The sequence below is a fragment of the Dermacentor variabilis genome, chromosome 3 (genome assembly GCF_050947875.1).
Source record: "Dermacentor variabilis isolate Ectoservices chromosome 3, ASM5094787v1, whole genome shotgun sequence".
NCBI classification, from domain to species: Eukaryota; Metazoa; Arthropoda; class Arachnida; order Ixodida; family Ixodidae; genus Dermacentor; species Dermacentor variabilis.
Genome location: NC_134570.1, coordinates 84,453,475 through 84,525,563, shown reverse-complemented (window position 1 = coordinate 84,525,563; position 72,089 = coordinate 84,453,475). Strand labels below are relative to the sequence as shown.

The window sequence follows — 72,089 nt, the reverse complement described above, 5'->3', positions numbered from 1 at the left end:
CTATCGACCAATATCCGTGGTTTCAACAATATCAAAAATATTTGAAGGAGTAATTTACGATAGGCTTGCATCCTATTTTGATAAACATCATATAATATCAAATAGTCAGTATGAGTTTCAGAAAAATAAGTCAACGAAACAAGCTCTACTGCATATCAAAGATAAGATAATCAACCATATGGAAAAGAAAAAAATATACTCTCGCACTTTTTCTTAATCTTCAAAAACCATTCGACTCCCTACAATTCCAACTATTAATTCATAAATTGTGGGGGTATGGATCGCGTGGAGTTGCACTTAAACTCTTTAAATGTTACCTTGAAGATCGTTATAAATTCGTACAAATTATTAGCCGAACGTCTACAAAGGTAAAGTTAAACCAAGGAGTTCCCCAAGGGTCCATACTGGGGCCACTATTGTTCCTTGCCTATAAAAATGACATTGTATAAATACCTGATTCCTCTGAACTTATTACGTATGATGACGATACCAACATTTTATTTTCATCAAACATTTGCATAGTACTTGAGGTCAGCGTAAATAAGTATTTAAGGCATCTTTCAATGCCTTCAGGGCAAGATAAGCTGCGTTTGAAGAAAAAAATATATATGATATTGTCACGTGCGTGTATTTCCGTTTGCAGCGACACGAGCGGCGTCGCGAGACGCGTTTCGATCATGGACCCGCCTCAAACATTCCGCGACGAAAGGTTTAAATACGGGACCACCGCTTGCACTGACTCAGTCCGATGAACTCCGTGGGCGCGCTTGCTGCTTTCGCCGTTACAGAGTTGTTCGTTTGCTTAAGGGCACAAGTTTTCCTAATAAATTCTCTTTAAGTGTACCGCCGACGCAACGCCCCTTTCTGTCTGCCTGCGTGCCGGGCAGCTCGCCGTCACGTACGTGACATTTTGGTGGAGGGGCTTATCCTTCGGATATCTCCAAACAGCCATGAAACCAACCCAAGTGCTTCTGGAGCTGGCGACAAGGAAAACAGCGCAGAAGACAAGCAGGAAGAAACCAGGAGCAGCTGCCGATTACAACGCCTGATAGCTGAATTGGAATCACTAGCTGCCACTGGTCGCCATGTGAGCCACCACTCGACGCCACCAGTGCAGGCCGCCACCACACCTGCGCCGTTCACCGTTCAGCAGCCGCGAGTACCTCCGCTTGTTAACGGCTCCGCTTGCGGAGATGTACGAGATTGGCTGGTGCGTTATGAACGAGTTGCAACGTTCAACAAGTGGTTTGACGAAGATGAAGTTCGGAACGTCTTCTCCTCCCTCGAAGACCCTGCTAGAACCTGGTACGAACCTGGTCGTGGCAAGTTTCGTGGCACACGCTGCATAATTCTTTTATTGTAATGAATAAAACGTTTACATTATAATATTATTAACTGCTCTTGAATAGGAGGAAATAATATGCACGTTTAGTAATTTAAGAACGTGTTAGGATTTGTTTTGGAGTGCGCAACGGCGGTTTCTGAAGTTCAGTGCGACATGGGCGCACGTAAACAGCTGTTCGCAGATGTTTCAGCCCTGTGTGTTGTCTTATCTGCCTTCTATGACCGTTTCGTTCTGCCTGCTCTACAACAATCTACAAGATGACCTATCGACAAGTTCGTATATAGCTACCCACACCGCATATGCAGTATTCGGAATTCGGCTGCCACGAAGTCGTCGTGTCGTGTCAGCCCAACAAGATCCTCTCGCTACCCGCGCTCGGCGTCAGCTTCTGAAAAAAAAACTGATCCGTGCATATTGCTCGTGATTGCGCATATGCTGTGCCTGCTCCTAGCCATGTTCTTGAGCCAAACGCAACAACAAGCACCAACCAGAAAGTCCGCGTGCTCCCCTGAATGAAGCCGCAAATGATCTGTGTGATTACTGGACGTGGAATGAAAATTGTCTAGTGAAATTCAAACATAGCACTAGCAGCTTCGTCCAACGCCCTTCGTGTGCTGTGAATATATATATGGGAGTCCTCTCTAAATATTTCTAAAGGCGCGAAAGCCGACGCATCAAATGATTTGAGCAGCTACCGTCACTTCTGTAGAAACCTGTACGTTGTAACAGCATTCTCAAAACCACACTTCTCGTACGCTTTGTTGTCCTGTGTTTCGCACTGGCAGTATACTCTGAACTTCTAACAAGAAGACCAATACGCGCTATCCATAATGCAGGATCGTAGGCCGACGGCAGGCGCACTTGCCGTAGGGCTTTTCAGCTTTCTGGTCAGCCTGGCACGCCGCTCATGGTTAGCCTGTTTTGTGGAAATAAATATTATTATGTTATAAATGTTATTAAATATTGTAGTTCCTTCACTTTAGTTTATAGCAATTGTCCAGTTTTCTTAATCTAGTGATGCATTTAACCTGCAATAGATCAACATTGTTATGACATGCTTATGGGAGATATTTCAAGCTAGACTGCTGCCAGCCAGGGAAAGCACAAAAGAAAGTCTAAATGTTTATTTCAATTTGGTATTGCTAAGCAGATTATATTGGCAGGACATTGTGCTTGCTTGCATTTTCTGTAATTCAATGTTCAGAGCTGGAAAAACTGATTCCTTTTCTTGCTGTCGAAAGGATGCTTCAATGTCGATAGCAAGATATAATTATTCATTTCGAAAGTGTTAAGCAAAGAATATATCTCTAAGCTTATCAATGGAAAAAGACGGGGAATGCGGGAGATGGAAATTCAAGACGATGAGCAAACCGTGAACAAGGCGAATGCAAGAGCCAACGTTTCGACAAGTGGACTTGTCTTCTTCAAGGCGACGTACGCTTTCCTCGCCACAGTATAAATAGGTGGGGTTCTTCTAAAGGGGAGAGGGTGTGAGGCGGGAGCGTGCGGAAACGTGGGAAGGTGTGAATAAAGGGAAAATCAGACATCCACTTCTTCGTAGCAATTGCTACAAGGGTGTTAGCGTGTCGAATTGAATGTAAATGAACTCTGTGCAGAAAGTCAAAGCCAGGGCTACGCCCCCCCTCCCCCCCCCCCCCCCGCCCCAACCCCGGTCTGTCAACGCACGCGTGTTCGCCGCCGTGTCAAGGGCGTCTGACACACCGGCTGAAAAAAAAAGGTTAGGAAATGGGGGGAGAGAGAGAAAAAAAAAGGGGTGGATACGCCAAGAAATCAAACTAAGTGTTGTTGCCTATAGCTTGAAGTTTAGCATAGCGAATGGATTCTAAAGCTTCCTTTGAAACGCTTATGACTATTGGTTGCAATGTCTTGAACTTATGGATAAGGTACGATTCTGTTTATTTTATTTCTCGTTCGGAACGCAAATTTCACTGTAAGATGTAGAGTTTAAGTTCATTAAAGTTATGACCTTGTTGGTTGAAATGCTCGGCGACGGCGTTGCGAAGCTTTTTAGCTGTGTCCGCGCGATGTCCGTTTATTCTGACGTTCATTGATTGTCCTGTTTCACCGATATATTGTTTCTTACAGAAGGAACATTCAAGCATATAAATCGCATCCAAACTTGTACAAGTGAAGCAAGATTTCACTTCATGCGCATAACTATTTGCGGTGCTTCTAATTTTAATGTTACTTTGAAGGTGCCTGGAGGTTTTGCACTTAGGGCGACAACATGCTTTTATTACGGAGGAATTCTGTTTGCGGACTTTTGCGTGCACTAAGATGTCTTTAATGTTCCTGTGTCGGCGATAGGTATCCCTAGGTACATGCGGGAACGCTTTTCGCAGACGCTCGTTACTTGATAATATCGGGTGGTATTGTCTTAGGATGTTGTTTATGTTTGCAAATGCATTAGAATATTTTGTTATAAAGGCCGGTGGTCTGTGAGATTCTAGTGTGGGCTGTCTCTTTGCCGATTCCGACTGTCTCTCCTATATTGACGTGGCATCATAAGCTCTATCGAGAGCAACTTGGGGATAGTTCCTTTCTGCTAGCGTTGTTTTAAGGTCATTTGGTGGCGGATATAATCGTGGTCTTCGCTGCCGATTCTTCTTATACGTTTCGCTTGTCCGACAAAAATTCCTTGCTTGCAATGTCGCGGGTGATGGCTGTTGTAGTCCAAATATTGCTGGTTAGCTGTAGGCTACCGCTAAAGTGTCGTTCTCAGTTTTCCGTTTTCTATGTAGACCGTCGTGTCCTGTAAGTTGATCTGACTAGGAGAGTGGTGAGCAGTAAATTTAATACTCGGGTGAAAGCGATTGAACTGGCTAATTAAGTCGGTTAAGGCGCTTGTGCCGTGTTCCCATATTATAAATATGCCGTCAATGTAACGAAGATAGGTGTGGAGTTTTAAAGGTTAGGAGTTCAGCAGGTCTGCTTGAAGCTGTCCCATGAAAATGTTCGCATACGTCGGAGCGAATGACGTTCCCATGCTACTGCCGAAAATTTGCAGGTAGTGTATAGAATCGAATTCGAAATAGTTGAGCGTGAGCACTAACCTAAGGAGCGATAAGTAAACTTCAGGAGCGTGTGCTTGGGGATTGATTGCGACGGATCTAGAAACGACTTCAATTCCTTCAGTCATGGGAATGTTGGTGTAAAGGGCAGAAACAACCAAAGTGACTAGAATAGCTCGCTCGGAAAGGATTTGGTTGGCGTTGATGCCGTCGATAATTCGAAGGAAGTACGGTGTGTCTTGAACGAAACATGGGAGGGTGGTAGGTATGTTTGACAGGTGGTGATTTAAGAATTTAGATAGTGACTCAGTAGGTGTGCTGTTGTGAAACACAATAGGCCGACCTGATATTTCTGCTATAAATATTTTTTCGACCGGAGCTTTATGTATTTTAGGAAGAAGATAAAAGCGGCCTGCTGTTTTGTTCTTCGGCATCACGAAGCCATATTCCGATTGCGTGATTAGTTGCCCTGTACAGGAGCTTCGCTATTGTGTTTATCACAATATTGCTCTAATCTGAAGTTGGGTTAAGGTCGAGTTTTCTGCAATGGGTGTGGTTGCTCAGCTGTTTAGAGGACTGATTCTTGTACTTTCGATAGGCCAGATTACGACACTGCCGCCTTTTTCTGCTGGTTTTATTACAATATCATTCCTTTTCGCAAGTTCTTTAGGGATTTGGTGTTGAGCTGGGGTCAAATTTCTGCGTTTCTGACAATGCCGCGTTGACTCTAGAATTTCCTTTGATGTCAGTTTTATGCATAAATCGAGGTCTGGGCACTGTTCGGTTTCCGGTGTCCACGTGCTAGATGGTCTAAGAGAGTCGCTATCTTCTTTTCCTACATCCGGTCTATCGAAAAAGAACTTCTTGATGCGCATGCGTCGTGAAAACTTTGTTATATCTTTGTGGAGTTCGTATTCGTTTACTGCGTTGTTCGTCGGACAAAACGTTAGACCACGTTTCAAAAGATCATCTTCTTCGGGATATAGAGTCTGGGGTACGGCTACTACATTGCTGCGGTGCTCTGGATGCTTGCCTGTAGGACTGTCGGTGGAGATACGTGCTGTAGGGGTTACATTGGTTTCTTTGGCTGGATCTGCAGCTCTAATATTTTTGCGCTCCTATTTATCTAGTAATTTTGCCTCCTTAGTTTGGACGAATTGTTTAAGTTCTCTTCTTTCCGGTTCAGATAACTTTATGCTGTCGAGTTGATCAGAAATTATATAAGTAGTTCCTTGCAGTGTTCTTCGAGAACGTCAATAAGGCAGAGCGATGCATTTTCTAGGACAGCATTCCACTTTAATAATAGCCTGTAGGGTGAAGAACTGAGGGCGCATCTAACCTTAATTCTGAGACCTTTTGGGATTTTCCTCTATTTATTGCAGCTAGTGTAAGTTTTTAGGTGAAATCTGTAATTTGTTGTTTCGCGACGAATTTGCGGGATTGGAGGAAAGGGCGAGATTTGTTGTTGCGTGTGCTATCCCTAGTGCGTGGTCGTAATTTGTGTTTGGTTCGGGCAGACCTCCGGGGCTAAAGATCTTCAGGTGGTGTCTTTTTACGCTTAATTTTCTTGTCGAGGCCTGCACCGATGTCTGTATGTTTATCTGTCTGCGTCTCGGTTTGCTCATTAGTGTACGTAGCTGTTTGCGTGAAGGCTTCGCGGGTGGTTGTGGGCTTGCGTATGCGCGGATTTTCTAAAGGTGGTGTTGGATCCGCGTCCACCCTCTGTGTAGATGCTTCTTGGGTTCTAGCTTCGGTGGAACGTGCATGAGAGCTGGTGTTGAAAATTTCAAGCAAGTGTTTCTCTGTTGAAGCTAACTGGTACGCAGGATTATTGGTGTTGTAGGTTGCGTCAATTTAAAAGAGTTCCTGAGCCTGTACTTGATGTTGTTAGCCGTTACCTTGACGCCAAAAAAACTGGGGTGTAGTCCGTCCCGAGCGAGCATAATGTCGGGGTCCTGGTGCATTTCAGAGGGATGAATGACATCGATGTGTTCGCGTTGGTTTCCAATGTCAAGAAGAAAGTCATTGACCATACGTGTCCCTAGTGCGTGAGCCAGAAGTGTCCCTGATTGTTGAATAAGTGGCCTGTGTTTGTTTGCGATCCTGGGAAGTACTGTTGTCGGGGTGATTTCTGCGTTTCGTCTGCTGGTGTGCAAATCGTTTATGAGCGTTTTCGTGGCCTCAACTGTGTTGTCACCGGTGTCGTGGTTAAGGTCATTAGTCCCGCAATGAATGACGAAACGTGTGATGCGCTGCGGTGCTGCAGCAGTGACGTCTCGGATGGTGTGCGTTGTGGTGCCGCTCTTAAAGCTAATGTGTGGTTAGTGTTGGGCTGGTGGGAAGTGTTCGTGCATGTACTTGTAGTTACTATCTCCAATTAGTGCTACGTGTGACAAGGAAAGCAGAGGCCACTCATTGTGTTCCTTCATCTTCCGTATGTAGAAATCCAGAGAAAATACGGGGAATGCGGGAGATGGAAATTAAAGACGATGAGCAAAACGTGAACAAGGCGAATGCAGGAACCAACGTTTCGACAAGTGTACTTGTCTTCTTCAAAGCGATGTACGCTTTCCTCGCCACAGTATGAATGGGTGGGGTTCTTTTAAAGGGGAGAGGGTGTGAGGCGGGAGCGTGCGGAAACGAGGGAAGGTGTGAATAAAGGGAAAATCAGGCATCCACCCGTTCGTAGCAATTGCTACAAGGGTGTTAGCGTGTCGAATTGAGAGTAAAGGAACTCTGTGCTTAAGGTCAAAGCCAGGGCCACCCCCCGCCCCAACCCCGGTCTGTCAACGCACGCGTGTTCGCCGGCGTGTCAAGGGCGTCTGACACGCCGGCTGAAAGAAAAGGGAATGGAAAGGGGGAAAAAAGAGAAAAAAAAGGGGGGATACGCCAACAAATCAAACTAGGTGTTGTTGCCTGTAGCTTGAAGTTTAGCATAGCGAATAGATTCTAAAGCTTGCTTTGAAACGTTTATGCCTATTGGTTGCAATTTCTTGAACTTATGGATAAGGTACGATTCTCTTTATTTTATTTCTCGTTCGGAACGGAAATTTGACTCTAAGATGTAGAGGTTAAGTTCATTAAAGTTATTACCTGGTTGGTTGAAATGGTCCGCGACGGCTTTGGGAAGCTTTTTAGCTGTGTCCGCGCGATGTCCGTTTAATCTGACTTTCATTTATTGTCCTGTTTCACCTATATATTGTTTCCTACAGAAGGAACATTCAAGCATATAAATCACATTCGAACTTGAACAAGTGAAGCAAGATTTGACTTCATGTGTTAAACTGTTTGCGGTGCTTTTAATTTTAATGTCACTTCATAGGTGCCTGCAGGTTTTGCACCGAGGGCGACAGCATGCTTTTATTACGGGGGAATGCTGTTGTATAACTTTTGCGTGCACTAGCATGACTTTTAAGTTCCTGTTTCGGCGATAGGTAACCCTAAGTACATCCGGGAGCGCTTTTCGCAGAAGCTCGTTACTTGATAAGATTGGGTGGTATTTTCTTAGGATGTTGTTTATGTTTGGGAGTGCATTAGAATATTTTGTTATAAAGGCCGGCGGTCTATGAGATTCTAGTGTGGGCTGTCTCTTCTCCAATTCCGACTGTCTCTCCAAACTTGACGCGGCATCATAAGCTCTACCGAGAGCAACTTGGGGATAGTTCCTTTCTGCTAGCGTTCTTTTAAGGTCATTTAAGTGGTGGATATAATCGTGGTCTCCGTTGTAGATTCTTCTTATACGTTTCGCTTGTCCGACAATAATTCCTTGCTTGCAATGTCGCGGGTGATGACTGTTGTAGTCTAAATATTGCGGGCTATCTGTAGGCTTCCGCTAAAGTGTCGTTCTCAGTTTTCCGTTTTCTATGTAGACCGTCGTGTCCTGTAAGTTGATCTGACTAGGAGAGTGGTAGCAGTAAATTTAATACTCGGGTGAAAGCGATTGAAATGACTAACGAAGTCGGTTAAGGCGCTTGTGCCCTCTTCGCATAATATAAATGTGCCGTTAATGTAACGAAGATAGGTGTGGGGTTTTAGAGGGTAGGATTTCAGCAGGTGTGCTTGAAGCTGTCCCATGAAAATGTTCGCATACGTCGGAGTGAATGGCGTACCCATGCTAGTGCCGAAAATTTGCAGGTAGTGTAGAGAATCGAATTCGACATAGTTGAGCGTGAGAACTAACCTTAGGAGCGATAAGTAAACTTCAGGAGCGTGCGCTTGAGGATTGACTGCGAGGGATCTAGAAACGGCTTCAATTCCTTCAGTAAAAGAGCAAGAAATCGACAAACTTAGGAAAGACTTGAATGACATCGATCAGTACGGCAGATGCCTGAATTCGGAAGTGCATGGTCTGCCGCGTCATGTCAATGAAAACTTGCTAGAAAAGTTGAACTGCTTAACGGTTGATCTCGAGCTTCCAAAACTTTCTAAACAGGACATTGAAGCCGTCCACCGCATTCCGTTGAAAGTCAGGGCTGACTCAATTGACGATGAAAAGGAAACAATCGGTACAGAAAAATCAGAAAAAGTCCCACCTATCCTGGTTCGCTTCACATCTCGCGTGACCAGAGATGCTTGGCTCGGGAAAAAAACGCACCTGAGAAAGTCAAAATCAAAAATTTACCTGAATGAAAATCTCACAGCACAGAACAAAAAGCTTTTCTGGCATATGAAGACGCGGGCGGCTGAAAAGGAGTACAAGTTCGCCTGGCACAAAAATGGAAAATTCTTCGTGCGTCGTGGTCCTCGTGATTGAGTCATTAGGGTTATCACAATGGATGACCTTGACAGAATAAGATAATCTAGAAGTATGGCTTTTTATGCGCATTCTTCAAGATGGCAATCCCTTTTCAGGAAAGCAAGTACTACGACAAGCTTTCCTTCAGACAGAGCAGAGAGTTACGTGATAGAAATCAGATGTCTTTGTTTCATTTGAACGCACAAAGTTTAAAAAGCAAACACGAATCTGTCTGCATGCTTCTACATGAAATATAGCATGAATTTGATATTTTAGCGTTCTCTGAGACTTGGTTCCGCGACGAATACGACGCTGTACACTTCTCAGGCTATAAGTGTTCTTCACTGTCCCGAAAACATAAGAAAGGGGGTGGTGTCGCTATTTATGTAAAACACGATCTATGCTTTGATGTAATTTCTGAGTTTTCTGTAATACACGAGCACTATGAGTCCCTCATGATGAAGTGTGCGAATACTATATTTGTGGTTATATACAGGCCTCCATCCGGTGTTGTATCCATGTTATTAGATTTCATTGAATGTATGTTGGATTTTTGTACACAGCTTGGCACTCCCCTCATTGTAACGGGTGATTTTAATATTAACCTGCTTTCAATGGAGCGATCCAAACAAGCGTTTCTGGATGTTTTTTTTTCGTTTGGCTACGAAAATGTTATTAATGTTCCAACTAGGGTGACGAACAATTCCGAAAGCCTACTTGACTTGTGTTTTACAACGCGATTAATTGGATTAGTGTCGGGTGTCCTCATCTCTGATGTAAGCGATCACATGCCTATTTTCCTGTTTTTTACACGTGAGACGAAAGCGTACCGACAGCGTAAAAATGACACACACTCACAGTACAGATTGATAACCAAGAATACGATTGCTGATTTTGAAGCGTCAGTCAGCAAAGCGGAATGGTCCGAATTATACGCATTGACGGATCCGGTCAAGGCATTCACTCACTTTCTCGGCGTAATCAAAGACCTTTATCACAAAGCTTTCCCTCTAAGAGAAGCTACAAGAAGTAAGAAATGCAGGAAACCGTGGGTTGACACCGCCCTTCTAAAACGCATAAAGGAACGTGATAGACTATTCGCTAATTTTATAAAGACAAGACAACCAGAATACTTAATGAACTACAAGAAGATCAGGAATAAATTGGGCCGTGATATAAAGCTGGCAAGAGAGAGGTACTATGAGAATAAGTTCACTCATATTCTTAATGATCCAAAAAAAGTTTGGAAAACATTGAATGATCTGCTTCCGAACAGCGACCGTAATCCTGTTCTTGAAATAATGGATAAAGGAGTATCTTTCACAGGGTGTGCGCTGGCCGATAAGTTTAATCAGCATTTCTTACAATGTGGAGCGTCTGATGCGTTTGATGCTGATAGCCCAAGTTACAGGTCTTATATTCCATGTAGTATGAGCAGATCGCTATTTCTTGCACCGACAGACGAGGCTGAAATAAGTAGCTTATTTCTAAAGTTAAAGAATTCCACAGCATGTGGTGTAGATGACATAAAGGCAGAACCAATAAAAGCTGTGGCGCTGCATGTTTGTAAAGTGATGTCACACATATGCAATTTAATTTTGTGCACTGGCGCATTCCCCGATGAATTAAAGATTGCACGGGTATCGGTAGTTTTTAAAGGGGGAGACAGAAATGACGTGAACAACTACAGACCGATTTCAGTTCTCCCAATTTTCTCCAAAATAGTAGAGCAGGTCATTAACGAAAGAATTTTAAATTTCTGTACTCAAAATAATATTACAACAGAAAAGCAATACGGTTTCCGAAAACACTAATGTACTGAAATGGCGCTGCTAAAGATCAAAGAAAAAATAATAAGTAACTTTGAGGACAAGCTGTACACAATAGGAATATTTCTTGACTTTAAAAAGGCATTCGATTCCATTAAACACGATATCTTGTTACAAAAGTTAAGTGAGTACGGCATTAGGGGAACTGCTCTTAAACTAATTAAAAATTATTTAACCAACCGACTACAGTACACATACATTTGTCATTCCAAATCGGCAATGGGTGAAATCAAATACGGTGTTCCGCAGGGGTCCATCCTAGGGCCACTTCTTTTTTTATTATACATTAATGACATCACAAACGTGCCTCTGACACCTGACATAATCATGTATGCTGATGACAATAATATCTTCTTTTCTGGTGGAAACTTGCTTACTCTCGAGGAAGAAGCAAATATTTGGCTCAGTAATCTTGCAGACTGGCTTAGAGGAAATAAATTGGAATTAAACACTAAAAAGACAAAATACATCATTTTTCGGCCTCGTAACAAAGGTATTGATGATAGTTTAGTGTTACAATTCCGTGATGAAGTCATTATACGCTCTACGTGCCAGAGGTTCCTTGGTGTTACGTTTGAAGAAAACAAACTGGTCCAGTCATGTCGGCAACATTAAAACCAGCATTGCAAGATCCATCGGTGTTATTAATAAATTAAAACGTCTATTACCTTCTAGATTAAAAAAACAATTATGCTATAGCCTAGTGCATTCGCGCCTCCAATATTGTTTATCTGTGTGGTGTACCACAACGAAAACTAACATCCATAGTTTACTAACCTTACAGAAACGCATGATTCGGGTAATTGAGAATGCGCCCTATAGAAGCCACTCCGCTCCGCTTTTCAAGATGAATTGTATTTTAACATTAGAAAACCTTATTAACAAAAAAACAGCCATTGCAATATTTAAAGAGGTAAGACTCAATGAAAGCGCCTTTTTTAAAACATACCTCCCGAATGAACATAAATATAACACAAGGCAATTAATTTACAACAAGGGCAAGATCCGTACCAATTACGGCATGCAAAAGCAGGCATTCATAGTTGCAGATTTTTTGAATCATCACCCTGGCTTACTCACTATAATAAATGAATCACCGTCCCTAAACATTTTCAAAAAAAAAGTGAACATGTATTTGCTGTTGCTTCAGGTATGACTTCTCATTCTTTTGTATACAAATCAAATTCAGTATTTCTGTTACATATTTCATGTACTTTTCATTTTTTTGTATATGTATCCACTTTGTGTACCATGCTTGCCCTGTGTGCTTGAGTGTTTTGTGCACTGGGAATGGGTCGGGGAAGGGGACTGACACTTAGTCAGGCATTCGTGCCTTTTTGTCAGCCTCTTTGACAGAGATTCTTTGTATTTTATTTCTGTCAAAATAAACATTCATTCATTCATTCATTCATTCATTCGGTCATGGGAATGTTAGTGTAAAGGGCAGAAACATCCAAATTGACTAGAATAGCTCGGTCGGAAAGGATTTGGTTGGCGTTTATGCCGTCGATAATTCGAAGGAAGTTTATCATGCTAATCAATGCACTTTTGTTCCACAAACACAATTAAGTTTTCTTTCTCCCTGTCATTGTAGCCATGTAATGAAATTGTTTACTTTCATAAGTATCGGGATGCAAACATTCTGGATTTTATCCTGAGCATTTGTTTGCATCCTATAGTTTGCATGTTTTTATTGAATTCTTGTGTTGCGATCGCAGGGATCTACGCATATTTTTATGTTGCAACAAACGAATTTATGGAGCTTCATTTTCAATTTTACACTGTGTACATGCAGTAACGACCACATTAATTAAGCAAAAAAGAATTGCAGCTTCAGTGTAGGTGTTGGAATCAATGCGAAGTGAAGTTTCTGTCAAGTGGTCAATTAAATTCTGTTAAAATAACTGCGATATATACAATTTGTCTTATTTTCAACAAAGCAACATGTCATTTTTTACAAGGTTTGCTTATGCATCGCATAGGTCGCAACCTTAATGTCATGAAATGTTTATGCACTAAACTGTTCACAAACCATACCGAAATGCAAGCGGCAGTTAATGTAGATGCACACTGCGAGACATCAACACAGTGACGCTGGTTGAGCAAGGATTGGTGCGAGGTGTATGCAGATCAGTGAATGACATGTGCTTATGTACTTATTTATTTATATACCTCGCAGGCTGACATGCTGGAGTATTAGGTGAGGGGCAATAAAAAGTAGTTACAGAAAGAGCGGCAGAACATTTAGGAAAGAAAACCAACAAAAAAGCAGCACCAATACAATGCACCAACTAGCCCAACGTGTTTTACAGGCAGAACATTATACAATACTTAACAAATAATAACACATAAATTACTGCCCATGCTCCCTCTACAGACGGTAAACCAGCGAAGCTGAAATGTGCGGCCGCAGTGTTTATCACTGTGTTAATTCCAACGGTTTATTAAAGTCTTTCTATATCATTGGTTTACAATTGTGCCCTTTGCGTTCGATTGGTGTTATATTATGCATAAGCATGTCCCCTGTGCAATAGTATTTGGAAGTTTAACAGTTCAATAAAGATGATGAACTAAATCTCAGTGCAAGAGCTTGTTTTTACCTATGACTCGCATCGAAATGCGACTTCCTTGGCTGGCAATTCAACCCCTCTCCTTATGTTGGCAGCAAAACGTTATAGCCACACTGGCAGACGAATAAATTGAACAATTTGTCTGCAGATGTTTTCCTTTCTTGCCTGTATGTTGGTAATACTTGCAATAAGTGTGTCATTGCAAAAAGGCAGGTTGTTGTTCTTTATTGACTAAACCACATATTGTGTATAGTTGAACTGCAGGAATTTGTTCTAAAATCTCCGGGTTATATGTTCTTGCAAGTAGCATGGTATTTCATTACTTATAAAGATAGTAATCACAGCGGATATCATTATATGGGTTTACACACTAATATATGTGATCATACATTTATTAGAACCGTATTAGAAACATGTAAGGCATGAATGTTCCTGCACACTTGATCAGCTCTGAACGTGCAAGAACTGCTTGTACTTAAAAGATTAAAAGTTTCACAGGAAGGGATGCAACTGGCTGACTTCCCTGCACAGTTTTGATTTACTTTTCTTTACGTGTCGTTTTCAACTTTTTTATCCCTACAAGAACAGGCTGTTTGCCTGCTTTTCGCATTGTAGCACGTGTTTTACATGACGGCGCAGGAGGGTACGTTGTCACTGTGCCAGTATAGCGAGCAAATAATTGACTTAATTTACTAGCTGTAGAGTTAATTACCTTTCAAAGCAAATGTTAATACAGGCGCATTAAGTATACAAAGTGCCCAAATATTCCATGTTTTTTGGTTTCTGTGCAAGAAAAAAAAATTCTCCAGAGAACCGGTGCAACTTAACATACATGGAATATTCGAAAACAATTTAACGACTCTGGATATCAAGCCACGGATTTAATGCTATCGTAGAAAATTCATTACGATAGTCTACACTTTTGCTCTGTCGTGTTTAGTAAGTGAGGTAAGATAACCTTTCAAGATTCATCGGAAAATTCACGGTTGAAAACCGACAAGAAAATGCTACTGAACAATACCGCATTCAGCACAACGTTGAAATTACTTAAGCTGCTGCGTACGCGCGATTTTTTGATGCTATTGAACAAAAAAAATTGTGAAGGCCTCAAAAGGCCATGTTGTCTCCCGGAAACTTGCAAAGGTGTACGAAGCAAACGTGAAAATGCACTTCATTTGCTGCGTAGCGTGTCACCGAATGCATAGAAATGGGAGAATAGAACCTGCAGTACAAGTTTTTTTATTCTCCCTTCGCGTACGTACGGAATGCGGTAATCCACGTCTCTGCGCATTGCACTTGTGCGAGACGCCATTATCCAAAACATACCGGCAAATTAGCTCCGTGACAGCTCTCCGCGCAATTTCGACGGAAAATCCCAGCGATCGCAGCGTTCGTGCGACTGTGCGACCAACAGGTTGGTCGGAGCCGAAAATCGGGGGGTCGGCACGGCGACTGCGATTTTCATCGCAAACGAAGGAAACCGCACTTCCGGTGCGACGAAAACTGCATCATATGAAACAAGCTTTACCGACAGAGGTGCGGCATTCACAGCAGAACTCAAGCAACCGATTCTGCACTTTAGCTAAGTGCAGCTAAGTCTGGTTTCAATATAATGAACATGAAACTAGAAGCTGGAATACGTGCAAGGAAAAGATGCGTGCTCGGTTTGGCAAGTCTCTTGGTCGACAAATAGCGGCGAAGAAGGAGGTAGCATCACTTTTTATAACATCGACAGAACCGTACCTGTCTTAAAGGAAGCGCTGGCCCTTTTCTGCGAAGCGGATGATGGTATGGTCGAGTCTAAGAAAGTGGGACAAGCCCTATAGCGGATAGCAAATGCCGCGTTTAATCTGATTATCTTGAAAGACGGTGGCACTATGCATGCTATCATTGATGAGCGCAAGCGTTTTGAAAACGCCAAAAGTCGACGTATTGCCCATCAGTTCACTCGGCTTCCCCACATAGCAGCAACATCGTCGTGCGAAGACATGCCTGAGTCGCAGCTGCCGCTAACCGCGGAACACGATCCGTTGATTTTACGGCGTGAACTTGAGGCGATCGCTCATGCTTTCCCGTGCTCCCGTTCCTGTGAGTCCAGATATTTCATGGAACCACTTGTCCAAGCCGTCATTCGTCAAGAGCTATACAATGCTGGCCTGGACTCTGTGTGTGCCGTCGCTTCCTCCCACCCACGTGACCGTTTCCTAGGCTCCTATGGCCAAGGCCCGAGGCTACGTCACCGCAATCCAGCCCAGCGGAGAACTGCAGACAACCGGCCTATTTGCTTTAATTGCCGTCGGACTGATTACGTCGCCCGCTATTGCAGTAGCCGGTGGTCTTATCCCCATGTGCCATGTGCTTCTAACCGTAGTCCTGAGACCAATCCTTGTCTCTGCCAGCCTTACCACGAGTCCCCTCAGGCTAACAGAGATGACGCTCCAACCCTGTGGTACCGTCGTTCACCGTCCGCGTGGTCACCAGTAGCGTTCGCCGTTGTCTCGTCACCTATCATCCCTCTCCTCACAATTCCCTCTCCCTCTATCCCCAATTGGACGCCTGCCTCCTGAAAGCTAGACGGGGCAGATACCGGAGGTGAAGCTGCATTGACGACTCGCATAGAAAATCTTCTGCCCCCCCCCACCCATTGCCGGCAAGACACCACTTTATTCACGTTAAGGTAGAGGTTATACGTATACAATTGTGACTCCTCGCGTCGACACGGGGTGCATATATGAGTAATACATTGGGAACTTGCGCATTGACTTAAGGTCATCACACCACCCACGATAACGCTCATCGGATTCACGCACGGGGAAACGCTTACCGTTCTTGGTATGTGCTCCACCAGAATAAGCATTGCCGGCTGCTCTACGACTGTATTACTTGCTGCGCTCGAGCAACACTCCCATCAACTAATCCTAGGCATGCCCACTCCGCCCTTATTGAAAGTAGAACACTGTTGCTTGATCTTGACCTACCTTCCTATGACGCTGCGACCACCCGTCAACCACGTTTGTGTTCCGTGGATTACATTTGTCTGGCACCTCAAAATGTTACGCATGGGAACCTAATGTCCCTCCCTTCTATTCTCCATGTCGATTATGTCCCGGCTACTATTGTTGTCGTTCCAGTGGACACAAATGTGGCCATTCCCCATGCCATTATCACCGTTTCTAATAACCGCGCATCCCTTGCCATCTTGAAGTTCAGTTGGTGCAGCCAACTTATTCCAAATGGCATGACTGGCCACGTGTCTTCTTGCCCGCAATTATTCGCTCCCCACTGCATTACCCACCTAAAGTTGTACAGGTGATCTTGATAATATTACCACGGTGATTGCGCCAGACCTCCTTCCAGCCCAGGCTGCCGATACCACGCACATGCTTATGTGTTATCATGAAATCTTTCCCTTTGATGACCCCCGTTTGGGTCAGACATCTGCCGCCACTCGCTGTATCTATATTGGAGACACCAGTACCAACAGACGATGCTCTTATCGTGTGTCTCATGCTCAGTTGACTAGTAATACAGCGCGAGGTCGACAGAATGGTCGTGAAATACGTCATTGAGCCTTCCTATAGTTCCTAGGCATCACCGGTTGTGCTAGCAAAGAAGAGGGACAGTAGCTGGCGGTTCATTGTAGATTACCTTCGCTTGAATAAAGTTACACGAAAGGACGCATAGCCTCTGCCGAGAAACGATGACGCAGTCGACTGTTGCCATAGGTCTATCTACTTTTCCTCTATCCACCTACGCTCAGTATACTCGCATATATCTGTAGATGACCTGGATCGCAGAAACACCGCATTCGTTGTATAATGCCCCAGCATTATACAAGCCACCTTTGAAGAATGATGAACTCTGCCCTTCGCTGCTACAAATGGTCTACAAGCCTCTGTTATCTAGATGACGTCATTGTTTTCTCTCCAGCATTTCAGAGCCACCTTACACGCCTTTCGGCAGTTATTGATGTTTTACGGTTAGCAGGCCTACAGCTAAACTCACCAGAATGCAGTTCTGGACATCGTGATATCACTGCTCGGTCCCCTTGTCAGTGCTCTTGGCGTTCAGCCTGAGCCCAACAACATTCGTGTCGGGAAAAGTTTCCCAGAATTTCTCAGACATTGTCCAGAAAATACCACCCAATATTATCAAGTAACGAGCTTCTGCGAAAAGCGCTCCCGGATGTACCTAGGGTTACCTATCGCCGAAACAGGAACTTAAAAGTCATGCTAGTGCACGCAAAAGTCGTCGGCCAACGCTGCCCTTTCAGACTCCCCTGCCATCATATTCCTACGTTCCTATAAAGTACGACCCCGATGCTGTTTCTAGGGTTCAAACAGCTCGCCAGATAGCACAGCATCGTCTCTCTGTCTCGCAGATATCCCAAAAGTCGGCTATGACAGCCATCACAGACTCGTTCACTTCTCTCCAGGCACTTCGGTAATTCTTTGGATGGCGTCCCACCAAGTAGGCCTGCGGCCAAAGCTTCTGCCTCACTACCCTGGCCATACGGTTCTTCGCCAACTCAGTGAAGTCATATACGAAATCGCCCCGGTGGACAGTAGCTTGTCATCGCCTCTACCACCTAGGCATATCGTACACGTCTCTAGTTTGAAGCGCTAATTATCCGAAAACAAGCCCTCCCTTCGCTAAGCGCCGCGATGACGCTTCCACAGGCGGCGGTGATATGTTAGAAGTCATTCCCATACGTTGGAGAAGCCGCAAGGCAGGGGATGAAGACGAGGATAGAAGAAGTGCTCCTGCGCTTGTTCCGCCATATCGGCTTCCATGTGTATATATTATTTATTTCATTTTCCCTTTTGTTTCGCCTAGTCTTGTTCACGTCACAGTCTCACAAGAAACCAACAAACAAAGACACCAAGGACAACATAGGGTAACTTACTTGTACTTGCTAAGGGAATTCGAGAAGTCTTTAGATGATAGCAATGAAAGTGAAAAGCAACTAGCCGAAGGTGGGGAACAATCCGACGTCTTCGCATTACGCGGGCGTCTTCGCATTACGCGTGCATCACACGCGAAATTGTAAGAAGTTCAATTGTTCCCCAGCTGGGGCAAGTTGTTTACTTGCCCACTTTTATTTTCAATAATTTATCATTTCTTTATTGCAGTTAAGAAGTACAAATAATTACTCTTATGTTGTCGCTCGTGTCCGTATTTGGTGACTTCTTATGATATGCATAATAAAAATCGGGCCCCTCGGTTAGCCCCCTTTCGTCTCGTTCATTACACAACGAGGGCGTCAAATCTGGCAACACTAAAGCCTCCCGATAGCATTTGTGGGTTTTTTGACCAGTTGTCTTCACCGAAAAAGATCATATACTTGTGAAATCTGTGGCAGAAAGGATTTCCCACATCCGCCGCCAAGGTTTGTGGGTGGTGTTGTTAGCTAGCACTCCCAAGGCTACTTCTAATCGTAAAACGTAAATACCTAAGTAAGTGGATGGGAAAACGGCACTGTGGTCACATAATTGCACAGGTAATGCGAAGACGTAGGATCCATTCCGACCTGTGGGAAGCTCGTTTATCATCCACTTTCATTGCGATGTATTAATAAGTTCTGAAATTCACATAGGAAATACAAGGAATTGCTTATCCCTGTAGTGTCCTTGGTGTCTTTGTTTGTTGGTCTCTTATGACATAAATATATATATATATATATATATATATATATATATCTGTGTGTGTGTGTGTGTGTGTGTGTGTGTGTGTGTGTGTGTGTGTGTGTGCGCGTGTTTGTGTGTGATTTATGTTGTGTTGCATCAGATTCAGCAACCTTGTCCTCGGTAGTGCTTACTTACTAGAATTCTACGCACCCGCCGTGGTTGCTTAGCGGCTACGTTGGGTTGCTAAGAACTAGGTCGTGGAATCGAATTCCGGCCACGGCGGTCGCCTTTCGATTGGGGATGAAATGCCGATACAGCCGGAGATGTCGATACAGCCATGTCGGAGATGTTACCACGAGGCTCAGAGCAGTTCCTGCGAGAAAGCTGGATTGCCGCTTTCGCTGACGCGTCTATGGGCGCGTTAATTCCCTTTATGAGTTTTGTTTCTGTTGCAGCCGAATCCATTCGGTGGCCGGGACGGCTGAATATGGCCCTCTTATGTCTTCGTTGCTAAACAAGTGTTCTTGGTAGAATGGCTTGGAAAAGCGTTTATGAAACACGCCAGTTTTGCGAAGCGTACATGTTGTCTAAGAATATAAGAAAAAAGTTCGAGGCATGTGTATAGCACACGTGCTAATCTTATTCTTCTCTTCTTTCACAGAACCCATGGTTTGAACTACATCACGGCAAGTACTAAAATCACGCTGAAGAGTCATGCAGAACAGGGCTCTAAAGAGTGCTACCCGTTCAACTTAGTGTTTTTGGCAACACTAGACTTAAAATATTTTGAAGCGACGTATCTCATAGACACTGTGCGCATTGTATGGGGACAAACTTATAATTATTAGACCATAGCTTGACTAAATTGCTGAACGAGGTCTTATTACTTCAATCAGTGACATCTCAAGCACTAAAGAAAACATAGATTCTTCGATAAAAACGAGGAACTCATTTTATTGCTCTGTATCCTCTTGAAGCAAGGTACACCTCAGTTGACTCTACGCCCGCCTTGCCGTTTGTCTCCGCAAGTACCCGTTTTCGGCCAACGGGTGGTACGGTCAACGCCGTTACATTCACATATTAGGCCACCCGGACATGCAGTAACGGATCCATTCTGATGCAGTTCACATCTCTATAACGACAAAAGCAAGTGTAAAAGAAAGAAATTTTCAGGAAAATCAGAACAGAATAATATCAAGAGAATTTTTCTTTTAGCGGTGTTGCGATAGTGGGGATTGGAGTTCCTTGCATTAAAACTTTCGTTCTCATATGGAATCACGATCTGTAAATGTAAGTTAACATAAGCGCATTACTGATCTTGAGAATGTTACCTGGAGCAATAATATTGTTTTAATTACTATAGGGCGACGTAGAGATAAGAACAGTGACACATTGTTTGTATGCAGGAGTACTTTTCGAGAAAAAAATAAACGCTCCCGAAATAGAGCGTTCCTACGGGATAGGTAGAACCTGTGAACGCCACGCACGTCATCTTATCAATTAGGTCAGATATTTTTCTCAAAGATTTCGATGCAAGCAACTCCTTAGAACTGAAGGACTCAGAATTTTGCAACAAAAGAGTTGCCTCCCAGAGCATGAGTGATAAGAAAAAAATGTGGGAGGCTGCCGCCTATTACCAGAACAACGGTGCAAAAGGTAAGCTGTGATACGTCCCTATTCTCATTGACAATGGGTGGTATATTTGTAGTGATGACAACAATGGTGTTGTAAAAGACACTAGCCATTCCACTAGTCCTACTGTCCTACTGTCCACTGGTCCTAGGCTTACTGACAAACCAGCTCTATTGATGAGTTTATTCTTTTGAATCTGGAGGCCAGAAACACTACAAATAAATTTCCAGCGTTTCTGTTTTAAATTTCAGCATATTCCCCTCGCATTGTTGTCATTACCGAAACCTTCCTGTATGATAGCATAGTCGTTTAGCATACTGCGCCACGGTTGAAACCTACCGCGCGGTTGCCATAGCCGGCGGTGTTGCATTATTTTTCCAGTTCTATCTTAAATTGTCGATTATTTCACCGCGATTTGACACGAAATTTGGTTGGTGCAAGCTTTACGCATAAAAGCAAGATACTGTTATCTGCGTCATTTATGGTCTTCCCAACTCATTTTCAGATCAACCACTTGCCCTCAGCACTCTCATGGGCACGTACAATCGCTCTGCATCCAACTTTATATACATTGCCGATTTCAATATCCTTGGTGTCCACTAACCTGCCTGTATTTTTTCCAGTCGTGAAGCTCACTTAGCTGCAGAGGTGATAAATCTTTCTTTTTTACCTCTTGGGCTGGCTCAAGTGGTGCGTGATGCTCCGAGGGAAAGTTCTGTCCAATGCCTTTGTTCTTAAGCAATGGCTCTGCCAATAGCCGATTCGAGTGTGAAGTGGTTTAAGGTATGTCGGACCACACGATTCTTTTGGTTACTCGTAAGTGCTATTTTTTAAAGCCATACATTTTCCGCACATCTAGTGGCGTTCAGAAAGTGAATGACATTTCAATTATAGAAACTGTTCTTGACAATTCTGACACGTTTAATCTGCTGAGTGTTAGTGATGATGTTGATAACCATGTGCGATACTTTGAAAAGATGGTGAGATGTGTACAAAGCGTTGCCGTTACATTGCACACAAAAAGCAAAACTCTCTGACTCCGCGGATGATAAGAGAGATTCTGCATATTTCACGTCGACTACGAAGGTACCAGCACACCAGGGAACCAACCGAACATAACAACTTTGTCCCCTTTGCTAACACAAAGAAGGAGCTACACCTAAACACCCATTAAACAAAAAACTACTTGTTTCAAGCTAAAGTTCCTCATTTCTTGAGGGATAAGCCTAGAAAACCTCGGTTTTCAATATTGCTGAATGCAGTTTTAACAAAATCCATCGAGGATAAATATGAAGTTGTTAATGACCCAGCAGCCATTTCTATAGCCCTAGATAAATATTTTAACTCGGTTTTTTTCACAAGACAATGACGAAGTTGATGCTTTTCACATTGACTTGGGCCGGTTTATTCAAGATTGTGAAGCCACCGCTGAAGGTATGTTGAATCTTGTGTTGATGTTAAATACTAGCAATACTTGTTGTCCTGATGGAGTTGAAATTTATTCTTTTACCGTTATGCTTGTAGTCTCCTCAGTATCTCATAATAAGGAAATCTACTTACTATAACTGAGACCTTCCCTACGTAGACAATGAGAGGAAATCAAACCGAGTGTCGTGAATTTTATTAGTCAGCTGATAATACGCCAACAAACTATGACACGAATGACAGTGATGAAGATATTCATTTTATTTGATAATTGAATTAAAGAATTGATTAGGTAAGGGAACTGAAATTGGAAAAAGAACAACTGGCCGCAGGTGCGATACGATCCCACGCCTTCGCATTACGCGTGCGATGCTCTCACCAATTAAGCTAACAATCCGGCAGCTTTGATGTCGTCAGGTAGCATGTCTGGGTTTATTGACCAGTTGTATTCATTCATAAAGTTTACGTAAAAGTGACGCCTGCGGCAGAAAGGGTGTTCCACTCCCGTAGCCAAGGTCTTGAGTAGTGGCACTGGCTTCCAATCCCGGCGTCAGTTCTAGTATTTACACATAAATACCCCGAAACGTAGATTAGGTAACAGGGCTGTTGTAGCTCATTTGGCAAGAGCAGCAGAAGCGTAATGCGTTGACGTGCGCAGGTATCCAATCTGCGGCCAGCTGTTTTTCACGCATTTCATTTCCATTTATAATGTGCTTAACTGAATTGGACAACGCAAGTAATATGACCTATGCTCTCCTTGGCGGGATGGTTTGTTGGGTTCCTATGAGGCGACTTATGCTATATATATATATATATATATATATATATATATATATATAAGTCCTCTAAGTCCTCTGACCAGTGCTGCATCACCACCCCAATCGTTTGAACAGCAATGAACGCGTCTCCGAATGCGTTGTTTCGTATTTTCGCAATAGGGCAACAGAGCTGACCGCCTTTACCGCCCCATATCGCTCTCTCTCTCTCTCTCTCTCTCTCTCTATATATATATATATATATATATATATATATATATATATATATATATATATATATATATATACAGAACTGGTGTTTTGTTCTACGTTGACAGACTTTTACAAACCGCGTGAACGCGTGCGAAATTTAGCCCAGTTCTGCTTACTGAGCAGAGACACTTTATGGAGTACACATACCACTTGCGCTGCAAATCAATAAACATTAAGTACTCATCAATTCAGTTCACTGATTCACATTTTTACGGATAACTTTAGCGCACATGATGCAATACGCTTATCGTGGACAATGATTTCCTAAGGCACTCCGACTTGGAACGAAATAAAAAAATAGCACCAAACTTGAGATAATACAGTCAAAGAGGGCTTAAAAATGTGCTGTTCTTCCGCTTACCTTCTTTAACGAAGCACTTTTTAGGCATAGAAGCCAAAAAATTACTGCTACACCAATGCCCTAGGTCACAAAAGTTGGGTGCGCACATCTCGAAACTCACGTCACCCTCAAAATGTTTTCTAAGTGGATATGACTTTAAATGTTTCAACTCCACTTCGTATATTGGAAACTGTGGTATAAAGTACTCAGCACAAACTTAATTAGGTAAACGGTGTTATTTAGTGAAACATTCACTTTATTGGGAAATGATGTTTGTCTCTGAGAGTATTCTTGCTCAATAAGTGAAACAGTTCTACCTGTCACGGAATAATAATTTTAAAATTCCATTATCAATAAAATACATATCTCTCTCTCTCTCTGTCTACATATATATATATATATATATATATATATATATATATATATATATATATATATATATATATATATATATATATATATATATATATGTATATATATATATATATATATACAGCGCGACGATGTTGGGAGAAGACGAGAGCAGCCTTCCCTCGCACTACAGTGTTGTTCAACGGCGGATTCGCTGGGGCTGGCATGCTTTTCCTGCGGGACAAATGTTTGCACATAAATAAATATCTGCGACTCTCAGCTGTGTATTGTCCAAGGGTGACTTAAGTCTCAATTGGCACACTTAGTCAAATGTTTACGTCACTTCTGCACTCAGCTTGCTCTGTTATGTGAAGAATTGTCCTGTGGTGACCTTCTCTGTCTTGACCAGCTGTAGATGTAGTGAATGCTGCGAGTTTCACGTTGTATTACACTGACTGCTATAAGCAACCAGCTTTAGCTTAATATCTACTATATTCTCCACTCGGACAAATGAACAATTCAGTTTGCACGCAATTGCTCTGGGTGGCGCGAGCCAATGGGGCCCCGAACTAAGGGCTCCACCCTGCGAGGAAGTCGCCCAATCTCATCATGAATAAGTCTGTCCTCTCTCTCTCTCCGCAAGAACGCCAATCGGCATGCGCACAAATTTTTTTAATGCGAGGATAAATGCCTCAGGGCATACAAGGGTATGAGATGGGGGTGGATAAGGATGATTAAATGAATGAAAAAAGATTTGCTGACCTAATGAAGTCCAAGAGGGATCGATAATGCGGTCCCTGCGTCCAAGCAGTGTAATGGCTCAGATTATGCGGCGAGAGTCCCGCTGCTGCGAGGTGCCGGAGCCTCGTCGGTTTCAGTGCAGGGCAAACCCACAGCAGGTGGTGGATGTCGGCTTCAACATTTCGCGACTTGCAGAGTGGACACTCAGGATGAGGATATAGCTGGCGAAAGTGCGGCCACTTCCTAGTCACAGCAGGAGTGAGGGCCTCCGAATCCAGTCCTCCGAAGCGCAACCTCCTCTGCACGGGTAAGACCGCGGGAGAGGTTTACCGCACATGGAGGTATGAGAGCACGTGTGCGGCGCCGGAGGTGCTCCTTTCTCGTTAAAAGGAGAGTGGCATCATCTAGGTGAAAGAGTTGAGGCAGTGACGATGAGAGGTCGCTAGACGGGTCGCAGAATCCGCACGGCTTTGGAAGCTTAGAAGGTCGCGTGGGATCCGTTCGACAGATATTGAGTGCGGGATGCGTGCCGCCAGAAGATGGATCTGTTGGCATATGTCAGGGCTGCGACTGACGCGTAGCAGAAGCCGCGTCGCCTGGAGGGCATCAGTGCGGATGACGATGTGGGCCGTGGGGACCATGGGAAAGGCGGCCACAGAGCACAACGCTTCCCGGACAGCTAGGAGCTCAGCACAAAAGGAGGAAGGAGGTTCTTGGACTTGAAACCGGGTCGTCTTACTAAGGGCAGGAGCACATGGGCAATAAATTGCAGTGGATGTTTCACAGCCCTTAATGCTTGCATCAACGTAAAGGATGATGGAGCCAAGCAGCAGGTGGGCATCTTGAGCTACGATTCGGTCACGAAGCGACGCCGCCGCGTGAGTTGATGTCGGGCGATGTCGGGAAGGCAGCTGGGGAGGATCAGGTAACAACAGATTTGTTGAAGGATGGTGGTCAGATTGTTCTAGAGAAACTGGCCACCCTGTATACGCAATGCCTCACGACCTCGAGCGTACCGGAATCTTGGAAGAACGCTAACATAATCCTAATCCATAAGAAAGGGGACGCCAAAGACTTGAAAGATTATAGACCGATCAGCTTACTATCCGTTGCCTACAAACTATTTATTAAGGTAATCGCAAATAGAATCAGGAACACCTTAGACTTCTGTCAAGCAATGGACCAGGCAGGATTCCGTAAAGGCTACTCAACAATAGATCATATTCACACTATCAATCAGGTGATAGAGAAATGTGCGGAATATAACCAACCCTTATATATTGCTTTCATTGATTACGAGAAAGCGTTTGATTCTGTCGAAACCTCAGCAGTGATAGAGGCATTACGGAATCAGGGTGTACACGAGCCATATGTAAAAATACTGAAAGATATCTATAGCGGCTCCACAGCCACCGTAGTCCTCCATAAAGCAAGCAACAAAATCCCAATAAAGAAAGGCGTCAGGCAGGGAGATACAATATCTCCAATGCTATTCACAGCGTATTTACAGGAGGTATTCAGAGACCTGGATTGGGAAGAATCGTGGATAAAAGTTAATGGAGAATACCTCAGTAACTTGCGATTCGCTGATGATACTGCCTTGCTTAGTAACTCAGGGTACCAATTGCAATGCATGCTCACTGACTTGGAGAGGCAAAGCAGAAGAGTGGTTCTAAAAATTAATCTGGAGAAAACTAAAGTAATGCTTAACAGTCTCGGAAGAGAACAGCAATTTACAATAGGCAGCGAGGCACTGGAAGTCGTAAGGGAATACATCTACTTAGGGGAGGTAGTTACGGCGGATCCGGATCATGAGACGGAAATAATCAGAAGAATAAGTATGGGCTGGGGTGCGTTTGGCAGGCATTCTCAGATCATGAACAGCAGGTTGCCATTATCCCTCAAGAGAAAAGTATATAATAGCTGTGTCTTACCAGTACTCACCTACGGGGCAGAAACCTGGAGGCTTACGAAAAGGGTTCTACTCAAATTGAGGACGACGCAACGAGCTATGGAAGGAAGAATGATAGGTGTAACGTTAAGGGATAAGAAAAGAGCAGATTGGGTGAAGGAACAAACGCGAGGTAATGACATCTTAGTTGAAATCAAGAAAAAGAAATGGGCATGGGCAGGACATGTAATGAGGAGGGAAGATAACCGATGGTCATTGAGGGCTACGGACTGGATCCCAAGGGAAGGGAAGCGTAGCAGGGGGCGGCAGAAAGTTTGGTGGGCGAATGAGATTAAGAAGTCTGCAGGCATGGCATGGCCACAATTAGTACATGACTGGGATTGTTGGAGAACTATGGGACAGGCCTTTGCCCTGCAGTGGGCGTAACCAGGCTGATGATGATGTATATCAGTTGGCTTGTTATCACTCAGCTGTACAAAACTCCAGGGAGGAAGAACTGGCGATGGTGGTGGTAGAAGTGAGTTCGAGAAAGCGTAAGCCCTGAGAGCACACGCTGCGTGTGAAAGGCTGGTCTTCAGCCTGCGATCATCACGTCGCTGCTGCACCAGCTCATCTAGTGTGTTCAGCTATGCATTTTCTTAGAGAGCCACGATCGGGTTGATGCGGGGAAGGCAAGTGATGACCCTCATTGCCTCGCGATTAACAGCCTCAAGACTATCCCATTGTGCCCTCGTCAAATTCTGGAATTGGGCTTGATAAATAAGGCGTGGTTGCACTACCGCCTTCACCAATTGTCGCGCAACATATGAGCTGGCGCAGCCCATTTTAGGAGCAATGTGCCTAATCAGACCCAACATCGGAACTGCCTGCTTTTTAGCGCTGGAGAGCCAAGAAGTTCCGGTTCCCGACTCGTGTACCATCAGACCCAGAATTTTTATAGTTGAACATTGTTGAGGAGGGGCTCCGGATAGATGAAGAGGAAAGGGTGTTGCAGAGAGTTTACGCCGGCCCCAGCGATTGGCGATTGACATGTAAGCAGATTTGCTGACGGAAAGCCTAAGGCCGACCGAAGAAGCGTAAGTCGCCGTGATGTCTAAAGCTGATTGAAGGGCAGCGGCTTGTGTCTGCAGGTCGTTATGAGTGCTCCATACCGTGATGTCATCAGCGTACGACAAGAACTTTATTTCGGGTACATCGTGTAAGTGCCATGCAAGCGGGATGAAAGCAATATTGAATAATGCGGGTGATAATACAGATCCCTGCGGTACGCCACGAAGAGGGACAAATGAGCCGACCGCGCCCCCACTGAGGTGAATTGCAAAATGTCGGTCTTCAAGGAAAGGTTTGACGAAATTCCGTACTCTAGGGGGAAAATGCACCATGTCAATTGAACCCGAGATGGCAGCATGACTGATGTTATCATACCCCTTTTCGACGTCCATAGCGAGAACAGTACGGACACTGTGGCTACGAGTTGACAATAAAACCGAGGATGCCAAGACAGCCAGCCCATCTTCAGTACCTATGGATGGACGGAAGCCGATTTGAGCAGGGTGGTAGAAACCGTGGTGCTCTAGCCACCACGACATTCGTGTCGCTAGCATTTTCTCAGCAAGCTTGCACAACGTTGACGTTAGGGAAATGGGTCGGAAGTTGCCAAGGTCAGTCGGCGGCTTGCTTGGTTTCGGAATCGGGATCACCATAGCTGACTTGCAGCCTGGAGGGACGACGCCATCTAGCCATACCTTGTTAATGGTGTCGAGGAGTTCAGGCAGCACAGCGGAACTCAGGTTCTTGTAGGCCTCATAAGTAATAGAGTCTGGACCTCGTGCTGTCTTGCGACTGGTACCATCTATCGCTGCAAGAAACTGAGGCATGCTGAAAGAGCTTGCAATCCCCTCGTAGTCTGCTGTAGATGGTAGCCTGTCAATGTGTGTCGGAATGCCTGCCAAGGAAGCACCATTGGCTGTTTGAGGCAACACTTTGTACTGCGGGAAAAACTTCCGGGTTGCTTCTCTGGCGAAATCATCCGGCGACAAGCCAGCAGCGAAGCAGGCTGTGGCTGCCGCGTCTGGACGGCGGCCACCGGGTTCCATGGCACGGAAAGTTCGCCAGAGAGAAGCATTCGATGTCTTGGGGGAAAACCATTCACACCACGTATGCCAGTGCCTCCGCGAGAGGTCGCGTTCATATCTGCGGGCCTTAGCAGTAAGGAAATTCAGTCTTGTACGTGCTTGTGCAGAAGTGGGGTCTCGGGATGCTGCCAGCTCAGCTTGTCTGCGAGCAACCCACAAGTTCAGCAAGCCGATATCCGGAGCCGGTCGATCGAGGTCTACCCAGCTGATGGTTGTAGCTTCATTGAGCGCGCTTTGTATGCGGTCAACAAGTAGTGGTGACGAATCCCCAGAGGTATCCTTGAGAACGTCACGAAATTCGTCCCACTTGACCACAGAACACTTGCGGCGCAATCGGCGGGCCTGCGATGGATGAAGGCCGATGATGATAGGGTGGTGGTCACTACCCCAGCAGTCGGGCTCCAGGTGCCAAGTGGGAGTGCCGGGACCCGACCACCACGTAAGATCCGGTGAGTATGTTGTACGTCGAGCTTGAGGCACATCTCGCGTTACTGAATCGGGATGGTTCAGCAGTACAAACAACGCATCCGCGAAGGCGTCCCGCACACGCCTACCTCGAGGGCTAGATGTAGGGTACCCCCAATCTGGGTGAGGGGCGTTGAAATCACCACCAACTAAAATAGAACACGCTGGGTATTTTCGACGGAAATTCACTAACCAGCCCAGATTAATTCTTGAAGAAGAGCCACCGGCTGGCCTTATGTAGTGTGACGCTACCACAACAGTTGCCTTGGGTAACTTCACAGCTACTGCCACTACCTCCTGATATGAGTTACAGCAGTTTTCAAGAGAAAGGCAGACCGCAGGATAGCGCGTATCAACATACACTGCCGCCTTTCCTGGAGGGGCAGCTGTGTGCACGCGACGGTCACTCATCGAAGTAGACACGTATCCACTGAAGCCCGGAATGGCAGGCAAGGCGCTGGTCTCCTGTAGTAACAGGGCCCACACCTGCAGCGTGTTCATACGTAGACGGGATTTAAGCTGCCCCACTTTCGTGGAGAGCCCTCTACAGTTACACTGAAGCACGCCACAAACACCTGTGCCCGCCATTTTGATTACGAGTCCCGGCGTTGCAAAATCACAGATGTCAGGTTGGATAACTGGCTGACCATGAAGCGCAAAAGGGATGTTGTAGACTTATCCGGCAACGGAGCTAAAGATCTGGTAGACTCTGCGACCGATACAGCAGGATGTGACAGAGACGAGGATGCAGCGGAATCGATATTTGTAGTGGTGTGAGACTCCACTGCACGTCGTCGACGCGCAAGTAGTTCACGGTGCTGTCGGAGGTTGGATACCTCCGCTAAAAGGCGGGCAATTTGATTGTCAACTGCTGCCATATCATCACGCGGATGTTCCGGCCCGCTCTGCTTCTGTATAACCAGCTGGCGACGGCGGTCTTTGCGAACTTTGTCACTGTAAGTCTGTTGGGAATGGGGTGGGAATGGGCAGTGGGGCGGAGAGCGGTGCATGTACTTTACTGCTGAGCCGATTTCACGGAGCGCGACGGTGTATTACGTTCCATTCTTTGTAGGTGTGAAGCCAGGCAGATTACCCCTTGTTTGCTCCTCTGGTTTATCGATATCTTATGAAGTATCGCTAGATAAAAGCAACACTTTGGAATATATAAATTCGCATGAAAGACGAATGAATGCTGCTATAAAAGCGTGTAACAAATACTTCCAAGATGATTATTTGCACGAAGATTTTGTACGACAATCTTTTATTATCGTTCACGTGTTTTTCTGATCAGTAGAAAATGCTTGCAGGAACTACGAGAGGCGGTTGATTGGCTTCGTACTGGTAGCATCTGTAGCGCGTTCAAATGATACATTTTGTGAACTCTTCAGTTATTCTTCTAAAATTGTAGCGGCTCCCGCGATCTGGGTTCCCTTTCTTTGAGATGAGATTTGAGTGTGCAGCCGCGTGTCCAATTCATTTTCAGAGCGCACACTACACGCAGTGAAAGTTCGTTTTTCCCTTTGCAAGTAGTCCGTCGTTAAAACTTCTCCTCTATCGCCCCCCCCCCCCCCCCCCCCCCCATCGCGCCTCCCGCACTCCTTCTCGTTTCTGGTGTCTATTTGAGCTTATAGATTCCTAAACTTCTGTATCATGAGAAGTCAATAATCAAAGACACCAAGGATAACATATGGGAAATAACTTGTACTGAGTAATTGAATTAAAGAAATGATATATTAATGACAATGAAAGTGGATGAAAAAACAAGTTGCCGCAAGTGGGGAACGAACCCGCGTCTTCGCATTACGCGTGCGATGCTCTCACACGCGTAATCGATCGCACTCGTAATTTGAAGACGTGGGTTCGTTTCCCACCTGCACCAAGTTAGTTTTAATGCACTTTCATTGGCAATAATTTATCGTCAATTTAATTCACTTAGTAAGTACCAGTAATTTCCCGTATGTTTTCTTTGGTGTCTTTGTTTGTTGGGGGGGGGGGGCTTCTCATGAAATGATTAATGAAAATCGGGCCCCTCGGTTAACCCCCTTTCTTCATAAACTGCTGTAGTAAGTCATTTTTCCTTCTTCGCCGACATGTCCAGGATCTGAGGTCTGGTGTGCTCTCGACGGCAAAATTCAACGCAATATTTCAAAAATATTCCTCTCACAAAAGGTATCACTACTGAGGCGAGCGGCACACCACAGATACAAGATACAGCTGCAATTTTTGTTTATTTGGACGTTACCTTGAAGTTGATGTCTTGTTTCTCACACATTGCAATGAGCCAGCACTTTTGCACTCCATCAATAGCGCAGGAAGCCTTTGTGGTGCCCATTTGGACAGCTTCAGCAGTGAGCTAAATTTCGTAAGAATTTTTCAGCAAATGTAGCACTTGACCTTTTTTGTCTGCGAAATTTCGGTAACATCTCTTCCGCGGTTGTATGAAAAATGGCATGCTTCAACACATTTCACTTTCTTTATTATTATATTTCAGTAGCTGGCCCGGGGTATTTGCTTATACCGCATTTTATCTAGACTAGATCACTTGGTACCCCGTGAACCTTATCGTTTGGGTGTGATATGCCGAACAAACGTTCGAGAAGTGACGTTGTAGCTTAATATAACTTCTCAGAAGTCCCATAAGAACTTCTTGTTATGCAGTGTTATTAGTTGAGTAATTCCCAAGGAACGTTCTACCAAAAATAGTTTTAAGGTTTAGTTACACTAGCAATAAAAGTCAACTGAATCTCGTGAGGCAATAATGCGAAGCTGTTGGCTCACGTCCGCAGTAGAGTAGCGCTCCCAGTGTCACGGCCAGCTGCACAAGCAATATTACTGCCCTGTGTGCTCTCATACCTTACTGTAAAGTGACATCACGTTTTCGTCAAGGCCTCCACCTACTTTTGTTTTTAACTCCTCTTTTTTTTCAGGCCAGGTCTCGTTTAGGAGGGGCTTCGCCTAATGTTTGTTTCACGGAAATGCTTGCGTTCGCGCTGCAACTGGCTGCGCGTGCACTGGCTATTGGGACGTGCAAGGTAGTAGGCGCATTTAATGATTTCTACTTTGCTTGCGAGAAGACTGGCTTTTCGGAGGAAGCTTGGTTCAGAGGTTAAGGAAATGGGGCGTTTTGCTAGAATTCGTAGTTGCTATTTAAGTGAGCACTGGTGCTGTATTGTGCAAACATAATTGTCATCACATTATCTACACCATAATCTAGTTTGGTCGCAATTTTCTCTAGCAAGGGGCTCTTCTAAACGGTACCACGTAGTCAGGAAAGGATCGCAAAGAACAGCACCAGGATATTGTTGTGTCCATAAATAAATGAAAGGATTAATTAATCAATAAATATCGTGAAAGAGCAACTTCATAGAGGAAAGCTAGACGCTCGATTCGGTTGGGACGTTCCACTACTCGCATGGACGAGACAAGGAGAAATCATGAAAGGCATGTGGTGATTAAAAATGGCATTTATATAAAAACCTGGAATATACAAGCACTCCTTGTACGGGCACTTAGTCTTTGCATAATATTTGTGATATGGTAATAACTCAGCGCTATCAGTTTGCGGGACTTTATGTTTTGATAGAGTAACTCAATAATGCACAGATATGTCAAAAACAGTAGTATTTTCTAACGCTACCTGTAACTGCTGCAGAGTGCTTCCGGAAATTATTGCAATGAATGGTAGTCGAGGTTATAGTGATTGAGGGCATCAAACCACTTACTCCCTGGCACTTCTCACTGCTTCCACTTCTTGTGTTCAAGGCAGATCCAAGGTTTCGGGTCCTGAAATAAACTCATGGCAATCAATTCCATTGATCTCGAAACATCTTGATTTCATTAGTACAGACGTAGCCTATGACATATATTCATACACAATACTTTTCGAATTACCGCACTTCATATTGCTGAAGACTTTCTATAACTTGTGCTCAATGTGGACGTGTCGGACGTACTGCAGAGGATTGCGCAAAACTTAGGCAGTAGCAATAAATAAAACGTTATGCAGTAAGCTTGAATAACGATGCAAATAGCAACAGAACATGAGATTAAAAACTATATTTCCATCAATAAAGCAAGATGTACGCTTTTTCAGCGCACATACGTTGAATGGAGAATAGGCATATTTCTGAGGTGAAAACAAAGTTCAAAAATTTAAGCAAAAATTAAACAGCAAACCTTTCTAGAAAAAAAGAAAAAAAAAGATGTTACCGAAAAATCGCCTTCTGAGACTAGTTTCCTTTTCACTTGATTACGGAAGCGGCAGCCTATGTGCGATGCTCTACGCATCGCACGCGTCATTGGGAAATGTGCGATCGTTTCCCGCCTACGGCTAGCTATAGGTTCATCCACTTTCATTGTCAATAATTTATCATGAAAGTACAAGTAATTTCCCCTATATTGTCCTTGGTGTCGTCGGTGGGATCTTATGATATGATTATGTATGTATGTATGTATGTATGTATGTATGTATGTATGTATGTATGTATGTATGTATGTATGTATGTATGTATGTATGTATGTATGTATGTATGTATGCATCCGGCCGGTATGGTGGAATATTGGCAATGGTGTGCGACGGGTGTCAGCCGTACGTTAATAAAAAGGGTGAAAAGCCGGTGCTGCTCTGAGTAGGAGTTTATTACCCATACGCTACGAAGGGCTGAATAGTCTTCATCTCCTTACAGACACACACACACACACACACACATATATATATACATATATATATATATATATATATATATATATATATATATATATATATATATATATATCAGAAGACTACTATTCAGCCCTTCGTAACCTATGGGTAAAAATGGCTGCTCAGAGCACCATCGGCTTTTCACCCTTTCTATTAACGTACGGAAGACACCCGTCGCACACCATTGCCAATATTCTACCATACTGGTCGAATGCATCGAAATGTCTACCTATTTCTGCCAGGGCAAGATATGCTGAAGAATACCGCTATCTCGCACGGGCCTTTGCCTCTAATGAACAAGAACACCACCAGAACACCCACCTTCCTTCCAGGAGCGCTTATGTAGCTCTCCGTTCCTTTCGCTACACTTGGGCTCTCTACGAAACTACCGCTAAGTATGAATGGCCATCCCGGATAATCTTTCGCTCATCTCCGATTGACTACGTGATCGAACCCATTGAACCGTGCTCGGACATGCGTCGTCCTGGATGAAACATTGTCAACGTCGAGTGCGTCAAGCCGTACTATGATGCACTCATAGTGAGGAGCTGTTAGGTTGCCGGACGGCTCCCTTTTTGTTCCCGGGGGTACTTGTCGGCTCAACTGACGGTCGGCTCAACCGTTGGTGGCTGATAAACAGCTTTGAAATATAAATAACGCATACGCGTACGCTCTTTGTACTCCTTGCTTTACGCTATACCTCCATGACTTCTGCTATCTCTAATGAGTGTATTCAACTCGATTCAGTCATGTCCTGGAATACTTTTGGGGAAATACTAATTCGCCACACCAATACTTGATGTAAAAATTTGAAAGCAAGGGTAGTTGCTGGAATGTCATTCCATGTGTTTCCTATTTTGTGTGCGCTTTGTCCATACACAGTATATCCTCATGTCAGAAAAGTCGCCAGTTTCCTCCAATTTTTTTCATTCCGCTGAGAGATATGAATGTAAAGACGCATAACTGAATGCGTTCGTGTCTTTCTGGGAATTTCACAAATACGAGTAAATTGTTTCTTGCTTACAAACTGATGCCCTCCTTTAAGTAAACAAACGCTTTTCCTTGATATTAAATTATTATTCTTTGGTGCCGCTTGTAGCAAGATACTGAGCCTGTGTAACACAATTACGGCTTTCTTACTCGACCATGAAGCCAAATGTAATACAGCTGTAAAATGTTTCCAGAGCGAAAGCTGTGGCAAACGATTGTATTCGGTAGATACAACACTCAGGTAAGGAAGGGTTCTTGGTACCACTACATCCTTTGACAAGTTTTCGAGTGAATTCATGGCCAACCTTGTATCCGTTGAGAAAAAGTTCAAACGAAGTTCTTGTCTGGCCTTCAATTTGAACAGCTTTTAAACTTTCATTTTTGTCTAAGAATAAAATTTAGGAGGGAAGAGGTCGAAATATTTTGCATTAGCGTTCAGGTTATACAGAGACAAAATATTTCCCTCACTGATTGCTGCACCCTGCATTAATGCCAATCGTAGTTTAGGAGCTGTAACACATGTGTTCGATGTAATAGATATAGAACTACATTTTGAAACATTTTGGTTAGCTATCGGATCATGCGACAAATATAGACGGCATTGCAATCATAATTATTGCCTGTATTAAAAAGGTATTTTGTCCCTTACATATATATGCATATAGAAAAAATTCTTAAACACTAAATTTTACGAAACATTTTTATGTCATGAATATAACTATAAGAAACTGGTTCCTTCTGTGGTAGATACACAAGGAATTTTTACGGTACAAACAGCCTGCTGAATAACAGAAGCTGCCCACTACTGGTGCGTCAAATGAACCATACAATTTCCCCCTCACGCAACAAAAAATAAACAGAGTTCTTTCTGCAGGAAAAACACAGCGCCAGGTCATGACCGTATTCACTACGCCATGCTAGCTCATCTATCTCAGGCATCTGTAGATGCTCTCCTTAAATTTTTCAACATAATCTGGGAATCTGGTATAATGCCAGAAGACTGGAGAAAGGCAACAGTAGTTCCATTTCTAAAAGCCGGTAAATCCCCAACATCCGCAAGTAGCTACAGACCAATTGCTCTCACAAGGTGCCTGGCAAAATCATATGAAAGCATTATCAATATAAGACTCCCATTTATTTTAGAATCAAGAAACCTCATAGAACCCCACCAGTGTGGATATAAAAAAGGTTGCTCAACTACTGACAACCTTGTCCGTCTAGAACATGAAATTCGATGTGCATTTTTACACAAACAACACTGTCTAGCAGTTTTCTTCGATTTAGAAAAAGCCTATCCTACCGCATGGAGATATGGAATTTTACGAGACCTGCAAGACCTCAGCATCCGTGGTAAAATGCTGAATTGCCTAGCTGATTTCATGTCTAATAGAACATTGCAGGTACGTCTGGGTTCAGTACATTCTCATACATTTACGCAGGAAAATGGCGTTCCACAAGGCTTTGTTCTCAGCACGACACTGTTTATAGTAAAAATGAACTCAGTTATTAAGACTATACCGTCGTCTATTATGCACTCTGTTTACGTTGATGATCTCCAAGTGGCTTGCCGCGCCTAAAATTTGCCAACCTGTGAAAGGCAGCTTCAAATCACAATAAATAAACTTACACAATGGGCTAACAAAAATGGTTTCCGTTTCTCCACACAGAAAATACTGTTTTGTTCTCTCGGAAACGAGGGCTACACAGCGATCCATTTCTAAAATTTAATGACACCATACTGCCGGTGAAACAAGACCATAAGTTCTTAGGAGTAACCTTTGACACCAAACTTAACTTCCTAGCACACATAAAAGCACTGAAGATTAGAACAAATAAAGCTATAAATATCCTTAAAGTTTTGTCTCATAAGCACTGGAGTGCCGACCGAACGTGTCTTTTACGTGTTTATCTGTCTCGTGTGCGTAGCCTTTTAGGCATCGGTTCCGTGGTTTACGGCTCAGCCAGATAGTCCTACATCCAACGACTTGATCCACTACATAACCTTGGACTGCGACTGGCAAGTGGTGCCTACAGAACTTCACCTATTCAAAGTTTATACGTCGAGTGTAATGAACCCTGCTTAGAGCAGCGCAGAGCATTACTCACTTTTTTTACGTACTCAGAATTCAGTCATCCCCACAACACATATGCTACAACATCCTCATACAATGCAACTCACGCTTACACTATACAAATAAACCGCACATGATGAGACCACTTGTCCTGCGCTATGAGGAATATTTTCCGGATTATGACATTCTTCACGAAGTCCTCCAGTTTGTCAGAAAGCCACAGCGTTTGCCCCCGTGGTACGATCTTGAACCGTTATTTGACTCGACATTGACACATTTAAAGCAGAAAGACACCCCACGCGAACATATTATACAAGAATTCCGTGCCCTTCTGGACAAATATCAAAATCACATGGAATTGATGGCTCTAAAACGAAAGCAGACGTGGGTGTGGGGGCCGTAACGAAAAATTGGGAAACAATTATTAGACCATATATATGTTCAAAAATTCTGTCAACACGTTTAATGTAACGCCCTGCGCAGTGAAGAACCTGAAATACATAGAAAACTTTGGTTTCCAAAAGCATGTTGCAGGATTTTCCTCTTGCAAATATATAAACACGGTAGTGCTGGAGGGCAGGGGCGCGCTCTTTCAATTAGTGTGCATTTGTGGGTATGTAGTGGAACTCCTGGATATTTAGGTAGCACACAAGACCATTCAATGACATCATAATGTGATAGCGTAATGGCCCGAAATCAAAACCATAGCCCTGAAATCTTAGAGCCATCCATTTGGACACCGGAGACAGTACCAAATTCTTCTATGATAGAAATAATTTTATCAATGTTGTGCTTGTCTTTACAGAAGAATGGGATATTATCAGCTTTGTTATCTGACGATGAGCTTTATTAGCTTAATATTGCCAGCGATAACAGCTGTGACTCACAACCAAGAATAAATAAAACCACGAACGCTGCTGCAGTACAAAACGCTCAATCAGAGTGGTTCTAAGTAAAGGCAAAAAAAAAGAGGGGGGGGGCGAGCTGTGACATAGGACATCCTCTTTTCACGGAAGAATGGATGTGGACTATTGTCTACAATTGAGTTTTACAAGGAGTATAACAAACTAGAACGCCATTCAACACTGTGTATGCAACATTGGTGCACACTAAGATAGAAAAGAAAAAGGAATGCCGGACCGGGTCAAATGTTTTTGAGAGGTCAATCTGAATGATAGGAAGTTGCGTACAAGAAGTAGAACAGTACTCAAGATTTGTACGAGTGAGTACGTTTATATCGAAAGGCCTTTGATACCATATGCTTAATCATGAGCAATAAGCATTGTAATGACTACCTGCAAACGATTTGACAAACTTATAGCAATTAGGCTTATAGCAATTATAATTCTTATAATATTATATATAATTATAATTATATAATTATTATATTATATAATTATAATTATTATATAATTTTAATTATTATTATAGGAATTAATTTTTAGGCAACGTTTGATAATGTACTAGGTACAGGACAATCAATAAAATGTAATATTTATGTCAGTATTTTAAATTATTACCAGAGCGCGGCTTTTTGTGAAACATTGCTGTAAACCATGTAATTCAAAACTCATTAAAAATATCATCTGTAGAACGGGCCCTAGAATTGAATTAAAGGTCTCATAAAATTCACCTGAAATACCATAAACACCTGGAGTTTTTGACATGGGTAACTTATCAATAGCAACCTCTACCTTCCGTTATTAATTGGGACCACTTATGATTGAACAGTGTTCGCCATTTAGAGGAGTTATTATAGATGCAAATTAGAGTATAAGGTTGGCATCCTGGTCCACAGAAACATAACTGAAGGGCGCCGAATAGAAGTGTTCGAATTGTGACAGAATATCACTCGTGTCCATTACTAAGGTGCCATTCGAACACATGTAAGTAATAACTTTCGCAGTAGCGTGGCCGCAATAATAAATCAAGGCTTGACGGGTCTTCTCAGAAAGCTCTCAGAAAGCGGGCGCCTCTGTAGCGCACTGCGCGAAAATATTGCAAGTAGTGTTTGGCGTCGCAGTGGCATAAGTGCACGTTCAAGCAGATTCATGTTCAAGCTCATAAAGGCTATAGCGACATTTTTTCATAGTTTCGCATATTTCTCCGCATATTTTTTATAGTTTGACCTAATAGAACCAAGTTCTGTGACAATAATTCTCATTTACTGCTTCAATGAATCCGTGCAGAGAATAAAGGCAAATCCAGAGCGAAGCAATTTTTCAGAGCTAAGCAGACCTATTCTGTGAACGAAATAGGATGAGTTTTGCAAAGGACACCTCTAGAAATCAACGATGACGAAATATATATACAATCGAGTCGAGAAGGTGAACGGTCTTGAATGTCCGTATATCAGATATTTGCCTCGATGCTCCTATATCTATTAGCCACGCATTTCCAGTGGTGTTAAATAGCGTTTCACTACTTTTGTCCCTATGAGTATTATACAATGAATGATCATTCACCTTGCGTACACAGTTGATATCTCCTAAGAGAACAACACTACGCTCCGAATCTAGTAAAGGAGCTAGAATATCAAATAAGGGCATCCTTCTTGCGAAATCATTGAATGCATAAACGGTAAAAATGCGTTATGGTACACTGCGTGGCATAAAACCGCATCGGCCGCCTTGCAATGCCTACATTGTAATTTAAGGCCGTATACTGAAGGGTCTTCTGCAGAAAGAAAAGTAACCTGCCGAAAACCGAATATCATGCGACAAACAAACATTGTACTCGGACAAAAATGGTTCTAATGGTTCAAATGGTTCAAATGGTTCAAATGGTTCTTGCAGTGTGGTCATCACTTTCGATCTTTGTCTCCTGAAGGGCGACAAAGTCATTTGCTGGATTTGAGTTAGCGTAGCTGCTATTTCTTCTGAAGGGACCAGAGACCTCGTACATAAAGTTTTGCGAAAGGTAATTGCAGTGAGAGCGCCTTGTTGATTACACACCATTTGCTGTAACTGCACCCTTAGATCGGTGTGGAGGGTGAAGGAGATTCCTTTTCTACATCAACACCAGGCCTCCTCGATCTTGACCGTCGGAATCTCTCCATTTGTTTAAATGGACGTTGGCAAAGCGGTTAACTTGTAGCACTGGGCGTGCTGTTTTCATCATTGGACACGGAGGTTGCTGAGACACAACGCTTCAACAAATATTTCCTGGAGAGTGTGTTGGTCATAGGGTCAGGGCACTGGCTCTATACCTGAGCAGTGGTGTTTTCTACAGCTGGTATATCTTGTTTGTCATGCTCGCTGCTAACTGTCTCAATGGCTTCTGGCTTTTTACTCTCCTTTGCTGCCTCTTCCACAGGTACCGATATGGCCATTGTAATGAGCTCAGTGGATGCTGTCATAATAATTCCTGCGCCGAGTGGTGACGATTCTTCGCTGATGTCAGCTGGCAGATCTCTCGTCGCATCTAGGACCTCTGTGAAATATATGATGTGCTCATGCAGTGCATAAGGTGAAGTCGTGTACGATGCCGGAGCTTTTCAATGTACATTGCTATACAATCGTCCAACCTACGCGTCCTACAGTGTTGGCGAATGTAACAAACCATGTGGTATCAAGCTAGATTGCTGGCCTTCGATGAATACCGCGGACTGTCTATAGATGTAGTATATCAGCGACATCAACTCCACCGGTGAGTGACAGCAAATCTCGATTAAGGGTTTGCATTTCTTCCATATCTGATACTTTCCAGCTTTCTTTTATATTGATAACACCTTTCTGAAATTCTGAAGTGCCTTGCGTATATAAGCATACAAGCCACAGCAGCTTCATCTTTATTTCCACTGGCCCTGGATCAAACAGAACAAATTGCTAAACTTTACCAGACATTCACCGCAGGCAATTATTCTGACCTTCTCAGAGGTCGTTTTGCATGTCAGCATCTGGACACGAAAGATCTGAAACTGCCCAATTATGCTTATTACTATCAAGTCTATTATCTTCCGGAAATCATATCTAATGTCTTTAGCAGGGTAAGGGTTCCTGGCTAGGTCAGAATGTAGGACAACGCAGTCGGTGACCAGCTTGCCAGTTGAGAGATGAGGCAGGACTATGCGATAGTCATTGCTACTCGCTTGACCCTGGGCAGCACATTTGCCAGAAGCCGAATAATGCTTTTAAGCGGAGGACATCAAAGCGTGACCGTTCGGAACACTGTCTTCTTCCACCTGCACCAACACTGCGACGTCGCTGCAATGGAGATGTCATGCAGCAACGTTGCACCGCGTCACTGTTTAAACAGGTGACAGTGACATCGAGGCCGACCGCGTGGTTCGGCTTTTCCTAGCGGCCAATTCACTAGATGACGCCATTGTCTCTCCAATAAATGCAATCATAACTTCGCGAGTCCCCAGAATCGATTTGGCGTTCAAGAACATGCCAAGTGAGTTAATTATGCATCGACATAATACTCCGACCGCCAGGCCAAGCTACTGTTCTTCAGATTGGACCCGCGTATGCCATCCCTGGTGCCCGTGAAAGACGACGACGAATAAGATACAGCGAGCTCCGGGTGCCTGTCGGACGATGATTACGACATCCACCACAGTATGAGGTAGGGTTCGCCTACGAACTCAATGAAGACATGTAGCAAGGCCGCTGGATAAAAAATTATGGAGCTCCTACGCTAGGCGCGAGTCGATGTAAGCGAAGCTTTCTGTGCTGTTTGCTTTAATTGACGATAATTAGCGGTTATGTTCGCAGCGATTGTTTAATTTCATCAACGTTTTGTGAGCATGAGAGTGGTGAGCTGAGGTTAACGGTTACCTTGGGCGCACCACTGCTGTATGTCTCTGCAGTACACAAAACACAAAGGGAGAGGTATTTGCTTGAGGCGCTGTTGTGCGCCATATTTGATAACTTCTGAAAGGGTTGAGCATTGTCATTGCCTCACATGACACATCACATCGTGGCAGAAGCTATAAGCTTGAATTGGATTATGGGGCTGTACGTGCCAAGAGGCCCAATCGGATTATGAGGCAGGCTGTAGTGGTGCACTCCGGGCTAATTTTGGTACGGTGGGGTTCTTTAACGTGTCCCTAAATGAAATTGCGAGAGCGCTTTTTATTTCGCCCCTGTCTAAATCCGGCTGCCTCGGTAAAATCCGCGACTTCGAGCAATGGCATTGCCGCCAAGCTATCGCGGTGAGTACAGAAGTGTTGATTTGACGTGCCACCGCTTCCGGTGTGCCGCGTAAACGCTGCGGTGCGCTTTAATCACTGCGGCTCTGCTTCTGCACCCCCTGGGCAAGTAGTGCGCCAGACATATTTGCATGGTTTTATTCATTTATGTTATTTATTACATAATTCCAGCCTGGATGTCAGGCTTTAGCCAGGAGGGGGGCTACATAGGAGTACAGTGTATAAGAATATGATGCACATTTGGTTAAGTACGGCATTAGAAGAACCCACATAAGACGTACAAAGCAAAGTACAGGCAAAATGCCACGACAATGTCAAGCGACCTTAGCTATTGCGGAATGCACTCAAGAAAGAAGACACCGAAGAACACTCAACCACAGTGGCAGGTAGGTTATCCCATGTGCGAACTATGCTCATGAAAATGAGGCTTTGAACACATTTGTTCTGCACACGAACTCACTCACCTTTTTTGAAGGGAAAGCACAGGTTTTTCGCTGGGTAATTGAATGAAGATATGTATTTTTGTTTATTCCAAGTTGGTTATTGTAAATTAGGTAGAACTGTTTGTTTCATTCCGTGCGTCGTCTTGCTCGTAGGGTCTCGAAATTGGCTGTTTGCAAAAGGGCTCATGTGGATTTTTTCCAACTATAACAATTGTGAATGAACCAGAGACATTTCCATTGGACATTCTGAAGTTTGCTAATTATGCTCTTTGTGTGTGGATCCCAAAGAACCGCTGCATATTCTAAAACTGATGTGATGAAAGTTTTGTGCGCGAATAGCGTAATTTCTGTTGCGGATTTACCCAGGGTTCTTCTTGAATATCTGAGCTGCTTCCCTGCCTTATTTACAGTATACGTTCAGTGGTCATTCTATTTCAGATCTGATGTAATTATGACTCGAAAGTATTTGTATTTCGTAACTTCAGATAAGAGTTGTTATCTATGTTGTAGTGGAACTTCTACGGATTAACTTTGCCTGTCACAGTCATAGGTGCTTTTTCTTTATAATTAATGCACATTTGCCTAGTTGAGTACCAGGCTTGAATTTTACGTAGAGGAATATTTAATAATTCCTGATCGTTGTGGCACAAAATCTCATGGTAATGTGTAAACTCATTGGCAAACAGTCGTATTTTCTTTAATATATTGGCAGCAATACTATTTATAAAAAACAAGAAAAGTAATGGTCACAGGACGGAACTCCGTGGAACACCAGATTCTACAGGGGCAGAGTCCGAACTGATTCCATCAATGCGTGCTGTTTGATGCCTGGGTGATAAGTATGCCGCTAGCCATGTAAGCAATGTGTCGTTTTTAAGAAAAGGTTTAAGTTTTAAAAGCAGTTTTTGTTGGAACGGTCTATCAAAAACTTTCTGGAAATGCAGAAATAAATGTCTGTTTGATTACTCTTATCTAATGCTGCTGCAAGGCTATGGAGAATTTCTAATAGTTGCTTTACCGTGGAATGTTGTCGATGGAAACCATGCTGTCGGCTATGAATAATGCAGTTTTGTAAGCAAAAGTGTAATTGTGTGCGAATAAAATATGTTCGAGTATCTTCGCACATGTACATAGTAAGGAAATAGGCCTGGAAGAAGAGACAAGAGACCGGTCGTTTGTTTTCGGTATTGATGTGATTCTAGCATATTTCCAATCGTTGGGAAGTTCAGCACGTGGCAATGATTTGTCAAATATCAAACATAAGTACATTGCGCACCATTCAGCGTAAGCGAAGAAAAACGAAGCAGAAATGGAGTCAATTCCCGGGGACTCTCTGATAACTACATTGAGCAGAAGGGTCAGTACACTCTGTCTACTTATAGACAGATTATTTATTGCAGGAATTTCGTCGAAAACGTTGAATTTTCGAATTACATCTTCACCCCTGGTGTTCAAGGTACAGAAGTAAAGGTTTAAGGCACCCGCTACCTCCTTTTGATCCGTCGCCGCAGTCCCGTTTATCAGAACGTCCGAAACTGATTGCTTCTTTGAGACAAGTAACGCCAAAATTTTGCGGCGACGCAAGAAGAAAATCTGTTAAACAGCGCTTTTATAATGGTCTTTACTTTTTTGATAGCACTCTTGAGAATCAGTCTCAGTACAGATAACTGGCGTGCGCCCGCCGGGGAAGGGCGTTGTAGATACACTCTGAGAAAAGTTTACATCCTTTGAGTCGTATCTCGCCACACAACAATAAACGTCATCTGTCTTGTCCGCATTTCCTTTCTTTAACTCTAACAAGCTCGGTACTTCTCAGTGACGAACCGCATGCGTGTTATCAGCATGACGTAGCATTACCGACAGGAAAGTAGCGGGCGCGGCGATTTCATGAAAGGAAACGCAAGCAAGGCACATGAAAATTATTGTTGTGTGGTAGATATACACCCCAAAGGGTGTAAACGTATTTTAGAGTGCACTGTTTCCTTGCTTTTTTCAACTTATGTCCTGGACTGGCTATTTATTTAGTCATCCAAGGCTTGCAAGTACGTATACGACCTTTTTGTGTGGAACGAAGCATTTTGTGCAGTGCATGACTAAATCTTTGAAGAGCAGCCATAACGTGTCAACGGATATGCTATTGCGTCTTCGCTGTTCGCTAGTGAAGCTGGAGACTATGTATGGAGCCTCTTGAATTGTTTGCTCTTTCCGCGCTAGAAAGCTGCATTTACACCAAACAGCTGTGTGGTACGCATATACAAGAGCTATGTTAGATAGGAGTGGCGATAGTATCGCTCCTGGAGAGTATCCTGGAGGGATACTGCTGTGGCTGTTCGGTTGGTAAGGGAGGACCCAACATAGGCAAATATTCGCTGACAGCATCTTTTGTCGTTGAGTTCGGTGAGTACTCCTTCATGTGAAATGCTATCAAAAGCGCTCCTGAGGTCAAGGGCCGGACTCAGGTGTTCTCTACCATAGCGTATATGGACAAGATTTAGCTTAGAAGAAAGAAGGCGTCCTGTGAGGAACGTCCTTCCCTCAATCATAGCATGCTGTTTGGAAAAAGGCTATTGGGTTTAATATCATTTTGAAGCTTATTACCAAAGACCTAACAGTACTCCCATGCACAAGCGGAGCGATATCGGGTGCGAGGGCTTGAATGCTGGGGTTTTGCCTGCGTTAGGAATAATTATAATCTTAGCTTTGTTCCATTCGGAATGTGCGTGACCTTGTTCCTAGCAGCGTTTGTTAAGGTATTCCGTGTTATAGTCTAAGAGATCGTCACTGAGGTTCCAAATGATTGCATTTCTAATTTTATGTAGCCACAGTGTTGTGTTTATTTTCGTTCCTTGTGCGTTGTCAGAGACTTCTGCTTTGGTGAGGGGGGGGGGGGCGTACAATTCTGGCATGAAAGCGCAATAGTACAGTATGTTACTATCCGGGTATGGTGCTTCTCCTATATCGTGTGGTTAAGGCTTTGGTCCACTTGTGGTCTGTATCCGGGAACTTGTGCGGTATTAGTTGCGATGGTCGAGTCATAGCCGTTTTGGATTTGTCGGGTTTCAGCTTGTTACGCAAGCTTTTTCGCGGTTGTGCTGTGCCTAAGCGGTCTTGTAAAAAGCTACATAATTTTGCCCATCCTTCCGGTGCTAGCTGAGCTGCATAACATTCGAACCTTCTGAGAGGGCAGATATCGTAATTATAGGGTGCACTTGAGGCGTTGTTTTTGCGCCATCTGAGGAAGCTTTTACGACTTTTTCACAAATGGCGTAAGTAGTGTTTGACTGCTGGTGGTTTCAGTGCGCTTGAGCTTTCTTGAATTTTGATTAGGGACCTCGTTTATGGGTTGAATCCAATTGTCGACATTGCTCGGAATGTGATGAAGTACGGGGCGGGAGTGGAAGGTGACAGAATCCGCTAGGATCCTGTCACCCACCACTCTGCGGAGTTTGGGAGGTGATGGGGATACATTAGTGATAATGTAATCGCTTCCCAAGTTATCTTCTAGGTTGATGCAAGTTTATTTACTTATTTATTTATAATATTTATTAATTTATTACGATATCAAGAAATATCTCGCATACTTTTAGGAAGGCATTGTGCAAATGGGAACTGCGCCCTAGTTGCACAACTTCTCCCACCAGTTGAAGAAATTAGCCTGAAAGTACAGCGTTCCCATGGTCTTCTCGGCTCCTGAGAAATTGGGACGCACATGACGAGTAGTGGACTGTTCACGCGCTTGACAAAAAAGAGTAAAGAAATTTTCCTGCCCCATGAACGGCGGCAGAAGGAGGTGGTTTACGGCATTCCTCTCTCCTGTAGCAAATGTTGCGTCGGCCAGGCTGGTCGATGCGTGGATGACCGTTTGAGGGAGCCCCGAGCAAATGTGTAGGTTTTCGTAGCGGGAGGTCACATGGCTGACCATTGCAAAAGGTGTTCGTGTACCCCAGTGTACAAAGACTCTTGTGTACTCGGAAGTGTAAAGGTTTTAAAATAGAGGAAATTAAAAGAGACGAAACAGCTTGCCACGTAGAGTGCGGCAAGCTGTTCAGTATAGAATTCTTCTACTGTTTTTATTATATTGTGAAAATTATTGATGACATTATTCTGCTTATCTTCCACTGCACACTTATTGCACTGTCACTGGCCAAGTTGTCGTCTCATTGATTTTTTGCGGCGACCAATAGTTACTGCTTCGTCAGCCTGTCCGATGTCAAAATTTCGAATATCAGTTACTTTCTTGTTTGACAGCTTCGTTATTTCAGCTATTTTGATCTGATCTCTTGAGGTAGACGCGTTCATGCTTTGTCGTTTATTTATTAGGCCCCTTGTAAGTTCGGAGAGCTTACTTCCCACTTCAAATGCTTTTGTAAAGTAAGCTCAGTTACAGTTTTATTCATTGCTTCTATGTTATCGACATCTTCCTCCTCTGGCGCTTCATATTCTCTTACCGCCACAAGCCTGAATTCGTTTGCATTTACCCTTACAGCGTCTACAATGTCCTGTTTTTTCTTTACGAATTTTGTTCTTCCTTTCTTAACATTTAGAGAAATCGCAGCCCGTGGTAAGCTGTGATGACTGCCCTTTACCCTACCGAACAATTCTGCACCTTCCACTATGCAAGGATCGGGACAGACTATGAAATACATTTAATTAATGGATTCACAATTACAAAATTTCCAGGTGCACCAACCTGTTACAGCGCATTCTAGACCTTACACGTTTTTCTCAATATTCTATTCCTTTCTGCTAATTCTACCAACATTTCTCCACTAAAGTGACCCTACAATCAATGTCGTAGTTGCCAACTGCTCTTTCCCCATACTGAAAAAGCCCATGGCTACAGTGTACTTCCTTGGTGCCTTTCTAAACACTAATTGCACAGTTCATATACCTGTTTTATGCATTCATTATCATGACAGGTGGTTGGAGCGTAGGCTTGAATACCTTTAATGTATATCTCCTATGTAGCTTTATTAAGATGACTGCTACCCACTCATTAATGTTGTTGAATTCAGCAATGATGTCGGATATGTATTTATGAAATAAAAAGCCTACGCCGTGTTCTCTAATCTGGCAGACCTCTGTAGCAGAAAACATAGCCGTTAGCAAGCACTTCCACAAGCTTCCCAACTTTATCCAACCTCACTAATGCCAATAATATCCCAGGAAATTTTTGCTCACTAATGTCTCAAAGAAACCTGCTGTTAACCTCACTCGACAGGGTTCGCGTGTTAAACGTTGCCAGGTTGAGTTTCCAGTACTGGGTAAGCGCCGCTTTTCAATGAGCGCCTTCACATCAACGCTTAAGCGAGCCGCGGCATGATTACATACGGTATGTGCGACTCTTCAATGAACCTCTCGCCAACTTGTGTTACTGAGTATGCTTGTTTGAATGTGCGGCAAAAAATAAACACCGTTTGCAGGCACTGGTACACTATGCTTCTCGTCTAGCATGCCACGTGTGGTCTTTTCAGACGCGCCCATAAGCAGAGGCGCCAATAGCGCAGCATGTCCAGAAAGAAGGACGATAGGGAGGTGCACGGTGGCCGCATGACGTGATTCTTAAGGTTCGCACGCACCGGCACGCCACGCATTTCGGTGGCCACGTGCAGGCTTCGCGGCGGCGGAGCTACATGGCGTCGACTGTTCTAAGGGAAGCGTGAAAGTACCGCTGCCGTACACGCGTCGTACATAACTTGTTTCGGCGGTGGCAACACGCTGCACCGCTATAGTCACTAGTAGCTAACGGGTTACCGTCGACAGTTATGACCAGATGGATTCTATCGCATTTTAAAAAATAAATCAGATAAGCCCACCAATTGCACACACATAGTGAAACGACTAGTATTTTTCTGCACGGTGCACTTAACCTTCACATTTTAGTCATAACGGTGTACAATCATGCTAATGCCTGCTGGTGTGGCATCTACATGTGCTAGTAAAGGAATAAAAAAATGCATAGCTTTTTTTCGTGCCTCGCGCACAGTTTCTCGTGCTATCGAGCCTTGAGACTGCAGCACGCAGCAGGCGATGGTATTCAAGCTCACGGAGCAGAAGACGCGGCTTTCTCTTTATTACGCCAATAAACCTTTCTTTCAGCTTGCTGCACCTAAGCTGAAACATTCTTCGTGCATTTGCATACTTCAGTAACATTTCAGTATCAATATTTGCCTTTGGACTTCCATTTATACCTAGTCCTGCCAGACAGGTCAGTCCATTTTGTAGGAAAGTCAGCGTTAAATAGCTAGCGAGCACACGATTTTTTTTTTCCTGTACTCTACTATTAATATTTTAAATGCTTTTGCTTGGTAGCTTACGCACATAAGTGATCGTAACATTGGTTTTTTTCAACAAACAGGGTTAAGATTTTCAGATTCATATGGCAAAGTAACGGCCATTACATTTGATGACTTAGCACGACAAAGCGTTACTCTCACAATCGCCTGCACACAAAAAACAAAGAAAGTAAATGAAATAAATTCTTGACTGTACGTGTAATAAACACGACACGAATATGAGGCACACTATAATGAGGGTATTCAAATTTACTTGAGCCAGAGGGCGTTCTCTTACAGGGAGCAAAACCTAATTATACGAGAGATTGCGTTAAGTTCATTACCTGAAAATTCAACTGAACTTAAGCAAGAAGCTTTCCGTAGCTTAAGAAGGGATTTACGTTCAAGAACGCGACCTAGGGGAGTTTTAAAAGCGTAATACGCAAAGCGTGGAAACCTGGTCGGACCACGTCTACATTAGCGGCAATAATATTGTTGATTTTAATAATTACTCACTTTTTTATATTATAGCATTTTGGCTCCAAGAAGTTTCACATGCTTTACTTCGCTGGTCTCGCAAACGCGACCACACCAGCATTAATTCGCTCATCTCAAAGACACGATTGGGCTGGTAACGCAATTTAGTTATTCCTAGTTTAGTTACCAGCCATGTAAAGGGATCTGGCTACTTACATGAACGTAACGGCAACCACAACAAAAACGAGAATCGTTGCCTTGTACGCTTCCATTGTTTGTCAAATTACGATCTTGAGAATCACAGTCGTTGCTGTGGCACTGGATTGAGAATAAGTTCTTCGAGCTTTTATACGCCACAGCATCTAAGTTCATGAATGTGGTAGAGGCAACACTTTCAATGGGAGCAGGACTATGAATGAATAGCCTTTCTTTGTTGAATACGATATAATGTCTTTGGACAACAGTGGAGGCGCAAAATAGTGTTCACAAAGCACGCAACCGAAAGGTGATGCGCGTGGCCATCCATTATGGTCGGTAGAAAGAATACAACATCGTTGACTGCACATGGCCGTCGAAACAGACCAAACTTATTTGTACTTTATGGTCCGTGGCTGCTGAAACAACTATGCAGATCCTATTTTTGGAAGTAGTTGGGTCCTGAACAATCCCTCGGCCTTGGTGAAAGAGACACAGTCCGCGGATAGCATACGCTGCTGTGAACATCTCAGGCAAATTTTGTAGTCGTGCGCGTCGCGTTGAGTTCAGTTTTCTCTCAAACCCTATTTTTTCAGTAGAAGGCGGCTCATCACACTTTTCTGGACTTTTTATTGCATGATATAGCAGATTCCCATACGCGGCTGCTATTGAACAATAGTTGACTTTAATCAAGAACGGTGTTTGCATCAGTGCGCTTCTCCGTGCTGTTACTCAGCATATTTACTGACGGCGTTTAATAGACTGGCTGAAGTAAGCGAAATTCTGCTTTCGATTATCGATTATTTACGCACTTCCGGAGGAAGCCGACTATCCTCTGTTCATGCTCGACCGCAGCAGCCGAAACATGAATTAAACTTCGTCCACCACCTTATCTAAATCGTAGCCGTCGAGTCTCGCCAATTTCGACTAGTTTTCCACGCGCAATTATCCTCGAACCACGCAAACATTAAGCTCAGACAAACACGTACGTTTGTCAGAAGAGGTTCACTCCTGGCCGCTTCTTGTTCTCATAAAACTTAGAGCGCAAGAAAGACATTGGACGTAGAAAAGCAACACAGCACACACGCGCGTCCAGTGTCTTCCTTGCGTCCTAAGTCTTCTGTTATGCGTTACCAACTTGCACACATATCCATTCTATGGTTAGTGGTTACACGCCTTGGCAAACTAAGCTTCGTATTGGGCCATTGATTGGGCTTCCTAATGTACAAGTTAAATGTGGCTACTATTAGTTGGCCCCACTGTTGCAGGACAAAGCCGCTCCGCACCAGGTAGGGCAGCCAGACTGGAGTATTTGACCGCGAAGGCGCACCCGAACCCTTTCGTGCATAATGGAGACGCAGCGCATACGCACTCCAGTTGCATGTAGCTGCGCTCGATACGCAGCGTATATACTGCGGCCCCCGTGGGGTGCCGCGACTAATCCCCTGGCAGACAGCACCGTGGGTTGCTGAGGACAGCTGCGCGCTTGGCTACGTCTGGCGCGTTGTATGGGCCAATATCCGATGTAGTGACGTCTACGTGAACATCTAAAATAAAATTTCATCTGCGCGCCACGGTGACGCTCAGTAAGCGGAGCGTTGTGGGTACGCTTGTCCCCCGTAACCTCCGCAATGCAAGCAATTGAAGATGAAACGGGAGCGCAGCGAACAGAGTCATAAGCGGTCTTTGATTGCCACCGCTTCTTCTGAATGCATTGTAGTGATTTTTGCAGCATAGTAATCCAGAAATTGTCTGTTTTAACTGCAAATGCATTTCTGGACATCCATAATAAGTAATTTAGTGCCCCTCTAAGTATTCTTTGTGCACTCTAAAAACAAAGAGAATTCCAGGCACTCTCTTTGACTGAGTATCTGCTTATCCCATATTTCCCTCTTTTCGTGAATAAATCGACCCTCTTTAAAAAAAAGTAGGACAATTCTTCCTGACAGAGTTTTGTTACTCCACCGCAAGATGGTGCTAGTAGTCTTCCGCAATGTTCCGATACTCTCCTTACAGGGGTATTACTGCTCCCCAAGACCGAGTGCTTCGCCTCCTCCAAACCGAGTACTTCTACTCCTCCAAGCCAAGCGTTTCTACTCCCCCAAACAGAGTGCTTGTACTCCATCAGAAGAGAGTGCTACTACTCTTCCCAATAGTGTGAAACCACAATGTAGATCCATGGTCACGTTAGAAGGGATTCGCAATTATTACATGTGGGGAATATTTGATTCCTTCACAGGCAGCTGCTCCATATATGTTTGCTCAATGGGATGTAACCAGTAGTTGCAGAGTTACACAAGTGAACCATTTTCTATCTTAAAAGGTAAAAATTATCATTGATATGTCACAAGAGAAACTGAATAATAATTTTAGCAACATTTTGACAAACACCTAAAATCAGAATACAATGATGCCCAGGAACATTAGAACACATATTGTCATAAAACGTAAGTATATTCTCTAAAGTTTCATCAGTATTACTAGGTAGAAATATCCTTTAATTTCAATTGGCTCCTTCTTTTCAAAAATAAAGTATACAATGGAAAGTTAAACAGAAAAAACGCTTCCATACTTAAAAGTGAAATACGACCAAAGAAAAGTATGCGCCACATTACAGGCCAGCAAACACATTTCTGGCACAAAACGCGTGCAATTCTATGTGCACAGGTTACTGGATGAGCTGCTAAGCAGGGGGCTGGTAATGTAGATACATTGCGCAAGAAACTTTTATTGTGTGCCATATTCTAAGACAGCAGCTCAATTGATAACGTCCTGTACAGCGTATGGATGTTCCTGACTGAGAGTACAGTGTATTTAGAAATGTGTTCTATATTCTCATGTGAGGTCGCAGGTCTAGCTAGCTTTGCGTATATTTCGCATAAAGTTATTCATGTAGGAGCTGCACCCCATTGTTTCTAAGTGTGTCTTGTCATTGTTCTGCAGCAGTATCGTGCCCGGTCTCAAAGCGGTACAGAAGCGCATTATATTTCCTATTTGGTTGGCCTCCTCGCGAAAGTAGTTTCCTAGTGCTGTTTGGTTTGATCCGCTACACTTTCTCACAAATAATTAAATTAAATAAATTTACAATATTATCTAGTGTGTAGCAAATGATTATTAAACTGCAAGGAGCATTGGCATTAAAATCTTGCCAATCAAATTTTGTGTCATATATGGTAGCTTTTCATTCCCATTACGGTAAAAATGCTATAATTCTAAGGAGCTGCTTGCATTGTTACATGATCAGTAATTGTGACTCGTTGAATATGCAATCTAACTAAAGTATAGCATGGCTTCAGACGCGCATCAAAGATCAGATGTTATGAATATTGACACGTGCGCTCGTTTATCTTTATGAGGTCATCACATTTCACAGCCTAACAAACGTTATCGCACAGCGCAAGACGCGCCTGCATGCATAGAAAGATTTTGAAATGTTATTCATGGTTCCATCCGCTGTCTGTCACCGAACCTTGTGTAATCTGACTGCATGTATGCGCGAGCGAATGGTGTAGAACTTTATGGAAAACACGGCAGTTCCAGCGATTACTCTGGGACATTCGACCACTGATGTATAAAAGCCGACGCGCTTGACCCGCTGATCAGATTTTGACGACCGGCGACTGTGTTCGCCGCTGTCGCCATCCTTAAGTGTAGCCAGGTTTAGTGGGCACAGGTTCACCTAGTAGGAGTTAGTTTCGTCTTCCACAGTATTTTTACTGTGTTTTATACATGTCACTACCACGTGGCATCTGGTGGAGGTGCTTTTAATTCACGTACTGGCCGCCCTCGACAAGTCGTGAGCCAAGCCCTGACCGCAAAGAGAACACCAACGTAATCCCTGACCATCGGGTAAGCCGCCCTCTACAACAGCTGCCCCTGGAGCACGGACTTCTACCTGAGAAGACCAAGAAGATTGGGTTCAAGACAAGCACAATAGCAGCCCCAGTGTCACCTATCGTACTTCAACATCCCGGAGAGCCCCCTACCTTCCGTCGCACTGCGCACCATTGTGTGTGAAGCAACCTGTGCACGTGTATAGATTACTTGGGAGGGCGTGTAGTTTTCGGGTTGGCGTCTGCCAGAGCGCGTGCGCCGTTTGGCGAGCGGACCGAGTGTTCTCAATGAGGTCATGAACGTGATTCCAGAGAAGGTTCTTGATTCCATCCGAGAACCTGAAGGAAAACTCGTGGCCACCATGCCGGCGGGGGTCACATCACGTCCGGTAGAGTGGACGACATGCGAGTGGGACCGAAGAAGAAAAGACGTTTTCTGCGGGGAAAGACTTGCCCAAAAGCAGAAGTGCAGATACGAGTAATGGATTGCCGGGACTTTCTCAAAGCAGCGCTCGTCTGGCTGCGGTAGTTCGCTCGAGAGCAATCACGTTGGATTTATCACGTTAGATTTAATAGGGCGACATGCTTGACTTAGAAAGCTTAATTCTTGCTCAATGTCTAGTCTCATCCAATGCTTCGAGCAGTTTGTTAATATGTCCACTACTGCCACTGTATTAAATGAGTTTATTCTTGGCTCTTTATACCGGTATAATTTAAAGCACGTTAAAAAGAAACAAAACATAGGCACGCACAGCCAATGAGGAAGTTAGGTTTCACATATTTGTATCGATCTTGCGCACGTTGCGCATTAGTCACTTTTGCGGCTGAGAGCAATTTTTTTTAGGAATAGTCAACCTACCAAATAGTCTTCCAATGCAGGAATTATTGAGCGCATATGACGGACAATATTGTCTCAAGTAGCGATACGTGCATGTCGATGACCGGCTCATGCCCTATTGAGTTTCTCTCTTAGTCCACTATATTTTTCAAAGCTCAGCGTCACCACACTGATCAGTACTGCTCAGCGGCAACTGGGCTGTAAAATGGGTTGAGACGAGTATTAGGAGGCATACTCATATTTAGGATGTGGCATCTGGTGTGGCACGTGGAATAAAATTCACGGTGGCCTTATGAGTAGTCTAGCAAATCTTTTTGGGCCTTAAGAATGTATGCCCAACATACATGTTTGGCACGAAAATGCAAAGCAAGGTCCAGTAACCGGAGCAACGTTTTCCTGGCTAAGATGGACAGAGCAATACAAGAGAAATTAGATGGGTTAATTTTAAAGGTATGTAAGTATGTAGATTACTATTTAGTGTTGTCTTCGTATTTAGCATGTAATTGTGGAAGCTTGTCGAAGACTGGTAAGGTCGATCAAAGCATAGCCGCGACTCAAACTCTAGGGAACAAACCGTCGAAATGTTTCCGTTATACCATACGTGCACAGGCTGGCACATGACCTTCAGAATGTAGCAAGGCGTTACGATACTCCGATAATATTTTCCGCCCCTCGAAAGTTGACAGCAATCTGTTCGCAGGTGCACAGGCAGATGGAAGGAGGCGGTAGAGGGAAAGAAAGAAAATAAATGCTTGCACTATCAAGCACACCGCCCCGTTCATTCCTTGTGCGAAGGAAGTAGCCTACAAGTTATCATTATCGCGTGGCGCATTGTACATCGGCCAAACAAGACTACCTGTTCAGGAATGTTTAGCAGAACACCGCAGACAGGTGGGGGTGATGCCCTTGATAACCTCCCAAAACATAGCCGCACATGTGGCAAGAACGATAAGAAAAAGAAGATCAATGGAAACCACTCTTTGACAAAACAACAATTCTATTCAGGCACAGGAATCAACTCGTGTGTTAGCTTATGGAAGCCTTCCAAATGCGTATCAGCGCAGATAAATGCGTCACTCAGACTTCCGTCCGCTTCTCTGACAGAGAGTTTTGGCTCTTGGCCAAGTTAATGGGGCATACGGGGAACACGTGATGTTCAATATGATAGCTTTGTTTGGTTCTGCTTCCGTTTTTTTATTAATTCGTACATGTCTCTGGAATAAACTTCAGTTGTGAGTTAGCGCTCTTCCTTAATTTTTTTGCTCGGCTTGAACTCATGTCTCCACGCAAAGTTTTCCAGTGTGCTCCTCTCTCGCTCTTCACGGAGTTCTAACATGCTGTGGTGCTGTCTTATTACCTAGAAGTTCGTGGCATTCACCATGCGCGTTCTCCCGCTTTCTCATTGTCCGCGAGGCTGTAGCATCGTTCGTTCCTGTTATTGATCACGGTGCTAATTCAAGTTACTCGTGCTCACGTTGGTCGTGGCACTCGCACTGCGCGCCCTCTGTCGCTCTGTATCTCTCTCTCTCTCTTGCTCGCTCGCTCGTTGCTCTTAGCACTCACGCTGTACCTGTGCTTTCGTTCATTTCCTGGGGCATCCGCATTGTCTGTGCACTCTCTCGTTTGTGCTCGCTCTGCGCGTGCTCTATCGTTGCCAGTGGCGCTCCTGCTGCCCTTTTTGTATCTCTCTCGCCACCACACCATCGACCAGCGGACGTCCACCTCTCGCTCAATGGGGCATCTAAACGACGCACACCATCTGCTGCACTACAACACGCTGCAGCCTGCAAACTCCACGAGCCGATGTAGGCAAGGCTGCTGATCTTCACAGATCGGCAGCCTGCAGGCTGCACCATTCCGGCTAGGGCGGTCAACAAACAATGCCAGATCCGCTTCGCTGCGAACTCCATCGCGACAGAACAAGCGGGGCTCAATGTAGCCACTGACGCCCTGGCTGAGCACCCTCCTGTGCAATTGAGGGCAGTGCTCTGCGACGCAAAGCCAGTGCTCCTTAGCCTCATCAACCACCGCCGATCAGCGCTTACCAGGGGCATTGTTCCTCTCCAAGTTCTCTATATTGGCTGCGGCGGGGGTCACCGTCGTTTTAAGTGGCTGCCTTCCCATGTGAGAATAGCGGACAATGAAGAAGCGGACATCCTCGCATAAATCGGCCACTATCCTGAAGTACCGCTTATACAAGCAGTCGCTACCTCTGATTTTTTGAGGCAGCTCCTGAACACATAGCTCACAACCGTCCACCCCGATGCCAGGGTGGTCAACGGCAGGGTTCTCAGACGACATCCAGAAGGTGGCTGCGGGTTGCGTCTGGACGGCACCTCTGCTGCACGCCAAGGGACGCTCCACCTGATCGGTCTGCGGACGTTGCGGCAACCCAGAGACACTTGAGCATCTTGCTTATGCTTGCTGTGTTCAGGAACCGGAATGATCACGTGTAATCACTGCTTGCAGGCAACAGGGCCTATCTGCTGTAACATCCGGCGACCCCCTGTTCCCGTCGCCCTCCACCTCCGAGCTCTCCGCAGCCCTTCGGAGTTTCTTGAGGCGAACGGGATCACCGTTTACCCATAAGCACTCGCACCAGGCCATTGCCCTCAGATTCGGCCTACTACATGAACGGACAAGACTCCTGCTGCTGGTTATCCTTCTCTTCCCTTCCTCTCATATTTATTTCCCACTTCACCTTCACCTGACGCTGCGCCATGCTCCCTACATGGCTGCCAAAATAATCCTCATTTCGCAAATAAAAACCACTGCTACTACTACTACTACTACTACTAATACTACTACTACTACTACTACTACTACTACTACTACTACTACTACTACTACTACTACTACTACTACTACTACTACTACTACTCGTGGCGTTGGCGCTACGTGTTGAACAGTAGCACGTGGGCTGGTTGGGAAGCGCAGCAATGCGTAAACTACAGCACCGCTTTGCAGAAACTGTCCTACGTACAATAATCACCTTTTTAGCAGCCGAAATACCAACGCGAGCCTCTGTTGAGGCAGTAATTTTAGGGCGTCAAATGAAATGTCCACACGAGACATGAGAAACACGAAGCATTTCTCGCACATCGGCAATCAGATCTTCTGAAAGGTCAAGCTTGAACTACAGTTCAGTTCAATTCGCAAAACCACCATGCTTTTCTTGCATTATCATCATCAGCACCATACTTTTGGTCCGCTGCACGACAGTTTCTCCCAGAGATCTGCAATTACACAAATTGCACTAGGTGATTCAAGCTATCGCCTGCCCAGATTTCTAATTTCATCACCGCACCTAATTTTCTGCCGCCCTCACCAGCGTTTCTGTTCCCTTGTCACCCATTCTGTAACTCTAATGGGCCACCGGTTATCTACTCGACGCATTATATGGCGGGCCCAGCTCGATTTTTTTCTCTTAATGTAAATTAGAGTGTCGGCTACCCTCGTTTCCAGCATGATCCACAGCGCTCTCTTCCTGTCTCTTAAAGTTACGCCGATCAGTTTTCCTTCCCTGGCTCCTTGCGCCGTCCTTAATATGTTCTCGAGCTTCTTCGTTGAAGCTTCTTCGTTGAAAGTTTCTGCCCCGTACATTCTTTAACAAAGTTACGCCCTCTGTGCTTATGTTGCCCACAACCATGATAGTCCTTTCTTGCCCGCATTTCCTTTCTTCAACTGTGCAAAGCTCGGTATTTCGAAGTCACGAACGGCTTATGCTTATCAGCCTGACATACCATTCTCCACAGGAACATCGCGAGCACTGAGTTTTCAAGAAAAGAAACACACGCCCCAAAGGGTGAAAGCCCAAATGGTGCAAACGTTTTTTAGAGCGAATATTGACACGTGAGCTTGCTTGTCTTTTACTGGTGAGCGTGTTTCACCGCCTAGGAAATGTTATCGCTCAGCTCAGGACGCGCCTGCATGTCTCAGAAGTCTCTGGAATATTATCGATGGTTCTATCCGCTATCTGTTTTTGCCTAACCTTGTGTAATCTCATTGCATGTATGCACGACGCGAATGGTGCAGAACTTTCTAGAAGACCTGCGGGCACCCGTGATTACAATGGAGCGTTCGATGGCTAAGGTATAAAAGCTGACGCGCTTGACCCACAGATCAGATTTCAACAATCGCCGACTGTGTTCCCCGCTATCGTTGTGCTTTAGGTGCAGCCTGTTTTTGTGGGCACAGGTTCGACCAATAAAAGTTAGTTTTGTCATTCACAGTATTGCTGCTGTGTTCTTCCCCGTGGCTACTGCGTGACATCTGGTGGAGGTGCTTTGCATTCATGTACAGGACGGCCCCACAAAACCGTTACCCAAGACAGCACGCGGAAGACAACACCAACGTCACCAAAAACCAGTGAGGTAGCTGCATGCTGCAAGGACTGCCGCCGGAGCACGGACTTTTGCATGAGACGACTATAATGTTTGCGGCCAAGTAAACCGCGAAGGCAGCCCCAGCGGCCCGCTTCGTACTAGAACAGTCCAGGGAGCCACTGACCTTTCGTGGAGCATCAAGACCCGGATAACTGGTTGAAAACATATGAAAGCGTTGCTAGATTCAACAACTGGAACTCCGATCACAAGCTCTGACATGTGTAGTTCGCTTTAGAAGACGCCACCAGGACCTGGTTTGAGAACCGGGAATCAACCTTGACCGCATGGGACCTGTAGCGCGATGGCTTCCTTCAGACGTTCACGATCGTCCTGAGCAAAGAGCGAGCCGAAGGTCTACTAGAAACCCGCATGGAGCTGCCGAACGAGAACATCGTGATCTTTACGAAGGAAATGACTCGCCTCTTCCGAAACTCCGACCGAGACATGCCGGAAGAGAAAAAGTGCGATCCCTGATGTCCGGTTTTAAGCAAGAACGTTCCTCTGGATTGATACGCAACCCGTCTAACAGTGTTGTCGATTTTATTTCCGAGGCTACAACTATTGAGCAGACGCATCATATGGGGTCAACGCAATATAATCAATGATCGCTGACCGCAAGCCACATCGACGTTCAAGCACTCCACAGCGAGGACCTGCGGGTACCATCTGAGTGGTCGTTCGCGAGGAACTGCAGATGTTCTTTCCAAGGTCGCAGCCTCAAGTGGCCTCAATCACCGGTATCGTCAAAGAAGAGGTTGAACGATTGCTAGGAGTTCCTGAACTGCAACCACAATCACTGCATCGCCAGTCAGAAACGATGAGCTATGCCGCCATCGCCCGCCGTAAAGGTCCCCTACCGCGACCGCACCAGGGCGCTGTAACGCCGCAATTTCTTCGTCCACCGCCGCTGTCGCCAGCGTGCCCACGCGCCAATATGTGCGGAAGACGGACACTTGGCGCGCCCGCTACCAACGTCCACTCGGCTATCACTGCGGAGAAGCAAGCCACATCTACTGCCGATGTCCTTACCGTGGCATGGGACTGTGAGGGTTCGCTGTCAACGCTCCGCGCCCGCAGCAAGGTTAACGCTCTCGTGATATCACTGACTACCTCGCCGCTATTTATTTATTTATTTATTTATTTGATTTATTTTTTAGGTACTGCTAGCCTGAATTTCAGGCCTTCAGCAGGAGTAGGTTACACTTTGATACAAATGTACCTGAACAACAAAAAGAGCACACACACAAACGAATGAAACTGGATAAAAGCGACTGGTGTGTCAAGTACGGCACTGAATTATATAATTTCAAATGGTAAAATGTTATATATATGAACACACATCATTCAGTCGAACGCTCGACGACCGTCCCGTTTGCCGTCACCAGGTCGCTACCTGTCGCCGCAACGCCGACCATACACAGACCCAGCCTGGGGAAGGTCTGCGAGCCCATATCCCGAAAACTAAAAGCAGCAATCGATATAGGTGCGGTTACTGTTCGTCGAACTGACGAGGATCCTCCAACGCGGACGAAGACGAAAAACAGACTATTTCGACGGCATGAGAACGACACGCTTCCATCCTGTTGAAGCCTGAAAGCAAGGAATGCACCGGCCAATGACCTGACGACGCGACATACCAGCCCAACTTCCACACGACGCAGCCGTGATCCGATGCCAACACCTAACTGCAACGCAAGACAAGGAACTACCGACCTCGACGTGCTTTTCGACGGCCACGTTGTCACCGCCTTAGTAGACACAGAAGCGGCGACTCTGTGATCAGTGGATTATGCGCCGCCAAGCTTAACGAAGTCAAGACTCAATGGGGCGGCCCTCAAATTGAGACAGATGGAGGAAACCTCAAAAACGCGGCGAGAATCTCCACGGCTAGAATCACATTTTATGACCGGACCTACCCTGCAACGCTCGTTGTCAGCGAAAAGTGCTTGCGAGACGTAATTCTTGGCATAAGCATCCCGAAGAAACACGGTGCCATCATTGAATAGAGGTCGAATTCTATAACGCTGTCCACAGACCGAGCGATAACGACGCAGAGGCCTTCCAGTCAGCGTGCCTTGAGTGTACTCGAATACCAAGTGAGCATCTCGCCTCACTCGAGCATTGCCATTTCCGGCGACAGCGAAAGCCCCGCAGACGTAGAAGGTGTCATCGAAGATGGCCAACGTCTACTGCTCGACGGTGAAATTTGCGTCGAAAGAGGAAATGCTCGGCTGCACAGAGGAAAAACGAAAGTGATGATAACAAAGTTGAGCCAGGACTACAAGCACATAAACAATGGCACGACGATCGCATACATCGAGGAAATTGTGGAAACCAGCAAAGCCTTTGTCATCTCAGATGCAGACTGCGACATAAATCCATGTATCCGCCTGAGTAAAGAGAAACAGCTCAGAAGTCTTCTCACACGATGCGGAGAAGACTTCCGGAAAGCGAGAAGTCTTCTCTCTGCAACGCTAAATACTTCTCGTCAATGGACCGCAAGTCTGGATACTGGCAATTAGAAGTCGACCAAACAGATCGCGAAAAGACCACCTTATCACGCCAGACGGCCTCTATCAGTGTTCAAGGTTATGCCGTTTGCACTCTACTCGGCGCCTGCAACATTACAGCGCGTGATGGAGATGTTTTCAGCAGGATTGAAGTGCCAGACCTGTTTTGTTTACTTGGATGACGTCGTCCTCTTCGCTAGAAATTTCTACGATCACCTTAGGCGGCTTGCGACACTACTAGAGGCCATCAAGTGATCATGGCTCACTCTGAAGCCGGAAAAGTGCCGCTTCTCTTACGATGAGCTTCTGTTCCTAGGCCACGTCTTCAGCAAATCTGCAGCCTGCCCCGACCCGCCGAATACAGCTGCCAAGATTCTTTGGCGTATGTGCCTACTCCTGTACGCCACTTTTGAATCTGCGCTCATGCGTTTCTCGTTCGCGTAGACGAATCGGGGTGTTTTGTCGAAGCCGAAAGGGTTCCTGCTGCCGATTACCTTATTTTGATCGGTCTGAAGGATACTAGGGACAAAATCGCGGAAGCCGTTGCCTTGTGCGAACCAACGTGCGGCCTGTCCAGCGAGCCGCACCAGATTTTTTTTTTAAACGAAGTTACATTCAAGATATCCGGATGTTTAAAAATTGAGGTTTTGTGTCTACGTACACATACTTGTTCGCCGCGTTGGTCGACTGGTAGAGATACAATACTCGACGGTTTTCGCCCTTCATACTCCACTCCACACTGCGACTCTGTTGTAGTATATCATATATATCATGTCACAATACATAGGCCGTAACACCTGTCTTTCTTTCAGAAGGTAAATACGGACATTCTGTACTCAGGCTAAACACTGTAACGTTATCAGGTAAATTTTTCTTGGGGTAAGTAAAAATTAGAGTTCCATGTGAGTCGGAGCCTCACCTTTCTTTCTATAGTTAGCTAACACTTGTGATAAGTTTTTCTGCGTCTGATGAGTGGTGATTGTTCATGCTTGCAGTGCGCAGTGTTCAAGGTAGGGCTCGGCCTTACGAACACAGCAGACAGGCGCCCCCCGTAAAAATTGTCAAACACTAGGGAAACGAGAGAAGTGAATAATTACCAATAGGAACAAGTTTTGGTTTTTCCTGCAGTTTTTCAAAGTGTTGCGAGAACTTCTTTCTATTTTTGCGTGGCAAAGTCATACAGAAAAGGCATGTCTTGGAAACGAAATGAACCAGTTGTTTTGAAATTTAGGTGCTTGTCCAGTGTCAAAAAGCAAACTAGCGGCGTTATGTGTAGATCAAGCTCTCCAAAGCTGGAAGGAGCGCTGTCCGCTGTTTCTTCTAAATTTCTTGTGAGCAAATCAACTTTGAACTCAAGGTGTTCAATGATAAAACAGCGTCTCCTGCTTGCACCGCTACACTAAAGCATGCGGTGAAAGCGATATGAAGCCTCGTCGCATAACATGTGTCATGATCAACATCTGACCTGCCGAGGTAGTTCTCATTCCTGCCACGCTTCTTGCATGATTGTGTATACTCGTCCTGCTGGAAGCATTAGTAACAGTAATAGCGGGGCAGAAAGCTGTGACCCAACAAAACCGAATTAATCTTTGACGTACATCACCATAATTCATTAAACGCCTGCCTAAGCAAAGCACACTCCGCGATCGGAAACGCCGGCAAGATTTGAAAACAATGTTTTCTTTTCCGGGACGAAAAAAAGTCCCGAGTTAGGTGTTTCGAAGAAACGGGTACAGTATCAGACACTCTTCGATGCGCATCGTGAACTTCTTTCGCGAAAAAGATTAAATCATGCATGGCCGTCGTTGCACCATGATGACACACATAATGGAACAGGCGTATTTAGACATCGGGATTTTTATCACTTTCAGGCTTGTGCGCGGCGGCATCTCGATGATTTGAGAACTACGAGGCCCCAGCGCATACCGTGATAGGAGGCCCGCTTTCGCTTCAAGCTTGAACCTGGATGGGTTGTTTCTGCGTGCGGCCGCTAAAGGGTGAGCATTTAGTTGTTGTCACGAATTCAACATTACCTTTGTCTTCTGCATATTAATCTTCAACCCTGCTCTTGCAATTTCTCGGTTAAGATTCTCAGTGACTTGTTGCCATTTATTTCTATTGTTGCTGAACAAGAGATTGCCGTTTGCAGACAGGTTACTGATATATTCGCTGTTGGTGCTCTCTTCGAACCCTCCACAGTTTAACAGCTTGAATACTTCTTTTAAGCGTGCAGTAAATAGCATTGGAGAAATTATGTATGCTTGCTTTACTCCTCCCTTGATAGGTAATTTCTTCTTTTCTTCTGTTCGCTAACATGTCGGGACGAGTTATACGCGAACATCACGTAGGCTAGCATGGCGTCCTAGTCACGGTGATCGCTGGAGACGTATATCGACAGCTTCTGAGTGAGCGTTGGTTTGAAACGTTCCGTAAGACCGTTTGTTTGTGTATGGTAGGCGGTGGTCAGCTTGTGCTCAGTGGAACAAGAGCGGAGGAGGTCTTCGACAACTCGAGACAAGGACGTGTGGCAGCGGTCTGTAAGTACCTGTCGAGGCTTACCATGGCCGAGAATAAGGTCATGTAGGAGAAAATCGGTGACATCGGTTGCGCAAATTGTCGGCAACGCCTTCGTTATTGCGTAGCATGTCCCGTAATCAGTAGCGATGGCGATCCACCTATTCCCTCTAGTCGTCGTGGAAAAAGGGCCAAGCAGGTCAAGGCCTACGCGAAGGAATGGTTCAGAGGGAACTTCAATTAGATGGAGTCGTCCGACAGGCGGCAGGGGAGGTTTCATCCGGCGTTGACAACAATTCGCAAGTTGCGACATAACGACGCACGGAGCGGTAGAGGCCTGGTCATAATAACTAGCGTCGGTACCTGTTCGTATGTACGCAAAACTCGAAGGTGTCCTGCCGTCAGTGCATCGTGAAGTTCGATAGCGATGGATCGAAGATGATGAGGAAGGACAAGGAGCAACTCAGGGCCATCAGGGGTCATATTGCGGCGGCAGAGGATGCCGTCGTGCAGAACGAACAAGCGGCACGTGCCGTCAGTGCTGACAGATTGCAATCCGGTGATAATAAACTGTAACGATTCGTGCGCAGCGGGATGAGGGGGATCCAGAGGGTGACGAGAGAGGCAGTCAGCGTTCTTGTCTAGGCGTCCAGTCTTGTAACTGACAATAAACGAAAATTCCTGGAGCCGCAAAGCCCAGTGACCAAGCCGTCCTGTGGGGTCCCGGAGAGAAGACAGCCAGCAGAGTGCGTGGTGGTCTGTAACGGCCGAAAATGTGCGGCCGTGCAAACATGGCCGGAACATTGGCGACATCGAAAACTAAAGCCAAGCACTCCCGCTAGGTGATGGAGTGATCTCTCTCGGCAGGTGACAACAGGCGGCTGGTACGCACGCGGTACCATTCCGTTGTTGGACGAGAAACGCGCCGAAGCCGTGGCCGCCTGTGTCAGTGTGGACTTCGGTCGGTGCAGATAGATCAAAATCTGCAAGTATGGGAGGGGTTGTCACAAGCGCGATAATGGCAGCGAATGCATGAGCCTGCTCCGGCCCCCATGATAACGGCGTGTTCTTTAGAAGATCTGTCAAAGGCCGAGCAACCTCAGCGAAGTTTATGACCAAACGGCGAAAGTAAGAACACAGGCCGACGAAGCAGCGCACGTCAGAAGCAGAACGTGGCACAGTGAAACTGCGTACGGTGCGAACTTTTTCCGGGTCTGGTTGAACAGCGCACGCGTCAACCAGGTGTCCCAACGCGGTAATATGACGGCGCCCGAATTGACATTTCGTGGAGTTCAGTTGGAGGCCGGCTTCTCGGAAACCGCAAGAATGGCAGCGAGTCGGGAAAGGTGTCTGCCGAACGTGGGAGGAAAATCAATAACGTCGTCAAGGTAACAAAGACAGGTGGTCTATTTGTAGCCTCGCAGAAGAGAGTCCGTCATACGTTCAAGTGTCGCAGGAGCATTGCATAGGCCAAAGGGCATGACTGAACTGGTATAAGCCATCCGGCGCGTGATGAAGGCCGTCTTCTCGCACTCCATTTCATCAACTGAAATATGCCAGTAGCCGGGTCGAAGATCGATGGATGAGAAGTATTTAGCTCCGTGCAAGCAGTCCAAGTCTTCATCGATGCGTGGTAGTGGCTAGACGTCTTATCGCGTGATCTTGTTTAAGTGGTGATAGTCGACGCTTCATTAGATCAGCGAATAACTTCATTCCACAGTCAAGTGGTAGCTCATCCATAATAAGAGTTCATTGGTGGAATGACGAATGCAAGGAGGCATAGAAAAAACAAAATACAGTGTGGGCCATAATGGGCCTATCCGCAACTGGAGAAAATTTGATAGCATTTAAAAACATTAAATCATGGGGAAGTAAAACGCGACGGCAACCTGAGAAGACAAGCTGGGAGAGTTCCATCTCCTGAATTAGGTCGCACACACAGGAGGCAAAAGTATGGAACGTGATAAGGAGACTTAAGAGACAACAAATCCATTCACTGCCCTTGGTTGATAAAGATGGGAACAAGTTGGAAGACCAGGCCGACGCCCTCGGTGAACACTTCGAGTGCGTGTCTTGCTCCAGTCACTATTCGGAGAACTTCTGAAACATAAAGCTATAGAAGTACTTAAGTCACTAAATCGAAAATGTATTCCAAACGATCCTTATAGCCGTCCTTTTACCATTTCTGATCTTAAAGCTCCCTTACCAGCATGTCAGAGCTGTGCACCGGGCACCGATAGAATCATGTACGATGTGCTTAAGCACCTGCACTGCGACACAGAAATCAGGCTACTCACACTATTCAATGCTATCTGGGCAATGGAAAGAAGCTATTGTCATCCCTGTTTTGAGGCACGGTAAAACTATTTCATTGCTGACCCGCCATCATCCTATAGCGCTTAGGAGCTGCCTTTGTAATCTTTCTGAAAAAAATGATCAATCGCCGTCTCGCAAATTTCCTAAAGTCCAGCAAAATGCTTGACACATTTCAATTTGGCAATATACGCTGTGGTTTCACACTCCGTAACTAAAGAACAGGGAATGCTAGATAATGTACCTAAGGAAATTCAAAACAGTGGTACTTCCACATTCCTAACACCGACTTATCAAAATAAATTGTATTAAAATAGGTTAAACTTTATATTGCCTCATTCTTGCTATCTTAGGTAGGTGGGTATACTGTCTCGCCTCGCTTAAAACACAAGAATAAGAAGCACTTGGGTATCCCTGCGTGGATGAATGCGAAAACGTTGCGAATTCTTTGCGATGATGGCTCATTTTATGAAACGTAATGATAATGTCTTCACGTTGCCTTGTATCATTTGACGTGCCCCGGCCTCTTCCGCGTACATGGGTGGATATCCAAAGGAGGTGAGCTTAGCTACTGAGTGAGAAGTGGAAGTCGAAGGTTCGTTCGGAGCACACGACAGAACTCACAGAAACCACCGCACCGACTGGCAGTGGGCCATCGCGGTCAGTACCTTGCAGGGCGAGGGCGGGAAGGGCAGTATGGGAACGCTGGCATGATGATTGCCATCGGAGCCAGCAGCGGAAAAAAACGACGATGAACGCGCGAGAAGTGGCAAGCGCGCCTCTCTGACCCCGTTATTTTTGCACAATCTGCAGGCACACCGCCAGATTTTCCTCTTCATGAGCGATGTAATGGTTTTTCATTAGCAAAGTGTGACCGATGTGGCAATCGAACGTTTAGCGCCGAGAACAGAGGCCAGGCCCTCTAACAATTAGGCCACTCAGGCCTTTTCGTTCTATAATAATGCGAAGCATTCTCTCTATCCTTCTTGTCACGTTGCGGTAGGTAGGCAGGTTCGTGTCTCGTTTAATAAATATAAAAATAATTGTGACCTATGGTGGGTTCGAACTTCTGCCTTGGAGCACAGCAGCACAGTGATCATACAAAACCGCGATCGCTTTTTTTTTATTGTCGGTCACGTGAAACACACATTAAGCAAAAAGCCAAAACGAATATTGCACAACGACCATCAATACATTTTGCAGTGTGAACCATCAGACCATCTGTTGTGGCAGTGTCGTTTAAATTTTTCTGAGCGTTGTCAAGGGGTGTAACCTCAACAACCACTCAGAAACATGCCCTTGCATTTCTATCAAAAGTGTCGTGTGCTCGTAGAACAGTTGGGCATGTCGCGCTTTCGGGTAACATTTAAACACGCCATGCGGTCGCTCCATACCCAGTGCGCGCCAGTCAGCATTGTCAAGTTGTATGGCACTAAATCGTCGCCGCTAATGTTCATAAAAATTGTGCTATAAAATCTAGTGGAAAGTCAATTATTAGCGTTTGCTTAAGCACAGGTAGTACTCTGGATTCAAATGCAGCCAGCTCTCCGAAACACTCGGCGCGTCTGCCGCGTGCCACTTTCTCGTCTTCTTTCCTCGTGACAGCTCACGGTCTGAGGGGCCGTGTCTGACTGCCCTATCACCGGGACCATCAAGCGTTTCTCCAGCACATTGCTCGTAGCACTTTACGCTATCTAAAAACAGTGAGATGTTCTGCCAACTTCATTATCGCCGAAGTTAGTAATGTTTTAACATCTGACAGCCGGAGTATCAATGCCATCGCCATTTTAACAAAGACCATTCTGATAACATGTCAAAGGTACGTACGATTGTAGAACACGTACATAGTTCTACCCGTATCACCATGGCTCGGAAATACCATCAGTCCGTCATTAATTTTTTTACCTATTCTCACAGCCCGAAAAGTCAGCGTAAGTTTTCTTCTTTCTTGCTGAGTTCATTACGAAGAAAAGGAGAATAGCAGCTGCCCCTTCAGCGCACACTCCCTGCAATTCAAACACCCGCGAAACGGATAAGTGCGTTCTCTTCTAACCGCGCGAAGCAAAAACAAGAATTCTATGTTCGTCCATTCCCGCCTAAATTTCCCGCAAAGAAGGAAAGCAATAGAAAAAAATCAATAGTTACAGGCTTCTAGAACGGGTCAGTGTAATCGTCTTCAATAATCCGCTTTATAGAAAGATTTTCCAGTTTAACTGATTTCTTCTGGAAGTTGACTTCTGCAATCTCGACTTTTGAAGGTCAAGGCGACATAACCATGAATACGAAAAATTATATCCCTTTGCTGATAGCTGGGCAGAAGTGACACATGTTTACAAGCAGAAGAGCTGAAACACAGACTCATAAAAGAACTAAAGAAATAGAACCGTTGGCCATTCATTGCGCACTGCCTGATTTAACCTGCCTACATTGTCTTTTTTACCTGCGTACGTTGGTCGAATGAATAAGTAAGTACTAGGCATAAAAGTTAGTCCGACTACGCATTCGTATCACGTCTGCTGCTCCTTGGTCTTTCAATGCCTGTGCATTGTTCAGAAACCGTATGGTGAAACAACTGTTCCGTGCATATGCGATCTATTTCTATTTTGTATTCCTGCTGCACCATCATTCTGCAGAAATCAAAGAAATTTGACTTGGACTCGTGGCATTCCAAGAGCTAGCACCTTTCCGTTGCGCTTGATCCCAAAGCGGCACAATAATGACAGAAAATCGTCCATGGTATGCTAAGCACATCAATACTAAATGAAAAAGTGCTGGACGCGCCAAAGGAATAGCCTCTTCTTCCCCTGCTCTGAACAGTGAACATATCGTGACAATGTGTGTTCACAATCAAACAAAAGCAGGGGCCTTATAATGAAAAACTATTCTAAGGTCTTTTTATTCCAATCTCCTGATTTCAAATTTGCTTAACCGCCGACACAAGCATCGGGCGGTGACCCGCAGCGTTGCCTCAACAGGCCAATCAAACGGCCTCTTAGTTTATAGGAGGTCAATTTTCTTTGCTTTCAAAATGCATAACTTCATTTTGATTGCGGGATTGTTCGTTTCGGCTGCCAGGAGGCAAGGAGTACGTTCAAGTGGATAGGCTTTTGAAGGGGCCGAGCCAGGCTACTGAAAATAGATAACCAGATGAAGAGGGCGCAAGCGTCTACGATTGGTCCGCTTTCACTTACTTAGCCTGCGGTTGCTGGTCGAAAATCGTGTCGGCGTGTAACGGAAGGTTAAGAATGCCACTAAAACCGATTCTCAGCAAGGAAGCGTTGGCAAAGAGAAGTCGTAAGCGTAGCGAAAGTGCTCGAGAACGTTACACGTCCACGCAGAAAGCTTTACTATAAGCAAAAAAACATATGCTCTCCGGCAGGTGCGAGTATGCAGTTTCCGAGCGATAGGTGGCCGCCATCTTTTATCCCTTTCGGAACGGCTTAGCCTGCGACTATTCAGAGAAAAAAAAAACAATTTTGTGAGGCATAATATTACATCTTCAACGCCTACACGTCATCTTGACACAGTAAGTTTTCGCGGTTTTGTGAAGTCGCGTGACATGCAGGGGAATTAGATGCAGCCTGAAAACTTTTCAGAAATAGCCATGGGCTAATGGTGAAAAACGTTGAATTAGAAATAACTATTTTTTTTCCAGTCAAGTCATGCATAATCAGTTTGCACAAGTCATATCATATGGGGATCTGTCGCGGTTTTCGTGACGTCGCGTGACAGACAGGCAAACTGGGGTGGTCCCAAAATCGCGTTGGGCTGATTGCAGAATTGGAACATAAAAGTTTGGAATAGCTTTATGTTACGACGTCCCAGACCTCTGCAACCTTGAAGAAACAATATAATTTCAAGAGAAACACTTTTTAGAGCAGTTGTAGTGAATTTTCCAATGGCGCGTTAATACACCTCTTAGCTAAAAATGCTGCACGCATATAATGTTTTTAAGCACTTTTAAGGAATCCCTTGCAAAGTAGTTACTTATACATACACATTTGACTTCGCGAGAACATTGGCCATATTGTTACCACCATTTGCCCCAAATTGATCTTTGTGACTATTTTAGTTCTCTACGGGACACTGCCTCAATGCTTCATTATTCATGAAATATAGGTTTAGTGCTGCAGATCGCTTGTATACATAAGTTACGGCTAAGGCTTTATTTAGTCCACAAACTTTGAACTTTGTCTATTTATATATTACTATAAGCTGGCCGTGACTTTAAAGAATCCTAAATAAGCCGGCTCTTTTAATGCACCGAGGACACTGGAAATACCAACTACAAACCTCGTGTAACGCAAGAAAATTCACAAAAAAAGGCATTAAATGATTATGTAAGACAATTCTATGTAGGCCAGGAGCGTTACCGATTTGCCACACATTCCATTTAGCGTGCCCTTCATTCCCAGCAAATCTAAACATGAAATACGACAGCGTTCTTTCCCGACATTGGAGAACAGGTGATAACGGCCCTATCATACTTTCGAACGTTTTCTTAAATTTTTTGCGCGGACTATTTCCTCCACATGCATTTACCTTCGACCGCAAATTTCTCAGTATTCCTACAATTTTAGCTGCATGTGAATGTAGTGTCATTTGTAGTTTTGGCATACAACGGGCTCATTTCAAATTCGCAAGTTTACGCAAGCCCGCGGTCATAGTTCTTGTCTTCTACGCATGTCTATGATACAAACGTAGCTAAGCGTTTGGCTTCAATAGCATAAGAAAGCCCGCCCATGTGGGGGCTTAGTTTACTCCAAACCGGACTTCTGTAGTCGACCCTGATTATGTAGCTTGTATGCTTGAGCATAGTCACCAAACTACCCTCAATTTTATGTACCAGAATTTATTACCATTGTCCACGTGCCCACGCAGCGAACATTAAGATCAAAATAAAGTACGTATAGCAGCTTTTACCCACGTTTGCCAAAAGTATTGTGTGCACTGTCTATCGGTTCTGGCCGAGACAATCATACCTTTATAGCAAAGCACTGAACAATGCCCACTGGTTCCAGCTTTAGCGAACTAAATAAAATGCAAAAAATAGTCGCTTTCGCGGTACTTATGTATCCGAAATCGCTGTCTTTCTACAAAATAGAAAGTTACCGATATCGAGAAAAAAATCCATCCATATTTATTCTATATGTGTGCTGGTAGCGCAATTATAATGGCAGCCGTATTTGTCGCCTTTAAACTCTATAACCCAGGGCACATTCACGGAGATCACGCTCATTTCATGTGCAATGCATCATGCACGTAGAATAAACGATATGAGAAGGTTACACTTATTGGGCGCACAGAGACTGTCTAAACGCTGGTGTTACGATCCTTTGCCTTCGATTATGGCTTGGGGAGCTATTATTAACCCCTCCAGCACATGTCTCTGCACTATAGGAAAATGTGCTGAATATTGCTTAATGGAAGAAAAATGCTATTAGCAATTCATTTAATGAGTGGCTCTTTTACAGCCTAATTGCAGACTCTGAAGTGCAGGTGCCAATTTGCACTTTAGGCGTGCGCTTATAAGTACTGTACGCAAGGCAACGGACTCAAAAGAAAAAAAAATGAAATTTCTGAAGGATCCAGTACCAAGTCACGCACACATACACACCCGTAAATTTTAGCGTTGGTAGGACACTATGACAATTCCTATGCTTTGATATCCTGCTACTGAAAAAGCAAATTATTCGGTTCTGCAAGAAGCACTTAAATTTTTTTGGAAATGTTCAAGTTGAAAAAAAAGAACATTTCTCAATTTTATTTTCTAGCGTGAATCCATAGAAACCGGTCTTTTTTATAACAAACGCTTTGATTGTTTCAGGCACCATTGTATACCGCCAGACAGCGTCATAGCATTTATTACTATCTACGGCACACGTTTTTCTCTAAGCAATGTCGTACTTTTCTGGCACTGCTTTTTCTTGGGCTTCTTGGTACTCTGACCTGGATAACGTATTTTGTGCCGTCGACGAAGATGCAAGGTAGACCTTGACAACACAATGCGCTCACCTCAACAATTCGCACACACACAAATGCGGCGCAAAGTGTGTAAAGGTGGTTTTGCCTCTACTGTATTGTCAACACCTACTTTGCGACCGCGTCAGGTGGCGCTACAATTATCCAGACTATCTTTGTGGTTCGATTTCTCAAGTTTATTTTCAAATGCTTATAATATTTCGTAAATGCATAGCGCGAAGCGCACGTTTCTATGCCA

At 44.6% G+C, this 72,089-nt stretch overlaps 1 long non-coding RNA gene across 1 annotated transcript; it reads right to left on the bottom strand.

Annotated features, from left to right (window-relative positions):
- Positions 1-20,085: 20,085 nt before the first annotated feature.
- LOC142574025 (uncharacterized) lies at positions 20,086-49,648 on the bottom strand. The gene is made up of 3 exons (XR_012826393.1): positions 49,498-49,648; positions 32,890-32,950; positions 20,086-20,270 (listed from the first exon to the last, which is right to left on the bottom strand). It is a non-coding gene; the product is annotated as an uncharacterized LOC142574025 (long non-coding RNA).
- Between the last annotated feature and the right edge of the window lie 22,441 nt (positions 49,649-72,089).